The sequence below is a fragment of the Crotalus tigris genome, unplaced genomic scaffold (assembly GCF_016545835.1).
Source record: "Crotalus tigris isolate CLP2741 ecotype Arizona unplaced genomic scaffold, ASM1654583v1 scf7180000017622.5263843, whole genome shotgun sequence".
NCBI classification, from domain to species: domain Eukaryota; kingdom Metazoa; phylum Chordata; class Lepidosauria; order Squamata; family Viperidae; genus Crotalus; species Crotalus tigris.
In genome coordinates this window covers 5,145,001-5,210,000 of record NW_024096517.1, presented here as the reverse complement: position 1 = coordinate 5,210,000, position 65,000 = coordinate 5,145,001, and the positions used below count along the sequence as shown (strand labels likewise).

Sequence of the window (65,000 nt, the reverse complement as noted above, 5' to 3'; positions counted from 1 at the left end):
CAGCTGGAAGCTGCTGATGCCAGAGAGAAGGTATTGAATTAGGAAGAGTTTAAAAGGGATTTATTCTAGTGGAGTGAAGGGTTTCAGATTGACACATGAAGCTTTAATGAATGTGTTAATCCAGTCACTATTTAAAAAAAAAAAACAATGGTAGTTGTGGGAGGAATTCAATACCTAGAGTCATTAGGAAGATTGATGTATTTATTCTGATATTTGGAATAAGCAATGTTATGCAAAGTTAGAGAAAACAGAAGAATTGATATATGAAAGAATTGGTGTACATAGGACTGATGAGTCCCTATGTAAGATGAAATCCATTATGTACTGCTTCACACAGTACATTCACTGTATATGACAGAATAACAGTTGGAAGGGACCATGTGGGTTTTCTAGTCCATCCCCCTGCTCAAGCAGAAAACCCTGTCCCATTTCAGACAAATGGCTGTCCAGTCTCTTCTTAAAAACTTCCAGTGTTGGAGCATTCACCGCTTCTGGAGGCAGGTTGTTCCACTGGTTAATTGTTCTCACTGTCAGGAAGTTTCTCCTTAGTTCTAGGTTGCTTCTCTCCTTGATTAGTTTCCACCCATTGCTTCTTGTCCTGCCTTCAGGTGCTTTGGAGAACAGGTGGACCCCCTCTTCTTTGTGGCGGCCCCTTAGGTATACACACAATATTGAAATCCAAGTGGCAGGTGGATCATACAAAGATGATTTAATGTATCATCTCTCTTGGCTTCTCTTCTGAGCTTTGTATTGTATGATTGTATGGTCCATTCTGATTGACTGAAAGAAATAAAAAAAAAAAACTTAAGATGGAGGCAATAATGAGTGGCTTGCAAGAAAGTTTCTAGAGTAGAGATCCTTGGTGCCATAAAATAGCATGGGCACGATGGGGGCCAAGCTGGACTCATGCCCCATTGTCCAAAATGTTCCAAAGGCACCCAATACTGCCCTTATCATTAGCAAACAATGTTGTAAAAATCTCCCTATAGGTTAGGACCAAATGTGGTCAACTGAAATTAAATACAGGGAAATTCAGGATCCAAGAAGGAAACTCTTTCATACAGTACAAGTATAAAATTCATTGCCGACAGTTGTGATGGCCGACCCTTTGGATGGTTGCAAAAGGGAGCTGGGAGAAACATTTTGATATAGCAATTATGGCACCAGGCTACGAACTGGGAGACTGTGAGTTCTAGTCCTGTTTTGGGCACAAAGTTAAGTAGAGGACCTCTCTTTCAGCCCTTGGAAAGAGGCAATGGTGAGCCACTTGTGAAATCTTGCTAAGAAAACTGAAAGGATTTGTCCAGGCAGATCCTAAGAGTCAACACTGAAACATGCACAAAAATATATATGAGGGAGGGGTCGGGAGGACTGGACAGATTTATAGAGACTTATGGTGTCCGTTAATATTGTTGCACGTTGACAATCTCTGGAATCACAACATCAGGGCTTCATATTGGTTGCTGGGATTGGGCAGTGGAAGAAGACACTCAGTCTCCACTCTTAGCTTGCAAAGTTTCTCTGTGGGACTCAGAATGCTGAACCAGAAGGGCCAAGGACTCAACGGTAAAATTCTTTTCTTGCATGTAATTAGGGAAGGGAACAAAATACGGAGCTGAAGCTATGCAGAAAAAGAAGGGAAGTCTATTTCCGAATGAAAGAGCATTGAACAGCTAAGTTGTGGTTGCATTTGTGCGTGCGTGCGTGCATGTTACAGAAAAAGAAACAGTTTCCAAACAAAATGTTTTGGCTTTTGTCTTCTTCAGTGGAAATGCTTTTGCTTTTGAACATTTCTGTTTCATGTGGTGCTTTAATAAGCCGATATATTTCCTTGATTAAGTGCATTAGCTTTGCATCCAGAAATAAATTATCTGCTGCTGGATACGATATCCTGCACTTTATTCCACACTAGCCACACAAACGCTGCACTCAGATACTCTGTTCTTTATAAAATGGGTCGCTATCTCCAAAATATAAACCAAAACGAAGAGAAATAGCAGAAAATTCAGTTACCGGCTCTTTCGTGCTATTACACATTGAGGTTATAGCATGCTGTGTGCTAACAACTGTGCAGGATTTATGCAAGAACCATACAATGCATGGCCTTATGGCCTTAACTCAACTGATGGACACAAATACATTGATCTACTTTCCTTATGTACAGGTATTCCTCAATTTACAACCACAATTGAGCCCAACATTTCTGTTGCTAAGCGAAACAGTTGTTAAGCATCTGAATTTTGATCACAACATCCATGGGGATGTTGCAACGGTCGTAAGTGTGGAAAAACAGTCATAGGGCTCAGTTGTGGCTGTAAATCAAGGACTACCTGTACTTAGCAAGTATTTTATGGTAAACCAGCCAAAAAGTTTTGCTCATTCAGCAGTTTTTAAACATTCAATACATGTATTCATATATAGTATTGGGGAACGTGTATACCATAAAGAGATATTCGTGGAAAAGCTGTCTCTTTTTGAAGCAACTATGATTCTTTTTCTGCATATTTGTGGAAAACTTTACATTGAAACATACACACACAGAGCAATGTGAACCCAAGAAACACTATCTGGTTGCCACTGAAAAAGTGAGTTTATTTTAGCTTGTAATCTGCAGCTGATTATGTTGTATGAAATTCAGTGGCTCTTCCTTCTAAGCTGGTTTGTGCTGCTTTACATAGCTTTGATGTCCAGTTATACATCAGATTCCAGAAATAGCGCTAGACTAATCCAAATATGATTTTAAAAAAAAGAAAGAAAGAAAGAAAATCTTTCCATTTCTCTTGCAGTAAACATGGAAGACGTGGACAGAGTGAAACACGAAGCCCAGGTATGAAATTAGGTAGTTGATAGACTGTATTGATCAGAGATAATGCATGTAATGTTGTCCTATTATTTGTTATTTACTTCCAGCATTGTTATTCTGTTCTGACAAGATATACAATATCTCTCAGAGCTAAGATGGAAATTTTAGGAAGGGTCATCTTGAAACATCTGGAGATCCTACAGCTTGGGGAAGCTTGCTATAAAAAGCAAAGATGCTTTTTAAAGACAAGCTTCCATGAGTTAGAGCAGTGTTTCTCAACCTCAAGAACCTCAAGAGGCCTGGACTTCAACTTCCAATATTCCCCAGTCAAATGCTGATTGGGGAAATCTGGGAGTTGAAGTCCAGGTTATCTTGAAGTTGCTGAAATTGAGAAGGACTGGGTTAGAATATTAGTACAGAGAAGAGCAACAAAGATGATTAGGGGACTGGAGGCTAAAACATACAAAGAACAGTTGCTGGAATTGGGTATGTCTAGTTTAATGAAAAGAAGGATGAGGGATGACATGATAGCAGTCTTCCAATATCTCAGGGCCTGCCACAAAGAAGAGGGAGTCAAGCTATTCTCCAAAGCACCTGAAGGCAGGACAAGAAGCAATGGGTGGAAATTAACCAAAGAGAGAAGCAACCTAGAACTAAGGAGAAATTTCCTGACAATTGGAATTAATTAATCAATGGAACAACCTGCCTCCAGAAGTTGTGAATGCTCCAACACTAGAAGTTTTTAAGAAGAGACTGGACAGCCAAAAAAGGTCATAAAATGGGGCAAAACTCCCTTAACAAAGATCTCAGTTAGCAACATTTTGGGCACAATTATGATCAAGTCAAGAACTACCTGTACTTGTATACAGTTACAATTGGTTATGATGTATTTAATATATTGGCTCCTCTAGATTACATTAAAAATCACATTTGGGTAACAGATTTTGGAAGTATCTGGACTGATGCCCAAGAGTTTATACAGTCACATGTTTATGAGATCTGATCCATCCGTAAGTTAGCTGTGTATATACTCACTTAGTCGTATATATGTCTCTTATTCCCTCTTTTTTTTTTAAGTTAAAAATCCAATCTTGTTCCTTTCTGTTTTTCAGGTTCTGAAAGCCATACCTCCTTACCAAAGCCACTGCCCAAAATAATTTTTCAACAAGACTTCCAAAAACCACCTCGTCCTGGTCACAAAATTAGATCCAGACCTTCTATTTTAAAGGCAAGTGGTTTTCTTATTGTTGTTTAAAAAGACCACACTTGTAGCTGTTAGTTTTTTGTGTGAAATAGATAGAGCCTCTTTTCATGAAAATCAATGACATCAAAAAAAAAAAAAATCAGTGTCAACATAGGATCAACACATATAAAAGAAGGAATGGCAGAACCTGGAGGGGGGTGGAGTCAAAAGAGGAATCAGCCTACAATTTCTACATAGCCACAAATGGACCAAGTTCAATCTCTCTTGAGCTCTGTTGACCCTTAGCTAGTGCCAAACTAATGCTGTTAATTAAATAGATTCTTGTGCATAGGCATAAGAGTAATAAACCAATTCAACTGGAACTTCATATGTGGTCCTGATCTTTTGCGCCTGACAATATTCCAAGTGTGGCCTTGGTAAGACCACACTTGGAATATTGCATCCAGTTTTGGTCGCCATAATATAAAAAAGATGTTGAGACTCTAGAAAGAATGCAGAGAAGAGCAAAAAAGATATTTAGGGGGTTGGAGGCTAAACTTGTGAAGGTTGCAGGAATTGGGCATCGCTAGTTTAGTGAAAAGAAGGATGAGGAGTGACATGATAGCAGTGTTCCAATATCTAAGGGGTTGCCACCAAAGAGGAGGGGGTCAAACTATTCTCCAAAGCACCTGAAGGCAGGACAAGAAGCAATAGACGGAAACTCATCAAGGAGAAACCAACTAGAACTAAGGAGAAATTTCCTGACAGTGGGAACAATGAACCAGTGGAACAACTCACCTCCAGAAGTTGTGGGTGCTCCCAACACTGGAGGCTTTTAAGAAGGGACTGAACAGCCATTGATCTAAAATGGCATAGGGTTTCCTGTATGAGCAGGGGGCTGTACCAGAAAACCTCCAAGGTCCCTTTCAACTATGTTATTCTGTTATATTCTATACAGAATCATGGTTGGAACACTCACAACTCAAGGAGGCCAGCTGTTCCATTGATTAATCATTCTTACTGTCAGGAAATTATTTCTTATTTCTAGGTTGGATCTCCCTCTGAGGAGCTTCCATCCATTGCTTCTTGTCCTGCCCTCAGGTGCTTTGGAGAATAAATCGATGCTCTCTTCTCTATGACAGTCCGTCAAGTATTGGAAGGCAGCTACCATGTCACCCTAAGCTTTCTCTTCGTTAGGCTAAATATACCTAGTTCCCTTAGCTGTTCATCTTACGGTTTAGCCTCCAGACTCCTTATCATCATTGTCGCTCTTCTCTGAACTTTTTCTACAGCCTCAGCATCTTGTTTGTATTGTGGTGACCAGAACTGGACACAGTATCCCAAGTGTGACCTCAAGTATAGAGCAGTACTGTCATTTACTGTAGCCTTGATGCTATCCCTATGTTGATGCAGCCAAGCACTACATTGGATTTTTTTTGGGCAGCTGCTGGCACACTGCTGGCTCATGCTTAAAAAGTGGTCCACATGGACATCTAGATCCCTCTCACAGTACCTGGCCCACTACTGCTGGGCCAGGTACTGCCTATCCCATTCTTTTGCTTGAATGATGGGGGCCTGTTGGCCAACATTTGGCAAGACAGAATTTTAGAAATTAAAAATATACAATCCCCATCAAGCAGCATGAGATGCTAGAGAAGAAATTTAATACAACACAGGGGAGAAACAAGGAGTAATGGACAAGGTGAGTACAGAGAAAGCAATGAATGCTTAGTATCAAAAGACATTGAAGACAATGTCAACAAGAATCCGTATTTGTTCTCCTTATGATTTAACAAACACCCTGAACCTATTTGGATCCGATGCTCTTTTCTCCATCCCTTTCTCTCCAAACCTTACATAATAACCTACCATTTTATTATTAAATGTACAGCCACCAGCTGAGGGGCTTCGACCACCCTCTAAGAAGCCACCCCCTGAGACACCAGAGCCAGCTCCTGAGAAGCCACAGCCGGTCCCAGACAAGCCACAGCCTGCCACTCCTGCTGTACCTGCAGGAAGCAAGCCTACTGCACCCTCTCAGCCAAAACAGCCAGCTTCAGCTAAAGCAAAAATCCCCGAGCCAGAACCAAGCATATGGGAAAAGATATTCCCATGTCTGAAGAAAGAGAAGCCCGCACCGAAAGAACCTTTGGAGAAACATTTGGTGGCAGTTGCCCCTCCCCCGAAAGGACCCTATGACAAAACGTCTTTCATGGTTGGTGACACACGTTGTATCTCAACGGTGCCTTCGCCACCTTTGCCCGAGGCTCAGGAGCCTAAAAAAAAAAGCAAGAAGAAAAAGGACAAAAAGAAGACTTCTTCAGCCCACGTCTCGGTGCCCAAGACGGTTTTTTCTATCTTTGATCCTATCAAAGAACCAGCCGAGGTTTACATTCAGGAACCCTCTAAGTTACCCAAAGGGATTTTGAAAACCTCCGAAGAAAGGGTGCAGCCCAGCAAATCCGTTTCCATCATCTTGCCGTCAGAAATGGACAAGGCTGAAGCACCCCCAGAAGGTGTTGTGAAGCCTTCAAAGACCCACTTCAAAAGTGAGGAGATTTCTCAGGTGACCAGCGAGAGCTCCGTCCAGTCGCTTCCTCAGGAAAGAAAACCCCGCTCATCACCTCCTGACCTGCCCAAAGAAAAGGAGGAGGAGTCATCAGAGGAGGAGGAGAAGGAGGCGTCCCCTCCTCCTGTTTCTCTCAAGTCACAGAAAAAGGCACCCTTGTTTGCCAGAACGAACGTTCCTCCGAAACGGAAAGCTAACACAAAAGATTCAGCTACTCAGACGGTTCCCCCAGTTGAGAGCATTAAACCTGCTTCCCCTTTAATCTCTTATTCCCTACCTGAGTCTCCCTCACCTACCATCACCCCACCACGGCATACTGAGAAGATGGCTTGCCGTTTACCTGCAGCACACTTCCAACTGGAGTTGGCGCCTTCATACATCCCGCCACCCAAACATGGACCTCATCCGCCTGCATCGAGCAAAGCTGAGGGTGAAACAGAACCCACCAAAGTAGCGGTGAGCAAACCCCCCAAGCCAGGAGCCAGAGGTGCACCACTGGTGAGCTACTCATAGAGCAATGTGGAGATTTTCTTTTTGCAGTTGTTTTCCAACCCTCCTCATTTAAAAATGGCATTCCCTTCCTAAATGTCAAAAGTGAAACAAATTTGGATCTACATATGTTGGAAGCAGTGGTGGGATTCAAATACCTGAACAACCGGTTCTCTGCATGGATACAGGACTAGACCTCCGAGACCTAGAATGGACTTCCGAGAGTGACATCCACGCAGTTACTATGGGCCGTTCTAGGCCTCCGAGGCCTCCTCCAGGCTTCCGAGGCCTAGAACAGACTTCTGGAAGTGACATCCACGCATTTATTGTAGACCATTCTAGGCCTGGGAGGCCTCCTCCAGACCTCCGAGGCCTAGAACGGACTTCCAGAAGCAATGTGGGTTCAGCCGGTTCTCCGAACTCAACAACATTTAGCTACTGGTTCTCCCGAACTGGTGCGAACCAGCTGAATCCCACCACTGGTGTGTAATCATTTTGTGGTAGAAATATATGGATTGACTTCCTGCAAAATTACGCTGCTTGTTACCTTCTTGACGTTTTCTGCTTATGTTTAATTCTATCTTTGCCTTGTCTTTTTCTCCCCAGCCTGGAGCAAAATGGGTTCATAAATTTCTTTTTTAAGGATCGGGCCAGCCTTCTCTGGAAGTTCCACAAGCGATCAAGCGATATGGTAGCACCACTTTTTATGAAAAGCCAAAAAAATAAAACTTTTCCACCAGCATCCAGTGATTTATAGATTTTACCTTATATTTTTAATAATAAACATAATGATTACACTTCTATATAGGACTTTATAGATTAGATCTACCTGTGTTAGGATTGCCAGAACTGAGGATTCATATCTGAGTGAGGGTATGAGGTAATAGGATGTTATAATAAACCTAACGATGCTGTCTTCTGAAGAGGTCCAATCCAGATTTCAATCAATAATCCCATCGACTGGTACAGTTCCATGGCTGAAGGTAGACTTGAAGTTGGGAATCTCTTCTTGTCTCATATCTTAACTTACAATATTACTTTTGACTTCTTATCCTTCTCGTACTCCTCTTTCCTGTTCCTCCTCCTCCTCCTCCTCCTCCTCCTCTTCTTCTTCTTTTTCTCCTCCTCCTCCTCCTCCTCTTCTTCTTTTTCTCCTCCTCCTCCTCCTCCTCTTCTTCTTCTTCTTCTTTTTCTTCTCCTCCTCCTCCTCCTCTTCTTCTTCTTCTCCTCCTCCTCTTCTTCTTCTTCTCCTTTTTCTTCTTCTTCTTCTCCTCCTCCTCCTCCTCCTCCTCTTCTTCTTTTTCTCCTCCTCCTCCTCCTCCTCTTCTTCTTCTTCTTCTTTTTCTTCTCCTCCTCCTCCTCCTCTTCTTCTTCTTCTCCTCCTCCTCTTCTTCTTCTTCTCCTTTTTCTTCTTCTTCTTCTCCTCCTCCTCCTCCTCCTCCTCTTCTTCTTTTTCTCCTCCTCCTCCTCCTCCTCTTCTTCTTCTTCTTCTTCTTCTCCTCCTCCTCCTCCTCTTCTTCTTCTTCTTCTCCTCTCTTCTTCTTCTCCTTCTTCTTCTTCTTCCTCCTCCTCTCCTCCTCCTTCCTTCCTCCTCCTCTTCTTCTTCTCCTCCTTCCTCTCTCCTCCTCCTCCTCTCTCCTCCTCTCTTCTTCTTCTTCTTCTTCTTCTTCTTCTTCTTCTTCTTCTTCTTCTTCTTCTCCTCCTCCTCCTCCTCCTCCTGTTCTTCTTCTCCTCTCCTCCTTCTTCTTCTTCTCCTCCTCCTCTTCTTCCTCCTCCTCCTCCTCTTCTTCTTCTTCTTCTTCTTCTTCTTCTTCTTCTTCTTCTTCTTCTTCTTCTTCTTCTTCTTCTTCTTCTTCTTCTTCTTCTTCTTCTTCTTCTTCTTCTTCTTCTTCTTCCTCCTCCTCCTCCTCCTCCTCCTCCTCCCATTTACTGGTACAGATTAGAGGCCATAACACAATGTGGTGTCCCTGAGATGACATGAATTGAACAATGCTGCCATCTCCTGACCAAAAAAAGGAAATAAATTAAAAATAAATCAAATGAAAACAAATAAAAATGCCACATTGAAGAAAGTGTAGTAGAGCCATGTTAGTCTATGGTAACCATGTATCAGAAAGAGTCTAAGATCATATTTTACAACTAACAAATTTTATTAAAAGGCATAAACATTTGTGAGATACGGCTGCCCAAAGCATCTGAAGGCAGGCAAGAAGCAATGGGTGGAAATTAATCAAAGACAGAATCAACCTAGAACTAAGGAGAAATTTCCTGACAGAACAATTAATCAATGGAATGGCTTGCCTTCAGAAGTTGTGGGTGTTTCAAAACTAAGATGACCGGTGTAGGTTCTCCTGCTTGAGCAGGGGGCTGGACTAGAAGACCTCCAAGGTCCCTTCCAGCTTTGATTGATGGATTGATTAGTGATTCAATCTTGCCAATATTGTCAAGGTTCTGACTAATGGAACCTTGTGATGTCAAGCATCAGTATGTTTGCCTTTATTTATCCTTAAAACAGAATAGACAGGTGGTGTCCAGTCTCTTCTCAAAAACCTCCAGCGATGAAGCACCCACACCTTCTGAAGGCAACCACTCTAAAGGTTTAGCTTTTCCTCTGAAAGTTCTCCATCTAGAAAAGCAGAGATGACATCATTAATGGAACATCTTCTACTAGAATGTGCTGATGCAGTTGTGACCTGAAGCTATTCACATGTTCACCTTGGCTACCCATATTTCACTTCTATTCTACCTCAGCCTTCCAAAATGTGTCTCTGTACAAAGAGCTCCACAGAAAGATGGTAAAACCTCCATTTGTGCAGAATATGGCCACTGGGATATTGATGATGACCAGGAACATGGAGCATCTGATACAGCCCTTATACAAAGTGTTACCAGCTCTTCAGATAACATACGATGAACAGGGCTGGGGTTGTAGATCAACATTGGTGAAGGCACTGATGGCTGAATTAAGCCCAACTATCTTCTGCTTCAGAAGAAGCTCTGTCTGTAAGGCAACAGTGTTTGTTCTTGATAAGCATGATAATGACTTGAGCAGGGCTGGACTAGAAGACCTCCAAGGTCCCTTCAAGCTTTGATTGACTGATTGAATGAGTAAGTGAGTGAAAAGCTCATCAACTGTAAACTCCCTTCCCACTTGAGTAGAGGTACTCCTTGACTTACAACAGTTCGCAAAGCTCCAATGGCACTGAAAGAAATGACTTATGACCATTTTTCACACTTATGACCATTGCAGCATCCTCATGGCCAGGTGATCTACATTCGGATGCTTGACGACTGACCCACATTTATGACGGTTGCAGCGTCCCAGGGTCACGTGATCCCCTTTTGAGACCTTCTGACAGGCAAAGTCAATGGGGAAACCAGATTCACTTAACAACCGTGTTACTAATTAAACAACTGCAGTGATCCACTTAACAAATGTGGCAAGAAAAGTCGTAAAATGGGGCAAAACTCCCTTGGCTTCTCGCTTAGCAACATAAATGTTGGGCTCAACAGTGGTCATACGTTGAGGACCTGTATATCTCCAATACTACCTTTTTAAAAAAACTGATTCTGAAAGCTGTCAACTGCTTTCATCTCCCAGTTTCCAAATGAATGAAACCAGCGTGGCATTATTTTAAGATGCCCCTTTTCCATAGTTGCAAGACCTAGGTTTTATAATGGCACTCTATGGTATTGAGTTTAGTTTTATTATATCTTATTTTTGTATTTATGGTTGTAAAAAGGTAAGAATGAATACTTAGGAAGCAGCTTATAAATAAAAATAAATTATTAGAAAGGGGAAAAAAACCCTTTGCTTTTTTGTTTTTATTCTAGTAGACATGGATCTTTTTTTTTTTAAAGACATGCCTTTCACACGCCACACAACCCGTTCCACGTTCCCATGTGTCTTTGGTTTATGTACAAATTAAGGAAAGTAAGTAAGTAAGTAAGGAAGGAAGGAAGGAAGGAAGGAAGGAAGGAAGGAAGGAAGGAAGGAAGATGAGAAGGAAGAAAGCAAGATGAGAAGGAAGGAAGAGAGAGAGAGAGAGAGAGAGAAGGAAAAGGACACACTGCACTAATTTTAGCAGCAGGATTAAACAAGGTTTTTTTCAATACAATACTGGATGCCCCAGTAAAACATGTAGTACAATGCAAACTTTAATGTCAATATACACAGAGTCTGAAATAAAAAAAATTAAGAGGAGAAAAATGAAATTTTGAATGGAATAAATACAATATGGTACAAATCCACAGTATGTCTGAGACATGAGGGTTACAATATTGACAACAGTGTGGTCGATGAGAATGTTTTGTGTGGTTTTTTTAAAAACTTTAGGAAGTACTGCATCCAAATATTCATTTATTCCTGTAAATAAAACTTGAATAATTGACTACCCTCTGTTGCTTCGATGGCTCTGCAGCTGAAGACCAGCCACAATTCGGCCAGAACATTTTGATAAAGCCAGTTAACAGCCAGGTTCGGATGCAACGTATTTCAGCATGCAAAGCCATGGGAAAGCTTGGTCCAGCATGCTATTCCTTTCTTCCTGATCCTAGCTTTCCATTACATCCTGACAAGGCGTAAAATGGACAAAACCATAGTCCGAAAGCAATTTCAAATGATGGTGATAGATGCTGGACTACTCCAGTTTGTTATCCCTGCTGAACTAGCTTTGCTTTGCTTGAAGACATTTCAAGCAAATGTTAACCATGAGTGTTACAATACAGTCCTTTCAGCAGTTCCAAGGAAGTTCCACACCGATTTGCATTATCCAGGTGACTCTTGAAGGCCCAGATAAACCTCCAGGCAACCTCAACAACTCTCAGCAAAGAGTGCTAAAGACTAGATGACTGCAAAGAATATAAAACCTTCCATTCTCCACCATTCAGTCAGAACTGAAGAAGCTTCTTGGATGAGATGCAAAATGTCGTCAAGAAAACACAAAGGAAGTCCAGTTGTGTCCTGAAAAAACGCATCTTTGGATGACTTGAATGACTGAGGATCTCCATAGACCTCCAGTTTGGTATCTATTCAGCTTTGGTTCTAGTGGTGAATTCTGATCGGTTCAGCTACTCTTTGTGTGAAGCAATGGCAAAAAAGAGGAAGGGATGGTGTACCATGGTGAGATAAAAAAAGAAAGTCACTGTAGCCTTGCTTTCCAAACTGAAATAATTGACATTCTAACCAGGCTATTCAGTGCACAAATGAATAATAGTTGGGAAACTGGAAGGATGCATATGAACCACTCTGCCCCCCACCCAACAAATAGTCCCAGACCACAACATCAAGATTTCCATCCAAAAAATTTCCATGAAGGAAGCTGCCTATTTAGAACCAAAAGGAATTGATGTAAGGCAGGGGTCCTCAACCTTGGCAACTTTTAAGACTTATGGACTTGAACTCTCAGAATTCCTCAGTCTTAAATTAAATTAAATTAAATTCCACAAGTCTTAAAGTTGCCAAGGTTGAAGACCCCTGACGTAAGGTGTCCCATTGGACCAAACAAGATAACTTCTCATCTAAATTGAGTTTTATTATCCACCAGTTGTTTCAACTAAACTGTCCTTTTTTTTAACCCTAATGTCAGCTAACATAAATTACTAGCTACTTTTATGATAACTTCTAGATAAAGATTTCTCCTGTCCAGTCATTTCTGACTCTAATGGGCAGTGCTCATCTCCATTTCTTGCTCAAGGGAGCCAGCGTTGTCCGAAGACATTTTCCATGGTCATGTGGCCAGCATGAATATACGCCAAGAGACATGGAACGCCGTTACCTTCCCACTGAAGGGGTACCTATTTATCTATTCGCATTTATGTGCTTTCAAACTGCTAGGAGCTGAAGCAGGTAACAGGAGCCCACCCTATTGCACAGTGCCTGAGTCTCAAACCTGCGCTGTAAGCTTTCCAGCTGACAAGCTCAGAGTCCTTCATTGCTGAACCCCCCCCCCCAATACTGTAACTTCTAACCTCTCGCAAAGTTGTGACCCCAGGCCTTCTTAACCACTGCTATTCATTTCAATCGTCTTGGGTAGAAGTGATTTTTCTAGAAAACCATAGCTAAGCAAATCTCTATTTGAGGACGCTTCAATTAGTATCTAAAACCAGAGCAGGAACTTACAGCCTAGAACAGACCCCGTACATGTCCGTAAAAGTACATCTACCACTTTCCAACGAAGGGATTTGTACGGACAAAATTGGATTGTTCCTACCATGTGAGAGCAATCTCTGTAGTAAACAATTAACCTGAGGAGTGTTTTTTTATTAAAGGAAGCATCTATAAGGATGCTTTATTTATTGTGTTACATTATTTCAAGATAGACATGAAGATCTGCTTTTGAAAAAGGCCTCCAGAAAGTACTCTAAAGAGAAAAAAAATGTTTTCGCCCATTTTGTTTCGTTCCATCCACGTCAAAGTCACTGGCTGTCATTTCCATGCATCCTGAGGGAGGGTGTCTTCCTTCTCTTCAAAACCATTTCCACATAGCAGATTAAAGAATCACTCTGAGTGACCAGATATCCAGAATCTTCTAGGACTTTCTACTGTGCTTATCTCCAAGCAAACTGACTAACTCTTGGATACTTGCCTCCAGAAGCTCATAAATCTATCACTGACTATCCAGGAAATTATAATTATTGCAACTCACCCTTCAGAAAAATCACTAGGCCTCAAATATGCTCATAAAATACCCAAAACATGAGATTCAGCTGTTGAAAAAAAATCCCGTTAATTTCCTGCCAGTCAGATTAGACAATATTGGTCTAGAAATGCATTTATTCTGATTTGAGATAAGTCTGATTTTCCGTAGGTATAAAAAGAAACATATGGCTGAGATAATTTACATTAGCTCCTTAAAGGAAGGATTTGTTTGAGCAAAATGAATCCACAGATTTATTTTTGCTACCAAAATGGGTGGGGAAAAAGTAATCTTTTTCCTCATGTAATTTATGACCAGCATTTCCAATTTCCTATGCCTCTGTGAAAATATTTAACAAATTTTAAAAAATGCATTCTGTTTTCAGATTTTAGTCTTAGCAGTTTTATTTGATCCCAAAGGAAGCCACCAAACAAAAGAATAAAATATTATTCAGCATAATAGAAGTCTTGCGATCTCTTGCAATTAATTCTGTAATTCATTAATGTAATTAATTAATTAATGTAATTCATTACTGGTTATTCAAGGAACATCATCCAAACAGCTGATTCTATATTCTTAGGCTATTGACCAATTGCATTAATCTCATTTTATAATAAAATATCTGAGTAATCCATATTGGAACATCTTTCTTTGGGGCAAAGAGTCTTCTAAGATGCATTTTCTAAGAAAACATGCCAGTTTAAAACTAATCTATATCCAATATGAGTTAATTTCATAATTTTTCTGAGTAATCGTTCTAATCCTCATTGGCTTTATTATTCCCATTGAATGTATGGGTTTATGAGAAATTTCCCTCTACTGAGACGCCCAAAAGCTGGATCAGAAAAGACCAAGAAATGTTTTAAAGTTTGCACCTTTCCAGCAGATAGCAAAGTTGATATTAAAAGGGAAAGAAAAAAGGGGAAAAAAAGACATTAATAGAAGCAATCATTTTCAAAATTCTTTATAAAATATCACGGAGGGGAAAAAAGGAACTCAGAGAACTTTTCAATGTGTGAATAAATAAAAACGATTGTGAAATATGGTCTGTGATTAAAAACGTCACCATCATACAACTTAGGATGAATAAAACGCTACCCCAGGATGAGAAAATAGAGGCACAATGAAAACCGAAGACTATGAAGGAAATTGAGGACAGCACAGTGCATTAGCTTAATTAGCAAGGTCGCTTAATTTGTCTTGTCTCAATACCAATCAAGGTAGCTTCATTTGTCTTCTCCCGATACCAATCGAGTGGCAGGGTTCAATCCAGAATGTCAGAGCAAATACAATGTCAGTCCTCCTATGGCTAAATGAAATGGGCACAGACTGTGTTACACAAAAGTTCACAGACGAAACAAATCTAAGCCTCAGGACATGACAGCACAATACTGTAGGAGTTGATATTAACTCGCAGCCTTTTGGATATAGGTATAAGCTCTACACACTTTATTCTGTATCTAAGCAAGGGTGCCCAACCGAAGCAACTTTCAGACCTGTGGACTTCAACTCCCAGAATTCTCAGCCAGCTATGGGAATTCTGGGAGTTGAAGCCCATCAGTGTGGCATAAGCTCTACACACCTTATTCTATCTGTATCTAAGCAGGGGTGCCCAACTTTGGCAGCTTTGAGACTTGTGGACTTCATCTCCCAGATTGGCTGGAGAATTCTGGGAGTTGAAGTCCACAGGTCTGAAAGTTGCCAAGGTTGGAGACCCCTGATCTAAAGCATTATCAAGCAGAGATCTACTTACCCTTTCTTGAAAAGGTCCCGTGATGGTGATGTCATACATTGACATTATGTACAACGGAATATTTATTTTCCTAACCACCACCACTCTTCAAAAGCCTTAAGAAAGACACAGCTAGGTTGACCAAATCTACAGCTCTAATGAAGGCTTTACACACTTATCATCTCAGTTTGTTCATGGATTATTAGTATAGCTGTACATTATTTTTTACACATAACTGCCTGACGCCAACAGAACACAAGGGCTTCCATCATTCATTTTGCACTAGGATATCCGTTTCAGTGGTCCTTGGCTTGTCGTACCCACGAATCAAATGCATGGAGTCTGCCGTTTAAGGTGATCGATTTACAAAACCAGAGCACATCATGTTTTAATGTTTTCTTTTCTTTGTCTTTACAACAGGGCAAAGATAGCAAAAATATTAAAACACTGACCTTTTCTTCTTGAATTAAAATTTACAACTTGAGCAGCGTCTCTGATTAACTAATACATATCTTTATAAACCGGATGAAAACTATACAGTATTTAAAAGTATTAACATAATGCAATCGATCTCCGAAATGAAATGTGTACCGTAAACTCCTCACCGCAGTTGCAAAGTACCCTGATGCCACTAACACCAACCTACTAACAGCAATAAATCCTCTAAACTGGTAGAAGTTTTTGTTTTTGTTTTGTTGTGTTTTCGTCCTTTCTTCCACTGAATTCAAGTAAATGTAGGAGGAATTGGAATATGCCTTTTAATTCACAGGGCAGGCAAATACAGAGCTGCTTCTTGGGGTTTTTTCATTAGTTTTTTCCCCCTCTGTTCCACGTGGGTTAAATGTTCCAGCTGACCTATAAGTCTGTGGATGTTAGTTTTTTCATGCTTCTCCGCTGAGCCAAACTTGAAGCTGCAACTGGTTCCAAAACTGGCTGAAATGTCTTGTTATTCAATGCAGAGTATGTCGCAGCCATGGCCCCCTGGAACATAATCACATTAAATGACAAATCAACCACACCATCCTCGTCCATAATTAAGAGAGAGATCTCCACCCCGGTGATGAGTTTTACCTTCACTAAATGGGGTGCATCTTGCCTATTTAGCTGGTAATGTGGCAACTGATCCCTACAGGCTATCCACGAATGTTTCAGAACTTGCTCTGCAGTGTATCTTTGATGTGGATCCACATGTAGCATGTGAGATAGCAAATCCTGGATGAAGGAGATAATAAGAGTTATAAGTAAAATGTAGAGATGAGAAGGTGACAAAGAGCTGAACGTGGCCTTTCTGATATTGTCACTCAGATCAGGATCACAGCAGTGATCCTTCCACCCAAGGTTTCTAGGCTACTGGATTCTAAAGATATCGGTAAGGAATATGTTCATCAGTGAAATTTCAGGGTCGGTTCCTGATTTCAAGAGGAACCAAGATGTGGCGTGGAGGTAAAAGGACCCCAAAAGACAGACTTTCTTAAAATGGGATGCTTCCGGACCGGAAACAGTTCATCCTCAACAGGCCTTCATTGTAACTCTCCCTTTTGCTACCATAAATTAAAAGTGATATAGCTTGCATGCTACTTTCTTTTAAAAAATGAATGAAAAGCTCCAAGTCAAATTAATATGAACCTTGAATTATCTCACTGGACGTTTCTATTACAATAGTTTGAATAATCCTATTGTTCATACAAAACCATGAAGCAGACCTGTACTTTTAGTTTAGTTTTTAGAAGTGGTAGAACAGAAAAAGCACCATATCTGCATGGAAAAATGACCCACTCTACATGTATGGTTAGAATTTAAATAATATACTGGAATATCCACATAATATAAATCAAACGAAACTTGTTCAGCCTGAGATTCAGGTATGGAAAAACTCTGGCTTACGTTTTTTTAAAAAATAAACTGAATAATTTTAGCACATGCATGCTAAGTAAATTTTACAAAAGATTTAAGGTCTAAAGATAACATAATTTTCCAATATTTGTAGAAAATGCTTTAACATTATTTATAAAAGATGGCGGTAAGTTTCATATTATTAATCACTACTCAAAAAATGCATCCATGGTGAAAACTATGATTTAACGGACATTTTGGAGAAGAGGATGGGCATTACATATGAATGCCTATTAAATCCAAATTTATGATAACTGCCTCTTTTTGCATCCTTATGAAGGTAAAGTGATTTATTTTATCAGTGTCTATGACATGAAATATCAGGAGGCAAGAGAATTGGTCTATTGTTTGGGAGCAATGTCTACATATAAATTTTGTCCATTTTATATTAATGGAACCTAAAAGGTTGAATCATGACAACTGGACCAAAATTGGACCATTCAGGAAGCTTCATCAGTCAAAGTAATAATAATAATAATAAATAGGCAGAAAAGCAGAGAGTGGTTGGAATGTACCAACTCTTGCTACACCAACTTCAAGGGTTTCTCCCCAAAACGTATTGCAATATGTCAATGAAGACTGACATATTGATTGACTGACATTTATGATTGAATCTTGACAAGAATACATTTTGGGAAGACACCCCTGAAGTTGGTGTGGTAAGAGTTGGTACATTCCGATGACTCTGACCCTCTGTCTATTTTTTTTTTTTTTTTAATTTTGACTGATGAAGCTTCCTGGATGGGAAATGAAACGTCTCAGTTTAACAAATTTTGATCCAGTTACTGTGATTCAACCTTTAGACACCTTTGGCCTGCATGATTGAGTCTTCATTGACATAATGTGATGGAATATAGCCTGGATTCCCAGGAGGGGGTGCATTCCAGAGAAACAAGAGACGACTCAGTTCAGATGGTTTGTGTGAGAGAAAGTGGGTGCAGACAGCTCATCCCTAAGAGTTCCCAGGGCAATGGTGGGATTCAGCCAGTTCACACCACATCGGCAGAACAGGTAGCTAATTTTTTGTTGCCCAGGCCCAGAATGGACTTCCAGAAGCAGCATCCACACAGAGAACCGGTTGTTCACATATTTGAATCCCACCACTGCTTGATGTGGCTGGTAGCTTGCAGTAGTTTGACTAAGATTCTATCTGTAGGTGAAGAACAATAAAGAAATCTCCTTGGAAGAATCATAAAGTGTCTTTCTTGATTTTTGAAACCCGGCATTGAAGTACGTTAAATGCGGAGTCTTTTTAACCAACGGTTCACCCGTAACTGCATCTACACAGCCACCTGTATCTTATAAAGTATAAAATTAAAAATATATATATGTTGATACCTTTGCAGCATCCGACACAGTGTCCCAATTGCCTCCACTTAAAGAAAATTTCCCACTCCCAATCCGTAACAAGATTTCTTCGGGGGTATCATTGGGCCCGTTGGCAAAAGGGGTGTACCTAAAATATTTTTTTAAAAAAAGGATATTAGTTTCTTTTGCATAAATACTTTAGAAACATATATGGAACTTGTTGGTTTAGGACAGTGATGGTGAACCTTTTAGAGACTGAGTGCCCAAAGTGCAACCCAAAACCCACTTATGCATCGTCGAGTGCCGGGTGGGTGTGGCCCATTGGCTAGGTGTGGCCATTTGGGTGGGCATGGCCCATTGGGTGGGCGTGGCCCATTGGCTGGGCATGGCTGCGGTGATAACAGCAGACTGGGTGGGACTAAAAAGTTCAATCAATCAATTCCAACTTTGCAAGATCTTTTTTTTTCTCACGAGAAGTTGAAATTGACTGATTGATTGAACCTTTTTTTTTTTTTTGCACACGGCGGCAGAGGCCTAAAGCGAAAAGGTTTTATAAAACCCAGCTGAAGGCCTAGGACTGGGGCGATGGCACACGTGCCCACAGAGAGGGCTCTGAGTGCCGCCTCTGGCACCCGTGCCATAGGTTCGCCACCACTGGTTTAGGACAAATTTCATACACTGGGTTGATCCTATAAAATCAACAGAAGAGTCATGTCTTTGAACATCTACAAATTCATAGCTGTGTTAACTGGGGACAGGTGCATCTCACCCTGCCAGCATTGTATAAAGGAGAACACCCAAGCTCCAGATATCACAAGCAGCATCATAGCCTTGCCTCAGGAGAACCTAGAAAATGAACAAAAAACTCTGTGTTATTGTTAGAAAGACCAGCCTTGGCCACACTCAGTTTTAGAAGTAAATTTATATCAGCATTTTTCAACCTTCGCCACTTTAAGATGTGTGGACTTCAACTCCCAGAATTCCTGAACTAGCATAATGGCTGGGGAATTCTGGGAGTTGAAGGCCGTGCATCTTGAGGTAACCAAGTTTGAAAAACAATGATTTGAACTAATATCCAAAGAGCTGCTTAAATAAAAATAGTTACCTTTCTCTGAAATGCTGCAGTAGTACAGTATATAGAGCAATAATCAACATTCAGCTGAATTCTGGGTTTCCATGTTTGCATACATTGAGAAGCCCATTTATATATGTCCTCGTTTGAGAGAGTAAATCAATTGCTATGTTGCAAAGAATAACAGAGCAAAGCAATAGACCCCCCAACAGCCCCCCCCAAACTCATGAAATACAAATATTTCCTGGAGATTTAAAAATACAATGAGTTAAAATAAAACAGGGACATGCATACCTCTGGTGCCACAAAATTAGCAGTGTAGCAAGGTGTTAAGAGAAGCCCATTCTCTCCCCGGAGTTGCTTGGCAAAGCCAAAATCACAGATCCTGATGGAATCAGCATTATTAGAATCATCCATATATAAAATATTACTTGGTTTAAGATCCCGATGCACAACCTAAAAAAACAAAACAAAACACAGACAACCACATATAAAACCCAACTGTTCAGGCTGAAATCAGGGGGGGGGGGGAAACCACTCCAAGCCTTTCAGAAATGTTAAAAAAAGATTAAGTAATTCTATCAGACTCTGGAGCAACAGAAATAGAGTAGAATGAGTGATTGAATGTTAAAGCCAATTTCTACAAAAATGTGACTTCAAAATTAGGAGCAGACCACAGAATCAATGTATTCAGCTGTAAGTTAAAAGTTAATCGTTAAATCTGATTTTCTCTTTTGCTTACAAACACATGCTTCTAAATCAGGTTTGTTTGTTTGTTTGCTTATGGACTGGTGGATTCATTCAATTTGTATGGCCGCCCAACTCAACAACTCACTCTGGGTGGCAAGCAATCTTAAAAACAAACAAACCCTCTCCCCCTCCCTCTTGATTTTGTCTCCAGCAATTGCCAGCTAAATTCTAAAATATAATATCCCACCTAGCTTTATTATACAGACCAATCTCTGAGCGCTTGTCCTCAAGTCAACCCGCTTACTGAAATGATAAGGATTCCTGTGTGTTTATTTGGTGCCTTTGAGTCAATGTTGACTCCTATTGACTAACTGGATCATTTTTCTGCAGTTTTCTTGACAAGATTTCAGAACTGCTGTTTCCTTGTCTTCTTCTTTCTAGGGATGAAAGAGACTGCCCCAAAGTCACCCAGCTAGCTTTCATGACTAAAGCAGGATTAGAACTCACTGTCTCCTGGTGATTGGCCCAAAGTCACCCAGTTGGATTTCATGCCTATGGTGGGACTAGAACCTAGAGTCTTCTGGTTATTGGCTCAAAGTCACCCAGCTTTCATGCCTAAGGCGGGACCAGAACCTACAGTCTTCTGGTTATTGGCCCAAAGTCACCCAGCTTTCATGCCTAAGGCGGGACCAGAACTCAACATTTCCTGGTGATTGGCCCAAAGTCACCCAGCTGGCTTTCATGCCTATGGTGGGACTAGAACCTACGGTCTTCTGGTTATTGGCCCAAAGTCACCCAGTTTTCATGCCTAAGGCGGGACTAGATCTCAACATTTCCTGGTGATTGGCCCAAAATCACCCAGCTGGCTTTCATACCTAAGGCGGGACCAGAACTCAACATTTCCTGGTGATTGGCCCAAAGTCACCCAGCCAGCTTTCACGCCAAAGGCGGGACTAGAACTCATGGTTTCCCAAGTTCTGGAGTGATGCCTTAATCATTACACCAAACTGGCTCTTCAGGATTTCAGTACATGGATATTTATTTATGTATTTAAAAGATGCGTACAGCTGCCCATTGTAAAGTACAACTCTGGGCAGCTTGCAGCAAGCACAAAGCCAAGATCCAAACAAACCCTAAAAACATAAACTCAAAACTTCATTAAATTATCAAATTGTGCACAGCTTACTCCTTGACAGTGCAGGTAGTCCACAGTCTTAGCGATAGTGTACAAGACGGCACTGGCTTCACGTTCTGAGAAATACTTCTTTCTGAGAATACGGTCCAGAAGCTCACCTCCCTTCATCAATTCTGTGACAAGGTAGATATATTTACCATCATCGTACACCTGCAGAAGTTTAATATAGTTGAGTAACACAGACTCCAGGAAAGGTGCATGAAACACAAGGTCTGCCTAGAGGCACATTCGTCAGAAGAGCCTGATTTTGCACAAATAACTTTTTTTTTAAAAGGTTGCAAAGATTCCAGACTTCTGAATAAATTTTTGCTGCTTCAGCCTGGCAGATGAAAAGACATTGAGGGATTGGGGGAAAAAGAGGATCACGTGCTATGGGGTTCTTTCCCTTGCCATAAAGCAGGGGTGTCCGGCTTTGGCAACTTTAAGACTTGTTGACTTCAATCCCAGAATTCCCCATGTTGGCTGAGGCATTCTGGGAGTTGAAGTCCACAAGTCTTAAAAGTTGCCAAGGATGGACATCCCTTCTGTAAAGTTAATACAGATGAAATTACATTTCCACCCAGTTGGGAACAATAAACCCCATAGACCTGTGTAGACATACCACAACAAAGCCTATTTTTAATCAAATAGAATCATATTTCATTGATAAATATCGAGAACTTCTCTTTTTGCATTCCAGTAGAGATCAAATCAGATGAAAGAGCTACATTCCTTCAACTGTTGCCGTTTGTACACTATTTGGAAACCAAACAGAATACTTACATCCTTTAGAGTAATAATGTTGGGGTGCTGTCCATATCGCATCAGGATTTCTATTTCTTCAGAAGGATCCCTCTTACTTTTATCAATTATCTGGAGGGGGGAGACAATGACAACAAGGAAGCATGACAAGAGATTAAATTCAGCACAACAAAGCACATTTCTATTTAAGAAAGAATTATATAGTCATTCTAAATAAGATGAAAATAATCTAAATCTTACTTTAATTTAAACTTATTAAGAACAGCTATAAAACATTTATTAAATGTGGACTAATTTATGTACAGTAGGTTGTTATACATGTTTAGATATTTAAAAATGACATGGATAAAAACAGTGCCCTACATACCTTCACTGCAAATTCCATACTGGAAACTGTATGAATGCAGCGCTTACACACTGAGTAGGAACCCACACCAATGTCTTCTTTAAGTTCATAGGCATCTGTGAAGAGTGCACTGCTCCCATGAAGTTGCTAAAGAACGCAATAAAACAACATTTAAAGGCTTGCAATTATTTCATAAACTTTTTCAGAATGTTTCTGCAGGCACCCTGCTTCTTATCATCTCCACACAACTTGGACTTGTGAAAAGAAAAGGAATTAACTGTACTTAACCACATTTTATCATCTATATGTAGCAAAAAATCATGACTAAGAAAAATATATTCTAACATTTTTTTGTTATAAATAAGGGGAAAGTGTCTGCATGAAATTCAGTGAAAATAATAACCCTGCTTGGATTCAACAGAATTTAATAGTTTACTCTCAAGTGGATTATTATACGACCTTTGTGTTCTGAAGGAGACTTTCTTTTAAGCCCCTTTCCAAAAAAAAAAGAAAAAAGAAACAGACATATAGACAGATATACTTCATCTTTCAATCTAAGAAGCCACCATTCTCAACTGGGAAAGTGTGTGACCTCTTACAACTTATTATCCCTACATTGTTTTTTCATAGTTGCAAAACCGGAAAATCAGACTCTTACACCAGGCAACACTAGTGAACAAGCATTTCTCTCAAGTTTTAATACTATATAAATTGGTCAGGAATGGCGGTTTCAATATTTCTGCACGCACAGACTAGAAACTCCACACGCACAACCCCCTTTTTTTTACCTGTACGATTGGCAAAATGTTGTTGAGAGGGGTGAGTTTGTGGTCTTCTATGGAGCTCGTCGCAACAAAACTGAAGCCTTTGAAAAGCTGATGGGCGTTGGCGCTTGGAGGAACTCCTGGAGAATCTTAATTAATTGAACAGCAGGATACGTTAGCTTGCCCAAAATATAATGCAAAATATTCTCTTTCATAATGCAGATTTATCAAAGAATCTTCTTTTGGAAAGATGGCAAATTCAATTCAGTGACGTTAAACCAAATAATTAGCGTGGAAAAACTAATTCAATTAGTCAATTTCAATTCAGTGATGTTAAATAAAAGCCACTTTTTTTAAAAAAAAATCTAAAAATGAATAGCCTCTTTATAATATTTTTGATGGAGACCGATAGGATTGCCCTATATTTATTTAGTCTTACTAGGAATTTATACCTATATTTCAATTATTACATTGAACTTTTCAATGGAAAATTCTATTATGAAAGAGAAACGGGGGGAAGAAAGATACAATAAAGCAGGGCTTTTCAACCTTTTCACCCATTGTACCACTTTCAGGATATGGCAACATCTGAGTACCACCAGTCGCCTAGCAAAGTGTCAAAAACTTGATGACCAAAAAAAAATAAATAAAAAGGAAAAAGTGATAAAGTACAGGTAGTCCTCAACTTACAACAGTTCGCTTAGTGACTCTTAGAAGTTACAATGGCACTGAAAAAAATGCCCCCCAAGCCACAGCCAAGCAAGACACCTGCCTGCCCGCCCGGCGGTGCTCTTTCTCCTGTCTGAGGTTTTCATTGTTGTGAGCATTTCTGTTGAGGATTGGCAGCTAGAGTGGGGTGGGGGGTGTTTGCTTTTTATTCCCCCCATCTGCTGGGTGATTGCAGCAGGTTTTGGTCACTTCACATGACCCTGGGACACTGTGACCGTCATAAACATGAATCAGTTGCATCTGAATGTAAATCACAAGACCCTGGAGATGCTGCAACATTCCAGCTGATCGGCGCTTCTTCAGGGCTCAGCAGAAGCACAAGGATCAGTGCCGAGCTCCAGCTGGAGCCTGGCACTGATCCTGGCACTTCTGCTGAGCCCTGACAGCCCTGCAGCTCCAGCCATCTCTCGCTCAGGCTTGTGCGGTGCTGCCACCCGTTCAGCTCATTCCCCTCCCCGCTACCACTTTTCTAGGATGGTCGCGTACCACCTGCCAGGTGCCACAGGTGGTACCCATACCACTGATTGAAAAGCCCTGCAATAAAGGTCGTTCCTGGTTTACGACTACAAAATTGAGGCCAAAATTTCTGTTGCTAAGCGTGACTTTTGTTAAATGAGTTTTGCCCCGTTTTATGGCCTCTCTTGCCACAGTTGTTAAGTCAATCACTGCAATTGTTAAGTTAGTAACATGGTTGTTAAGTGAATCTGACTTCGCTTGCCAGAAGGTCGCAAAAGGGGATCACGTGATCCTGGGACGCAGCAACCGTCATAAATACGAGTCAGTTGCCAAGCACCCGAATTTTGATCACATGACTACGGGGATGCTGCAACGGTCGTTAAGTGTGAAAAATGGTCATAGGTCCCTTTTTTCAGTGCCGTTGTAACTTTGAATGGTCGCTAGATGAACTGTTGTGAGTCGAGGACTGCCTGTAATGCACTGTATTCTTTTCAATATTAGGATATTACCTTTGGGAGTTTTTGCTGTGAATTCTGGGTCAAAGCAAAAGGTGTCTTCCGGTCTTCCAGAAGCAGGTTTAAATGGAGGCTGGATCTCCCTCCTGTAAAGTTTCTGGAATCAGAATCACAAAAAGAATATTTCGCCATAGATTAGCATGGATTTATATTGCTTTCCTAATGGGAAGTTGTGTGCTTCTGCAGATTCAGTTTTTAAAGCCTTTGCTTTCTGTGACTGGGGCTCTTCCCACCCTTGTCACTGTCCCCAGAGCCATCTGGAGATACAGAAAGAACGATGAGTAAAACTCAACTTCTCCTCTCCTTCTATTACAGAAGACCTTGCTTCTTCAAAGAGACTTATTGACGAAAACTACTTGATGCAAGTATAAGTATTCTCTAAGCACTAGGTAGTCACTATGATGGAATCAAGAGGCATCAGGCTTTTCTTGAACCTGCATTCTCCTATTTCTATAAATGCTTTTGGAAAGCTTCTAAATGCTATGAAAAGAAATAAAAATTATGTACTATTAGGTGCATCTAAGTTGCAAAAGAGGAGGAGGAGGAGGAGGAGGAGGAGGAGGAGGAGGAGGAGGAGGAGGAGAAGAAGAAGAAGAAGAAGAAGAAGAAGAAGAAGAAGAAGAAGAAGAAGAAGAAGAAGAAGAAGAAGAAGAAGAAGAAGAAGAAGAAGAAGAAGAAAAAAAAAAATAATTTATTGCCGCATCACTACCCCATTACTATCTTATTTTGGTAGAAATAATGTACGTTGGGTAATTTTGCTTTACCTGCTCAAGGTATTTCCCAACATTAAAAAAATGCAAGCGTTGTCAGGCATTATATCAAACTTGAGTCCTTACTAGAATGGTATCCTGAGTACAGATTTATTCCATAGACTCACATTCCAGTCAATGGTTGAAAAGAAGGGATGCCTCTTTATTTCTTCAACCCCATCAGGACCAGCCCCTATAATTTCAAGGAACACAACACACAACATGATTGCAAATCAAACAACAATTACATATGCCGATGAAGGTCCCCATCGATTGAGAGATGCAATCGGAAGGGTCCTAAAAGTAAGTCTACTTGGCATGAGTTCCCTTCCACTAGAAGAATTTGCTTTCTGTGCCTATGGCTCTTCCCACCCTTGTAATTGTCTCTCTTTTATCCTTTGACCATGGTATTTTGAGGTGAAGGTCCAGAACATCTGGAAATTTCCACCTCGAGGAAGACTGATATACGCAGGACTAACTTACCTAGCCTGTTTGAAGGATTCCTTTTAAATAACAACCTCAGGAGACTCTGAGCTTCAGGGCTAAGGAACTGTGGCATTCCAAGTTTTGCTCTGGGAAAAGGGAAAATTCGGATTCAAGAAGTGCTTTCTAATTAAAAAATCAAATGCAAACAATGTACTCAAATGGGACTTTTGAACTGGCCGCCAGTTTGGGGAACACCGTCCTAAGGGTTGAATCAAATCCATATGCTTTTTCCTCTGTTTTAATAATGGATAAATACCTTTATGTATTTTTATTGCAGAGTTCCCTAATCAGGAGGCTGGAATAGAAGTTTTGCTTTGCTTTGATAAACACTTTGAAACTAATTAAAGCCTGAAAACCTGAAATAAAACTATCCTATCCAAAACCACTCACTTTTGCCCATATGTGAAATTTTCAAACAGCTTAGATAATGAAGAATTTTGGGCAGGGTTTTAAGGTTTATCCCTCTTGATAATCATTTTATTGTTATCAATGGCATGTACTGCATGCCATCTTTGTTAACTTGCAAATACTTAGCAATGGAACCAGTTCTGCACAGAAAAATACTTACTTGAGGATCATATTCATAGTTTCATTCCTGTCTTTACCTTGGAAAGGTAAAGTACCAGTCAGCATTTCAAACTGAGAAAGAAACAAAGAGCAAACATTTAGAAAACAAGCAAACAAGATTTAAGCTTCCAGAATTGAGATTTAAGAAAAGCCTGCTTCTTATTATAATGTATTGCGAAGGTGCACTAATTTGCACTAAAACCGAATTGTTAAATTCATAATAGATAATGGATAAATTATGCTACATCTTCATAATCACTTTAGCCAATGTCTATCCACTGCAGGATGAAGGCTCTTCCACATATTTCCAACCCATAAGGCCTGACCTTTCTATTATGCTAACTAATAACTATATTAAATTTTGATAACATTTGATACCTTCAAAGCATTTTGCACTGATACAGATTTGAGTAATGTAAATAGTCAAACAAAACTATGGTGGCTGCAAATGCATTTATAACTTTGTTTAAAGAGTTAATGACAGCTATAAACACTTCATTATAATCACATTTACCATAGCATTATGTAATATGTTTTCCAATATCCAATGATGGTTTAAGTGTTCGTTCCTCAGCAATTTGGCTCAAATTAATATGAAGTGTGTTCAGTTCAACTCAGAGAACAGTTACAAATAACACACTTTCCCTCATGATGTAAGCTTAGCATCAGAAATATTATAATTGTAAATTATAACTTATTACATCTCATTAAATTTGTATATCACTAAATAACTCTGATTCCTGGCATCTTATAAAATAAAATGTAATAAAACCCCCCACGGTAAGAGTATAAAATAAAATAAACAAAACATTCATGGCAATAAAACCCCAAATAAATAAACATGTTGAACCTACAACTCCAAAAATATCAAACCCGAGCACAATATTATTACAATAATAATACAATTTGTGCGGTCCACGTTGCTCTATGACAGTGGTTCTCAACCTTTCTAATGCCGCGACCCCATAATACAGTTTCCCATGTTGTGGTGACCCCCAACCACTTATACATCACCGGATGCCAGGGACGTGGCCAAAGAAAAGGGGGAAAAATGGCGGACAGCCTTGTTTGGCGACCCCCGTGAAATGGTCGTTCGACCCCAAATGGGGTCCCGACCCACAGGTTGAGAACCACTGCTCTATGAGCTTAGTGGTTTTTCTTGGAGGTGTTTCGTCACCAAACTAGGCAACATCATCATGGAGTATGCATGGAGTAATTGATGAAGTTACCTAGGTGGGTAATGACATCTCTGCAAGAAAACAACTAAGCTCAGAGAGCATCAAGAACATCATAGTTGAACCCTGTGAAATGCAACTATTCCTTTCTATCATTAATACATCATGAGTCTCAAATGCTTATGACATGCAACCCAAAATCAGGCCATTAGTGCACAGTACCATGAGGACACCAAAGGACCACCAATCGGCACTTTGGTTGTGGCCCCGCCTGTTCACAACTTCAGGGGCCATGTATTCTACAGTACCGCAGAAAGAATAGGCTTTCTTCTCTTGATCCACCGATTCTTTGCTTAAGCCGAAGTCTAAAACAGCATCACAAAGACATACCAAGCAAAGAGACACTGAGCAACGTCAGTCATAGAAAGTTGAGATTAGCATGTGAGTTAGCAAGTTGAGATTAGCATGTGGGAAATTATGTGATCAATGTCACCCTCCAGCTATCATGAAAAGTCTACTTTCCTTAAGACTACCCAACGAGAAGCGGTAATGGAAGGACACCATCTCTTCACGATCTCTTCTTAATCTCTTAGCCAGTCATGTGTCATAGTATAAGCTCCTTTTGTACTTGCATTGTAATTGTTGCATGCAGGTCATAAGAGGCAAAACTTGCAACATGCTATGATGCTCATGTCATCATTTTGACCAAATCTCTATTTGCTACAGGCACCCCCTGAGCCGAACAACACCAGAAAGGTGATAGGTTCCTTTTCATAGCCTAAATTTTAGTAGACTGAGACCCAACCCTATCCATGAACTCTTAAATTAATTACTAAAGAAAACAATTAAAATGGCCTCAAGCAAGCCCACCAAAATACCCACAAGCTGCATAATAACACAGCATAATAACACTAGTGCTATCTTTCCTGTCCTTTCCTAGTTACAACAATTCATGATTCATTGACATTACAACTTTATGCTTGGTTGGAAGAATAAATTATACATAAAGTAAGTTATGATTGTGCTTCACCCATAATGATAGAGACTTGATTTAGACATAAAAGCAAAATGTCTCACCACTGGGTTGTTGAAAAAGTTTGAAGGGGAGAATTGGTTTGGATTTAACATTAGCTTAGTTTCTGGGAAGCTTCATCAAACTAAGGCTTTGATCCAGCATTTCTCACCCTTGATAGCTTTCAGATCTGTGGACTTCAACTCCCAGAATTCCCCAGCCAGCATGGCTGTCTGTGGAATTCTGGGAGTTCAGGTCCACATATCTTAGAGTTGCTAAGGTTGAGGAACACTACTTTGTTCTCTGAACAGCTTCCACCAGTGTCCAAGTGACAGATTTATACAACAGTACAAAGACCAAGCTAGAATTTTCAACTGTATATCTTTCTCCAAGTGGAGGATTTCAACTTAATGCAAGCTCCTCCTACATATGCATGATATCTTTTCTGCCAAAAAAAAGAAGCAGAGTCCATGCTGAGGTTGCATACTCAATTCTGCTCACCCTATTTTAATATTTTTAGCCAACTATAGTGTAGCAAGCTAGCTAACACTGCTTTTCTTCTAAGCATGTTTAGTCCACAGGTGTCATTTTTAGTCAACAAACCTCAAAAATACTCTTTTCCCAAAAGGTTTCCAAAATTTTGGCCACTACTGTATCTGCAGTTAAGTACAGAATTAGAATAATGAACATCAATATTTCTTCAATAGGCTAAAAAGCCACTGTCTGGTTTTAAATTAATTGCATTTCTACGATCTATTTAGAGAGTGTTGTTGTTGCTGTAACACTTGTTTTGATTAGTTGTTTTATTATATTACTGGAGACTTTGTTTTGCTTTTATTGTACATACATATTAGTTGCCCTAACAGTTGGTGCCTAGGAAATGTTATAAATAAGCAATTATTACTTTTTGACAGATCCAAATGGAACGGCTTCTCGTAAAGCACACCAAATACTCTAAACAGCATGACAATAAGAATCAAAAACACACGAGAAAATTTACATATTCCAGAGAGATTGAAAAGGGGTAAGAAATCCACATAGCTGCCTCTGAAAGTACAACATACACAACTGTACAACTGCACACATGGCCTTAACCAAAAGGCTGTGATACTACTTTTAACTCAATTTTTAATGGTTGTGTTTGAATGATGTTGGTTATTTAGCTTTATGTTTTAATTGTGTACACCGCCCAGATTCACATGCATGAGAAGGGCAGTTATATGAATTCAAGAAATAAATAAATAAATTTAGAGAGCAAGAAGCTAGGAGAGCTGTAATGTTTTAACTGGCATTGTGTTAATTTCAGCCAACATTTGGAGTATCACTGAGTCAAACACAGAAAAGCACCTGTTTGGCCAAATGCTAGAAATAAAAGAGAAGAAGGTTTAAGCTTAGGTTTGTATCATTTCTGGACATGGCCTTTGAGGGCCAGATCCTGAAGTTGAAACTCAAGTACTTTGGCCACTTAATGAGAAGGAAGGACTCACTGGAGAAGAACCTGATGCTGGGAAAGACGGAGGGCAAGAGAAGAAAAGGACGACAGAGAATGAGGTGGCTGGATGGAGTCACTGAAGCAGTAGGCATGAGCTTAAATGGATTTCAGAAGATGGTAGAGGACAGGAAGGCCTGGAGGAACGTTGTCCATGGGGTCACGATGGGTCAGACATGACTTCGCAACTAACAACAACAACAAATGGATCCCATCAAAAAGAAAGGGAAAGATTAATCTGTAATGAATGTCCAAAAGCTGCTTTTTCAAAAGGCAACTGGAGTTGGTTTTTCCTTGAAGACGTTTCTTTTCTCATCCAAGAAACTTCTTCAAGTTCTGACTGGAATCAGAACTGAAGAAGTTTCCTGGATGAACAACGAAACCTCTTCAAGAAAAAACAAAAATCCAGTTGCCTTTTGAAAAAGCAGCTTTGGGACAACCAGGACCTAGATGACTGAGAATCTCCATAGATATCTGTAATGAATCCTGACTTGGATGTGTGATTTTTTCAATCAACAATATTAAATCATAATTTATTTTAAATAGTTAGCAAAAGAAAAGCATAGACTAAAAACAGACTGTAGAAACATAACGGGTGGACTATATAAACTTCATTTAAAATCTTAAAACATCCTGGAATGGTATCCAGAGATTATTTTTCCCTACATTTTTAGCATTCTTTTGAAAATTTGCAGGGTTTCATTTTATATAACTACAAAACATGATTTTCTTGTTTTTCATAGAAGGCAAAATGTGAGCATTAGAGTCCCAATCTCCCTGAGCACTCTTCAAAAAGAGAAACGGATGGTTGATAATCAGCCGTGCTTTGGGTGGGACGCGGCGGGGGGCCGGCGGGGGGCCTAATGCTGTTTTATATCTTTGTAAAAACAAACATTCTTCTGTTTCGTGATACGTTGAAAATTCTAGCTTTGCAGTATGCCTTTGCAAGCCGTCTTTGTACATACTGTAGAGTTTCATTACTAGACATTATACTTTGATGTTACTCATCTGCTATGACAGATGAGAATACAGTAGACAGCTGGCAGATGTATTCACAGCACGTAGTCAGAGAAATCAAGAGGACGGCCACACCAGTGTGATTGGTCTCCATCTGTTGTCTGTGTGTAACACACTTAAAAATGGGGCCAGGTTATTTGAAGGACTACCTCAGTTACCTCTACTCAGCCCGCCAATGTGGAGATGCAGGGTATGTTATAGGTCGCCTCTCCTTAAATGGGTCCATCTAATGGGGACCAAGAAGGAACTTCTCCATAGTAGCTCCCTCCCTATGGAACATCATCCCCATGGAGGTAAGTTTGGTTCCAACCATCTCAGTTATTTCTACCCAACCCATCAATGTGGAGATGCAGGCTATGTTATAAGTCGCTCCTCCTTAAATGGGTCCAACTAATGCAGGGGTCTTCACACTTGGCCCTTTTATGACTTGTGGACTTCAGCTCCCAGAATTCCTCAGCCAGTGTGCACGCTGGCTGAGGAATTTTGGGAGTTGAAGTCCACAAGTCATAAAAGGGGCATGTTTGAAGACCCCTGATCTAATGGGACCAAGAAGGATCTTCTCCATGGTAGCTGCCTCCCTATGGAACATCATCCCCATGGAGATAAGTTTGGTTCCCACCTTGGCATTCTTTTAAAAGGCCAGAAGACATAGTTTATGGTCATATGGAGCCCATCAAGTGGAGGTGACGGTTTATTGGGTTTTATATTTGGGGCTTTATTTCTATTAGCCACCTGGTGTCGCCATGAGTGAGTTGGGAAGCCATATAAGTTCTCTTAATGAATAAATAAATAATGAAAATGGGTGGAGCTTTGACTGAAGCATCAGGGCTTCTCTCTTCACTTTTTTGACCACGTCTTGCAGACTCCGCCCCAGCTGGAATGGACACTGGAGGAAGGCTCAAGAAGAAGATTACAGCCAGTCTAAAATAAACCGATTCTTTTAGAACTGTAGCATTTATTCAACAAAAAGTTGAAAAATAATTCAAGGATTAAAGGGAGGACCTGACAGATGAATCTCTCCAGAGACAACTTGACCCAGTTCAAAATAACCTGCTGTTTTTAATCAGTTGAGGCTATTTACATAAATAAATATATATATATATATATTAAAAAGCTATACTAATAAGTTTCACCTACCTGTTAACTTGATATGTCCTGCTTCATCAAGCAAAATGCTGAAAATTAAAATTCACATTCACCAATGCACATAACGGGAGTATTTTAATAAGACAGTTGAGCAAATTAGAATACTATAGTAAATTACATTTAATTAATTAAGAATTTTCTGAAAAGATATATTTTGAAGAGAGAGAGAGAAAAAAGCAGAGTACAGGTAGTTCTCGACTTACCACAGTTCATTTAGTGACGGTTCAAAGTTACAACAGCAATGGCTTATGTCCATTTTTCACACTTATAGCCGTTGCGGCATCCCCCACAGTCACATGACCAAAATTCGGAGGCTGAATTGTCCCAGAGTCAAGTGACCCCCTTTTGCAACTTTCTGACAAGCAAAGTCAATGGGGAAGCCGGGTTAACTTCACAACGCTGTTACTAATTCAATAATTACAGCGATTCACTTTACAACAGCGGCCAGAAAAGTCATAAAATGGGACAAAGTTTGCTTAACAACTGTCGCATATAACCACAAAGATTTTGGGCTCAATTGCAGTCGTAAGACGAGGATTACCTGTATAGCTCTTCTGCAGTGATTTCGTATTTATTTTATGGCAAATACAAAGAAGCGTTTAAATAAGAGTACCATAAAATAGTGGATAAAATACATTTTACTTTACTTTTCTGGCTTCAAGTCCCTGTATACAATTCCCAAGCTGTGCAGGTGATCCAAAGCTAGAGCCAGTTCTGCGAGGTAGAATTTCACATCTTCCTCTGTAAACATAACCTAATAAGAACTATATAGATTTACATTCCGGTCTTGTTAAATTTCTGCACATCAAAGACGTTCGCAAACCCCCACAACGTTTAAGGACCTGTGATGCAGATTACCTAGTCAGTGCTGCATGTTGCCCGTGATCTTGGATGACCCACAAGATGGAAATGTACATTTTATGCAACTTCAAAAAGGACACACCTTGATCCCATTATCCCAAAGATGCTTTTTCAAAAGGCAACTGGACTTTGTTTTTCCTTGAAGATAAAAGGAAAACAAATTCCAGTTGTCTTTTGAAAAAGCACCTTTGGGAGAACCATGATCTGGATGACTCAGAATCTCCATAGACATGGATCCTATTAGTTTTCCAAGGATAAATATTCAGAGCATGCCCTCCGATGCACCTCACCAATGACAAATGAATGATTAGAAGGGAAGTGGAATGGTGACTTCTGGAAAGACATGTGTCCAGCAGAATACTTAATTCCTCTGCATGAAAAAAGGTCCAGATAAAATCTAGAGATTCTTACTCTCTATTTCCCATTCATCATCTCTCCAGGATGAAGAAATCTTCAAAAAAATGGTCTTCCATAACTGGGACAAAAGGAAGAAGCAATAGCAATAGCACCCAGTCCTATGTTCTACTCCATACAGCCCTCTCTAAGCAGTTTACAAAGTCAGCCTCTTTGCGCCCAACAATCTGGGTCCTCATTTTACGGACTTCAGAAGGATGGAAGTCAACCTTGAGCCAGTCAGGATCGAACTCCTGGCAGTGGGCAATTAGCCTGCAATACTGCATTCCAACCACTGTGGCACCATGGCTCTTGAAGTATGGAGCTGCCTCAAAAGATAAGGGCTTTCTAATGCATAAATAAAATAATTTCCTATAAAGATGATGATTATGATGATTTAGAGCTACTGGTGGCTATCAATGCAATGCAATGCAAGGTATTCTTTAGCACAGTGTTTCTCAACCTTGGTTACTTTAAGAGGTGTGGACTTCAACTCCCAGAATTCTCCAGGCAACCTGTGGAATTCTGGGAGTTGAAGTCCACAGCTCTTAAAGTGGCCAAGCTTGAGAAACATTGCATTTAGCTTAGCATAAACATCTCGGAACACCACTCTTTTACAAAATATTTGTTTAGAAATCAATCAGGAAAAACACCAAAGAGCAGATACAGTACCCACACCAAACTTCACCCCCCCTCCAAATAATACCAAAATATGACCAAGCTCTCTTGATGTAGAGGCACACATACACATTTTCAATTCTTTTTTAAATAGGAGTTTTAAATGCACATGAAAGCATATTTTGAACTGAGTGACTTTCAAGTGCAAATTACTACCTGTTAAATAATCAAGGTAAATTTATTTATCTGAAAATAGCAGATCTTTGCTACGTTATGTGTAAGCTTCCCCCACAAACAGTTGCTAACAGGGCTTCTTGTCAGGGGATAGTTTTGCGTTGTTCATTTTATTGATTGTACTTTTATCTGTCAATGACTGAAATAAAATTTCTGTCTGTCTGTCAAGGGCAAAATATGCACATCTATCTAGAAATAAGTTCTACCATGCTTAATCCAGCTTACTCCAAGGTAAGTCTCTAAACTGATTCATATTAAGCTGATTACTCCTTTAAAAAAATCTAGAGTCACTGCAGGAGCTTTTAGTTGCAAATGAACGATGTCAAGCAACTCCTCTACTTGTTTGCACAGTATTCATACTTTCACTAGACAAAACTTCTCCACAAGATATTTTTTACTCTTGTAATTTGAGATCCCCACTGTTGAAGTTTCTCCCTAGCAGTATTATCTATGTCAGTCCAATCTCCATTTACCAGAACAAGATTATTTAAGTATCTCAAACAATTCCATATGATGAAAAGGTCTCCAAGATCGTAGAAAATAAAAAGTGAGAGCTAACCATTAAAAGACAAAACTCTGCAATTCTCTGAACTTGGTTGGAGCACCCCAAAAATTGAGTCCAGCATTTGTCTGTTGACTCATTAAAGCAGCCAGGTGATATGGGTTTTGCACTCCAGGGTGCTTTGAAGTATCTCTTCTTTTACAATCCTTTCTAAGACATTTCTAAGTCCTGGAGAGGAAAAAAAGACCTACTTCCTCACATAATGAGAATTGCTTTACTTATTAATACATTTGACCTCGTTGTGTTTTTACACAGAAACCTTTCCTTTGAGTGAGGAAAACAGCATTTCTAAAAGCAGAGAGTAGGATGATTTTTATGTAGTCATAACAGTGTAGGTGGTGTCTATTTATCCAATCCTGCCTTTTCTCCAGAAAGCCAAAAACAGCATACCACCCTCTTAACTTCATGACCAATTGTATCCTCACAATTTGGAGGGAGATTAGCTTAAGAGATACTAATGGCAAGTTGATCCAGTTTCTTCACCGCTGAAAAGTGATAGAGAGCCAGATTTCGGCAAAGAAAAAAACCCAGATTTGAAACTAAGATATATAAAACATATAAGGAACGGTTGCTGGAATTGGGTATGTCTAGTTTAATGAAGAGAAGGACGAGGGGGGACATGATAGCAGTCTTCCAATATCTCAGGGGCTGTCCCAAAGAAGAGGGAGTCAAGCTATCCTCCAAAGCGCCTGAAGGCAGGACAAGAAGCAACAGATGGAAACTAACCAAAGAGAGAAGCAACCTGGAACTAAGGAGAAATTTCCTGACAGAACAATTAACCAGTGGAACAGCCTGCCTCCAGAAGCGGTGAATGCTCCAACACTGGAAGTTTTTAAGAAGAGACTGGACAGCCATTTGTCCAAAATGGTATAGGGTTTCCTGCCTGAGCAGGGGGTTGGACTAGATGACCTTCAAGGTCCATTCCAACTTTATTATTATTATTATTATTATTATTATTATTATTATTATTATTATTATTATTATTATTTAGAATAAATGGATTTGAGCTAGTCATCTCCTCTGAGCATAGTTTCCCTATCACACGGATGTTGAAAATATAAAAAGGGAAAACAGAGCTCTTGGAAGAAAAGGCAAAGATAAAAATTCAGTAGAAGATTCCCACTTCACACTAGTGTTGACGATGTTTTAAAAAGTCCATAAATACATACCTCTTTGGATAATCTTGTGAACACATCTCCTCCCCTGAGAAAGTCCAATATTAAATATAGCTTTCCTTCAGTCTGGAAGGCTGTAAAGAGCAGCCATAAAATATGAATCAGTTTTGCAGAACAACAGATATGCAGCATAGATAAAACACTAAATAATATATCTTAATCACACGAGACATTTGGGGGCTCTAAACTTTTAACTACTCCAGGCAAGAGAAATCAATAGCATTCTATAAATTATTTGGCCAATATACTAAATTGAAATCCACATATTTAGGTAAAACTCTAAAATACTTTATTAGTATTTGACAGCATCACACTGGCAGACAGCATTTTTGTGACTTTTCTCATTTATCAGCCGGAAGACCCGCATCCAGGAAGCCCCCACTGGCACTTGCACAACATCTGCCTGACAACTTGGGTTGCTGAATACCCAGATATAGAAAGGCATATAAATGCCCCCATGCATAAGTTTCCAGACTTTGAACTACTACGTCAGCAATGGACAATCCTGAACAGGATTCGCACCCCACATGGATGTATAAATGGGATATAGTATCCTCCCCTCAGTGTGACTGTGGGGGTCCCACATCAAAATGTAGATCGTATCATGATGGGGTGTAAGCTGAGGGCATATACTGGATCATTATCTGATATTTTTAAATATAAATGATGTTGCACTTTGATGGTTAGATGGCCTAGACCAAGGGTAGGCAACCTTGGCTCTTTTATGACTCGTGGACTTCAACTCCCAGAATTCCTGAGCCAGCATAGTCCACGAGTCATAAAAGAACCAAGGTTGCCTACCCCTGGCCTAGACATTGGTATTTGAACATAGATTTTTAACATTTATATTTTATTGCATTCTATTAAACTAGATGAAATGTTGACATATATTACTAATCCATGTACAATATGCCAAACGCTAAGTAAATAATAAAACTCTCATCTAAATAAAGCCAGTTTTGTGGAAATCATTTAAAAATATCTGCTTGAGGCGCTCGTGGATCTAATCACACAATATGAAGTCTGCTTTTTTTCTTTTTTTAACCAAGCTAGTAGATGTAATCCAAACTCTAGAAATGAAAACATTTATTGGATAAACCTTGATCGAAGTCACAGACAATAATACTCACCATAGTGCAGTTTGACAATAAATGGATGATTTACTTCTACTAATATATCTCTCTCCATCTTTGTGCGGACTCTGTCTCGAACTGCAAACATAAGTTTTCCAAGAAGAGTGAAACTACATACATATTGATGCCTTTTACAATAAGCAAACATACAAAGGATTTTTGTGAACAAATTTATAGTAGTCATTTTCAGAAGCGTTCCAGTGTTTTCCATGGAGATTGCATGGGAAAGTTCAAGCAACTACCAACACCCAACGATCAAGACCACCAAAACATCATGAAAAAGCCACAACTGTAACAAGACCCACTAGGACAACATATTCATGAACTGCTGCCAACTTTCCGATATGTCATTTAAAGCAGCCGCTTCAACATTGTAATATTGTTAATCATTGAATTGAACATGGCTTCTGATCACTTACATGGGAATATCCTTTTTTTTTTTTTTTTTACTCATAGTGATATGGAACTCTCTTCTTCTAGACAAGAGTTTTTCACCGTTGGCAGCTTTCACATGTATGGACTTCAACTCCCAGAATTCCGTAGCCAGCATTTGGCTGGAGAATTCTGGGAGTTGAAGTCCACACATCTTAAAAGTCTACAGCATCTGCTAAGGTTGAAAAGTACTGTTTTAAAGGGTAATCTATTGCTCTGGGATTTCCCAATGGAATTGTATTCATATTTTAATCATGATTTTTGCTTAGCTTCTCATGATCAGTCAAGGTCATCCACATGCTGCTACTTACAAATCAGTATTACAGGTATGATTTAAAGTGAATCTAGTTTAAATATTTCATCAATTCCGGCAATAAATCCTGGGAATAAATCAGTAACTGCTGATTCCCTTTAATTTTATATAGTCTAAGCAGTCACTACTACATCTCTGTGATTAGACAAAGAGACTTTCACAACAGGGACAGATGATAGGGCTAAGAACTCACTAACCAGCTGGTTAGTGAAAAATCTACCTGTCAACGCTGCAAATATTGTATATTCTTGCTTTTGACAATATGCAGAACTGTCTGGTATTTATGGGGTTAATACAGAGCAGAAGGGGGTGGGGGTAAAGCCGGGAAAGAAAGAGGAAGAAAACCTTTGACCTTCACACTAATTGGATAGATATGACGGCTAATTTAGGGAGGGAACATGCTGATAATTTAACTGCTCAGAGGAAGAGAACTTAGATCCTAGCATCCCTCCGTTATGCATGTGCCGACATTTTGTAACAATCACTGACTTTTAGGAAAATAAATGCCTGGAAGTTCTTTGAAGTGTTTCATTAGCCAGAACCATAACACTACCATAATGAAATTATTTGCTTCCATATAAACATAGGCAATATTCACAATATTGAATCTGAATTCACACATTCATTCTACTGGATATTTCTGTTCGAATGCTACAATCTTCAATGGAATTTATCAGCATCTTTAAGATAAAGCTCATTATTAAGCTATAAATGGTGATATTTCACAAATAAAAATATAGCAGAAATATTTTTTAAAAATCAAGCATACCTTTCAATGAAGCTTTCTTTAGAACTTTCATGGCGTATAAATACCCAGCATCAGGACCAATTAGTTTTCTCACAAGAAAAACCTCAACAAACAAGAAAGATTAAATATAGTACAGTGTACGTATAGCTTGTGTAGTCCAATAAATTTCTTTCTAGTAACCACAAAGATTCAGATAACAGTATCTAAATGAGCTGATATAAGATATGCTATGTAAGTGTAGAATAATATTTCCAGTGCCTGTTTTTTTATCAAAATCCTAGTTCTCCAAAATTAATTTTATAGAAAATATTCCACTGCAAAAAAATACTATGCAATCCTGTAAGAACACAACCTAAATTGCTGCAAATTTAATCGTGGCACTTGAAAACCCCAAAAAGAACATCTATCATCAACTCCATTATCTAATAATTCAGTATAAATTTTATACCCTTTTTCCTTAAATCAGACTTCTCCAACCTGGAATCCTTCCAGATATGTGGACTTGATTTCCCAGAATTCCCTAGTCACTTAAGTCTAAGTGCTATTGCAATTGCTATTCCTATCGCTGCCCACAGCCTGGAGTTCGTTCCTGACCTGCTCAAGGTTAACTCAACCGTCCATCCTTCTGGTAAAATAAGGACCCAGATTGTTAGGGGCAAGAGGCTGACTCCGTAAACTGCTTAGAGGGCTGTAAAGGGCTATGGAGTGATATATAAGCCTAAATGCTATTGCTATTGTTACTGAAATGCTTACAAGGCTTACTATAGTAAGTTCCCCAACACTTAAAAACACTAGCCTTGTATCTAGTAGAGGAGTGGAATCAGGGGCTATATTGGGCACCCAACACAACATTGAAACAAACACGGCTTATATTTTTATTGTTACCTTTCCAAATGACCCTTGACCAAGGACTTTAAGCAATTCAAATTGTGCAGGATCTGCTTTTTCACATCCTTCTTTTACATGGTGGGTAATAGGGATCTCTTTGACACTTCCTTCATCCTATTTAAAAGGAAGAGAGAGAGAGAGAGGGAGGGAGGGAGGGAGGGAGGGAGGGAGGGAAGGAAGGAAGGAAGGAAGGAAGGAAGGAAGGAAGGAAGGAAGGAAGGAAGGAGGGAGGGAAATCTGTTAAGAATGAGTGCTATACTATTTAAGATATCTGTACCCTGCTTGTTTACCTAAAACAGCGGCTCTCAACCTTTTCTATACTCCACACCCCTAAAACGCTTCTAATATATTCTCACACCCCTTACAAAAGTTCGAAATAACGGTAACGAATTATGCATATGCACGATAATTTTGAAACTTCTAAACCCTAATTTTCGCATCCCCTGGGATATCGTCTCACACCCCCAGTTGGGAATCCCTGACTTCAAAGATACTTAAAGCAGATCGTTCATAGCTGTAAAGGATATTGTTTATGTTTTATGATTTGTAACACTGATTAATTGTTCTCACTGTCAGGAAATTTCTCCTTAGTTCTACGTTGCTTCTCTCTTTGATTAGTTTCCATCTGTTGCTTCTTGTCCTGCCTTCCATTGCTTTAGAGAATAGCTTGACTCCCTCTACTTTGTGGCAACCCCTCAAATATTGGAACACTGATATATTTTGTTCAGGTGATACTAGAAAGCATCTTAGCACTAGACTTGGGTGCACTAAAAGGTACCCCTTTCCAAGAAAAAAGCAGTTAAAAGTAGAATCCATGTGGCCTAGTCGCACAAAGACAAAAATAAATGAAGTTCCAGTATCCAACACCCCATGATGCTGCTTTTAACTTTTTTTTTTTTTTAAATATCGTTTGCATGAACTGATCCTAGCAGTTCATCTGTTTCTATGTTTAAAAGTGATCTGAAGTAACCCGGATTTGACAGGGGAACGGGTTTCTGTGGAAACTGACACAATAGTAATTAAATAAGAACTTAAGAAAACAATGCTTTTGAATGCCACTGTCAGTAGAAATGATGTTATACTCTCTTATTACCATAATCGGAACACTTGCTGGCTGAGTCATCGTAGACCTCACACAACTGAAGGATCTGAAATGCTACAGTACTTCCAGCGAATTCTAAATACTGAGTGGTAGCCACATAATAGAACGAACAAACAAACAAAAAAAGATTTTGAACAGAATTTGGAAATTCAACAGCTGTTAAGAGTGGGCAGCAGTTACACATGTAGCAGAACAGGAGAAAGAAAACATGTGTTGTACAACTGCCTAATGCTTCATCAGCTTCAAGCTTCTTCAATTTTGGCCTAACATCTTCCAAACATCTGCATTTTCAGTTTCTTCTTGTTTCTTGCAGCCCAATCTCCTAACTACAATAACAGTGAAATGTCGGCATGCACATTATGATACCATCAAGCACGGATGACATAATATCATATACAAGTATATAAATTGTTGCTATGCTTGATGATGCTCACCTGTGTGTCCTTCTCTTCATTTCTGAGGGACCCATCTTCACCTATTCATTTGATCTCCTAACACCTTAATTCTTTTAGCTTTTCCACAACAGTGCTTTAATTAGATGTTAAAATCTGGAACATCAGTAGCATAGATTAAACTGGGCCACAGCATGCCAGCAACCGGTCCGCACAAACAAGCAAAACCCCATCCATGGGATGCAGGCAGCACACAAAATCACGCCCCCTCTGGTCTGTGGAAAAACTTCTCTCCACAGAACCGATTCCTGGTGCCCAAAAGGTTGGGGACCTCTGGATTAGACGATTCAGCAATGTCGCAAGATCCAGCTTAAGTAATCAACTGGTTTTTACAATATTTATTTACTTCCTTCTTCCTCGATTCGACTTAAAAAATAGCAACAAATTCACAGAATTATAAAAAAGCAAACAAATGAAAAGAAAGTTTTCATTTTCAGTTCTAGATTGATGAACTGGGTTCATCTATGTTCCACCCATACTACTGTGACTGGATTTAAGCAGTGATGTACGGTATAATTTCTGTCCAATAGAATTGAGCAGAAATATCTAATGGCATGAATAAATGTAATATTATATTATTCTTAATTAAAATCCCAAGACTTTTATTTTTATAAATACAATAGTTTCAGGAATGTAGTAAAACCTTCTTATTATATTCTATTATTTTACTGCATTATTAATACAGCATTACAATAATATAATAAGCATATTTTAAAGTTAATATACTACCTCCAGCAAATTTATTTATGATTTCATCAAAACTAGTGAATGTCACCAATTAGCAGTGTTAATTAATATTATAAATATTAGTATGCTTCAGCTTTACCTAAATCTATTCTTAATATTGACTTTGACTACTGCAGTTATCATTTCAACATGTTTAAACATTCCCAAGATCAATTAGAACATTACTATAAGCCACATTCATTTTTTTTCTTTTAACAACCCTGTAAACCTGTAACATCAAGTTGGAGTCGGAGCGACTGAATGGAGCTGAGCATTTACTGGCTGGATGCCCTTCCTGATGCCTACACAGAATTCACAGCAGGTATTTCCTCTTTGTGCTACCTAGGACCGAACTCACAGTCTCTTGAGATGTTATATTTTCCAGCTCCCAGACCTTGTGCGGCTAATATTTAAAAAGAAGCTTGTCTAATAAGAAAAATGCCACCAATCTCCTGAATTAATCATCTTATCAATTCTAATTTACATGGACGCATTTCTATGTGTGGCAATTTTGGGGAAGAACACAAACCACAGAACAAATAAAGATCCTTGGCCAAAAGTTTCTCTTTAATTAACTGTCAACACATTTACTAATGAGGCTTACTAAATATACGGTTAGAACCTTAGTTCTCATGTTAGGGACAATGTAATTTGTTGGGATTGAGTGGGAGTTTCTTCCAGGATAAGCATTAGAATCCGTGGACAATTTCCACATTTCTTTTGGATTCTTTTCTCTCTTTTTTCCAGCTTTTGAAACACACCCACCCACCCACACACACACACACACACACATAGTATGTGTATGTGTGTGTGTGTGTTTACTTTCTATATCAGCAGGGAAATATAAATCGGAGCAATTGTCAACAAGAATTAGCATTTCATTGTCAAAATAGTTTTAAGGAGCTCATTTCCTAGTTATGTTTGCAAGCAAAAATACAAGCTATTAGAAGAGAATGAATCTGGTATCCCTGAGACAAAATAAAATCAGAGCAAGCAACACCATATTAAACAACTACCCCAGAATTAAAGCACCAACATTGACCAAAACACATTTGGAGTATTTCAATTTGGCATTTCTGATAATGAATATGACTTACAAGAGAACAGTTCCTCTGTTGTAATGGGTTTTAAGTCTATGAGCTGAGAACTGTTTTGTCTTTTTCACCAGGTCTGTAATTAGCCATCATATAAATTTCTTAGAACCCTGCAGTGTGTGAATGGTAAACACGGCTAATAAGTTGATAAGGTATCAAACACAATTCCTCCCCATAACTTTCTCTAAGCAGGAAAGGAGAAATGGTTGTTGCAAAAAAGTCACTTTTGCAAACTTAATTTTCAATGTTGTTTTCCACCGCGGGGCTGAGTAGATGGCAGCAGGCAGCTAGCCCTAACTGATCTCAGAAATTAAGCAGCGATCAGCCCTGGTTAGTTCTTGATTGTGAGAATTAGATGGGAATTCCAAGGCAACTGGCTAGACTGGAAAATAGAAAAAAAGAATCTCAGAAAAAGGCAATGGCAAACCACTTCTCTTGGGAATGTCAAGAAAATTGCATGGATATAACCACAAAGAATCAAGTTTGACTTCAGGGCATCTTTATCCCTTTGAATCAAAAACTTGAGATTTGCAAAAATTTCAGTTGCATGTTCGGACTATAACATTCTGTTAGCTACCATTTTTTCCTGCTTCAAACAAGCAGAAGCTCCGGATGTAATTCTAATAGAATTAGATTTGATTTTATTTTTTAAAAAATGCAGACTTACGTCTTGAAAATATGTAATTATTTTAAAAACACAGCTAGGCAAACCAAATCTTCCCTGATGAAGAAGCAAGGAAAATTTTGTTTGTCTCCTCTTTACATCTCTTTATAATTTGGTTTTCTTGCATTCAGTCTGGTCCAGTTCTTATAGACTGCCTGAAAAATCCCTGCAGTTTTTTTGGCAAGTTTTTTTCAGAAGTGATTTGCCATTGCTTCTTTCCTAGGACTGAAAAAAAGTAACTGGCCCACAGTCACCTAGAGGACTAGAAATCACAATCTCCTGGTTTTTAGCCTGATGCCTTGATGACTATACCCAACAGGCTCTGCATATAGTATAAAGCTATTTTAAAAGACTTCAACAGATGTTCCTATCATGAAGAATACCCCCAAATGTACTTACATTACAGGAATATGGTTCTCCCTCCTCCATAGGTTCATCCACCATTTTAATGCCATTCAGCTACAAAATAAAGAGGCATCGTGAATTCAGATACATAAGCAATCATATATATATTTGTTAACAGTGTGACCAAAAAGAAATTGAGAAAGCTGTTGCACTTATTTTAGGTAGAAACATTAGCTAATCCAAAATAATTTAAGCATTGGGTCAGAAAATTGTTATAGGTAGTCCTTGTTTAGCAACTGTTCACAGTTATGACAGACCTTCCCAGAGCTACATATGACCTGTTTTTGAAGTTCTGATAGCCACATACACATGTCCCGCAGTCACGTGATTGCATTCATTTATGGCTGTTTGCAAAATCCTGCAGCCATGTGACCTCATTTTTTTTTAACGTTTTTTGCCTGTTGTCTGGGGGGGGGAAACACCCATTGGGAAAATTGACTTCTTTAATGACTGTCATGTTCCCTTAACAATTGCCACATTTGCATAAAAAACTGCTGGAAAAAAAGTTTGTAAAATCAATCATGGTCACCTGGTGGCCCCCCATCACTCATAGCCACAATTTCAGGCTCAATTAACAGTTGTAAGTCAAGGATTACCAGTATCCTGTGTCACTGAGCGAAGAACTGGTTAGGAATCTAAACTAATCACATTTTGGGTTGGTTTTGGCCTTGGCCTTATCTTTTTAAAACAGGTATATTCCTGTAAGTGAAATGGGTGTTTTATGGACATCCCATGCCCCCCGCTACAAATTTACTAAAGGGGTGGACTTTTTCTGCTTGATTATCAATGAGATTAAGAGTGCTGTTTCAAATTCCCTCCCCAAACTCAAAGATTGGGAGAAGCACAATGGACAGGAAAATGGAAAGAGTTAAGAAAATCTTCCCCCCAAGATGATATTTTGAGGAAAAAGTCATTGCTAATAGCCATTTCCTTTCAGTCTATCGGTTTGTACCATCCTTTTTTTCCCCCAGGAATTAATATTAAAAGCAACTGCAGTTTTAAAAAAAACATGCTCTCCAATCAACTTGGTCAAATCCACAAGTTGATAGCAACAAAATATAATAGGCAACAGAGCAGAGATGCTAAAGTAAGCCATACATACTTTCAAAACATACAAGGAATATTTATGCTTAATGTTCTCAGATGTTTATAAAGCAACAGAAGTACAAACCATGGCTACCCAAACTTCTGTTCTAAGATGAGAATAACCAGAAAACTTTGATAGTGTGTCTTGGTAAAACAACAAGACAGAAAAAAAAATGTGTTTTTATTTTTGTATTAGCACTCAATGGATTTTATGCTTTTTCAGAAAATATAGAAAAGCCGGTGAAATATTTGAAATGATGGTTAGCTAATATTCTGGTTTTGAAAATGAAACCATCCCTTGGATTGTATTTGAGTACTTAAAGAGGATGAAGAAAAAGTGGAAATGCCAAATTGAACTAATGGGTTAAAGTGTACGGAGGCTAATTATGTGAGAATTTTACTAAATTCTTTAAAAAAAAATCAAGTGAAACAGCATCAACTGCTAAAAGATTGTTACTTCAGACAGATGGCTCATGAGATTTTCTTCTCAATCTAATTTTAAATAATTGGCCCCCTTTAATGAAAAGTCATACCAAGCTAAATCATCTTTTTCAGCCTTTTTTCCCTTACTATGAAGTTGCTAAATTTGTTGCTAAAGTTGAAAACTTTAAAGTCTGCTCTTGTCCTAACATGTCGATTATGTTCATTAAAAAAACTGGAAGAACCCGATAAAGAACGCGAGGGTAATTATTCATTTTGCTAGATGAATTATCATACAACTCAGCAACAACTCAAGTTCATCCACTCTCCCATCCTACAACATGCACACGTATCGGCACACACCCATTACCACATGCTAAGAAATGGCTTTCTGGATTATTAAAGCAACAGGATTATTAAAGCAACTCTCTACCACCAAGTTCTGGGTGTTGTACACAAAATGAAACAGGATGTTATTTATTTATTATTAACCCGCCTTTATTATTTTTTTTTACAAATAACTCAAGTCAACAAACGTATCCAACACACTTTCTTCCTCCCATTTTCCCCTTAATGAGAGAGAGAGAGAGGGAGGGAGGGAGGGAGGGAGGGAGGGAGGGAGGGAGGGAGGGAGGGACGGAGGGAGAGAGAGAGAGAGAGAGAGAGAGAGAGAGAGAGAGAGAGAGAGAGAGAGAGAGAGAGAGAGAGAGAGAGAGAGACTGACCCAACTGGCTTTCATGGCTAAGATGGGACTAGAATTCACTGTCGCCTAATGATTAAGGAGTCACCAAAGACAGCTTTTATGGTTAAAGCAGGACAAGATCTTCCAGTTTAATGAAGAGAAGGACTGGGGTTGACATGATAGCAGTGTTCCAATATTTGAGGGGTTGCCTCAAAGAAGAGGGGGTCCACCTATTCTCCAAAGCACCAGAAGGCAAGACCAGTGGATGGAAACCAATCAAGGAGCAAAGCAACCTAGAACTAAGGAGAAATTTCTTGACAGTGAGAACAATTAATCAGTGGAACAACTTGCATCCAGAAGTTGTGAATGGAGGTTTTTAAGAAAAGACTGGACAGCCTTCCAACTCAGTTATTCTCTTACACAGTGTCAACCTCCATTACATTGTTCAATAATGTGTGTCTTCTACGCAGCACTGCAAGGAAGGTAAACAGCAGTAAAAAAAAAAGTGTGTGAGAACAGACTGCTAAACGATTTAAAGCAAATCTCTTACTAAGTCAGAATATGAATACCAAAAATGAATAAATTTATTTGAAAAAGCCAGTTCCATTAGGGTGAAAAAAAAAACAACAGATTCAGCTTGTTTCAAGCTGAACTTCAACCAGAGCAGGTACCTTGATTTCATAGCCATTGTAGGGGACCACTCAACAACCCTAGATTTTAACCCCCGTGAAAGCACTCCCTGCATGAGTCTCGGTATAAGGCTTTCTGCCTGAGCAGGGGACTGGACTAGAAGACCTCCAAGATCCCTTCCAACTCTGTTATTCTGTTCTCTTCTGGGTACTGTTTGTTTGAGCTGTGGGTACAGTACTTTTCTTTGCCTACGATGCTCACCCTGGGTTAATAAGAGATGCAAAGCTAAAATAACCCATGGGTAGTTTTGGTGCAGAAGAAGAAGAAGAAGAAGAAGAAGAAGAAGAAGAAGAAGAAGAAGAAGAAGAAGAAGAAGAAGAAGAAGAAGAAGAAGAAGAAGAAGAAGAAGAAGAAGAAGAAGAAGAAGAAGAAGAAGAAGAAGAAAGAAGAAGAGAAGAAGAAAGAATAAGAAGAAGAAGAAGAAGAAGAAGAAGAAGAAGAAGAAGAAGAAGAAGAAGAAGAAGAAGAAGAAGAAGAAGAAGAAGAAGAAGAGAAGAAGAAGAAGAGGAGGAGGAGGAGGAGGAGGGAGAAGAAGATATTGAAAAAGGAGGAGGAGGAGGAGGAAGGGACCTGGAGGTCATCTAGTCCAACCCCCTGCTCAGGCAGGAAACCCTATACCATTTCAGACAAATGGCTGTCCAGTCTCTTCTTAAAAACTTCCAATGTTGGAGCATTCACAGCTTCTGGAGGCAGGCTGTTCCACCAATTAATGGTGATTTGATAAGCCTTAAATAATCCCTATTATTTTGATTGATTATTATTTGTTTGTTTGTTTATTTTCTCTGGGTCCATCTGGCTTTTTTTCACTTCATTTTATTTGGTTATGAAATTATTCTAACTCAGTTTTCTGACACACAGCAAGGCAAGTTTGGGAACAAAGAGGCAGCTTCTAATGTTGCAAAGTGCAAAAGGACAGGGCACAAGAGAGGAAAACAGCAGGAACCGAGCACAACAGAAGATTTTTTGGCTCTCTTGAAATTTTTTTTTTTTTTTTTTAAAAAGAAGAGGCCACTGTTATCTTTTTTTAGGAAATGCAACGTAGGTTGTTGCCAACATTTTGTGTTTCTTAGACAAAAAGATCTCCAGAGCAGATTTTAAAGGAGGAGACGGTGTGCAGAAAAGGGATAGATACAATATTCTTCTCTCAATCCACTAAGAAACCAGCACCTGAATTTTGATCAGAAATAAATAGCCACAGTGCAGCGTTGTTTGTTAAGCACTGCACAAAATGCCTTCTACTAGTGTTTGCTTCCTTCACCACAACACTTCCATGACGCATTGCTACTCACATCTGCTGAAACAGTGGCCAAGATCCAAATGTGGTAAACACATGTTTCCATCCTAGCCTAGATGTGGGTTAACAGAAAACACAAGGATGGAGTGGACTCACAAAAGAGGATGGACTAATGGATGAGAGGAACATTTCATGCATTCTGCACCTGCATTTGTTGTTGTTGTTAGTTGCGAAGTCATATCCGACCCATCGCAACCCCATGGACAACATTCCTCCAGGCCTTCCTGTCCTCTACCATCTTCTGAAGTCCATTTAAGCTCTCGCCTACTGCTTCAATGACTCCATCCAGCCATCTCATTCTGTCGTCCCTTTCTTCTCTTGCCTTCGATCTTTCCCAGCATCAGGCTCTTCTCCAGTGAGTCCTTCTCATTAGGTGGCCAAAATACTTGAGTTTCAATTTCAGGATCTGGCCTTCTAAAGAGCAGTCAGGGTTGATCTCCTCTAGGACTCACCGCTTTGATCGTCTTGCAGTCCAGGGGACTCGCAGGAGTCTTCTCCAGCACCATAATTCAAAGGCCTCAATTTTTTGGTGCTCAGCCTTCCTTATGGTCCAACTTTCACAGCCATACATTGCAACTGGGAAAACCATGGCCTTGACTATACGCACTTTTGTTGGCAGGGTGAGGTCTCTGCTTTTTAGAATGCTGTCTAGATTTGCCATAGCTTTCCTCCCCAGGAGCAAGCGTCTTTTAGTTTCTTGGCTGCAGTCCCCATCTGTGATGATCTTACGAAGAACAGCACTGAAGATTTTGTGTGTAGATTTCTCCTCTAGCCTCTCATTTGATATTCAGCTTTTCTTAGGTATTGTGTGCCATGATGGACCAGATTCTTTTAACAATAAGGGTCTTGAATTGAATTAATATTGACATGACCTCTTGTACATCCGAAACCCTTTAGAGAGAAGTGTGACTAACAAAGCAATGAGCTACATAAAGCAGCCCTTGAGAGACACTCGGAAGCTCTAGAATGCGGTCCAGAATGCATCAACATGGGCAGTTAGGGTGTATTCTCATCAAGCCCCAAAGGTCCTTTTTCAAAAGGCAACCTTTTGCTTGAAGACGTTTTACTTCTCATCCGAGAAAGGTGTTTTTTTTTTCTTTCCAGTTCATGAAGACAACTGAAGAAGCTTCTTGGATGAAAATATGAAGAGATCTGAAGAAGCTTCTTGAAGGAAAAGAATATGAAGAGATCTGAAGAAGCTTCTTGAAGGAAGAGAATATGAAGAGATCTGAAGAAGCTTCTTGGATGAGAAGCAAAATGCTCTTGAAACAAAATGCCTTGTCCCGTTACCTTTTGAAAAAGCACTTTCGGGACAACCGTGGCCCGGATGACTGAGAATCTCCATGGAGATATCTCATCAAGCCCACTGTCAGAATCCAATTATATTTCATCTCTAGTTATCAACTACAGAAAACCCCATTTCTGCCTTCTCTGGATTCTGTCATACGATGAAGGGAAGGGGGTGAACAAAGGGGCTTTATGGCCCTCACTTCCTTCGGTACACTTCAAAGGGACTGGATGTGTATATCACCAAAAGGACTAACCATAACAATGGGGCTATTACCTTCATGTAGTTCTCTCTGAAGTCTCCATCCAGCCGGCAGTAAGGAAAAGGGGGTGGGAGTGTAATGCCTGAGACTGTCGCTGGAAGAAGGGGGTGATTGGGTGGGGCTACTGGGGAACCCCTTAAAACCTTGAATGGGAGAGCTTGGACCCCAAGTCCTGTCTAGAACGCCTGCAACCATTTTCTCTTAATAAAGGATGCCCATTGGAAGAACCATTCCAAGAGTTCTGTCTTCTTAAGATGCAAAGTGGGGTGGGTCCTTACACCCACATAACATTTTGGCTCTACGAGATGCTTGGGCTTTTGATTGGCTTTCAGGTGCAATTCAAGGTGCTGGTTATAAAGTCCTTCTTGGCACAGAGTCTGATTATCTAGTAGACATTCTGAGTTCTGTGGCTCCCACCTGCTCTGTATGAAGTGTGGAGTTTCTATGGGGATTCTCAGTCATCCAGGTCATTCTCAAGCTTCCTCCTTCCGTTATATACTCAAGATGGACAGTGTTTAATTATTTATATGTTACGTATATGTTGGGGTAGAGGTCTATACATATGTTGTATATAGCATGTTTAGGTGTATGTTATGTATGTGTTCACTTTGAGAGCGGGCAACTGAATTTCATTTTTGGTGTGTGCCATTATGCCCACAGTAAAAAAAAAATGACAATAAAGGTTCTCTTTCTCTCTTTCTCTGTCTGTCTGTCTGTCTGTCTGTCTGTCTGTCTCTCTCTCTGTCTATCTGTCTGTCTGTCTGTCTGTCTGTCTATCTATCTATCTATCTATCTATCTATCTATCTATCTATCTATCTATCTATCTATCATAGTTATCCCAAAGGTGCTTTTTCACAAGGCAACTGGACTTTCACAAGGCAACTGTTTTTCTTTGAAGATGTTTCGCTTCCCATCAGAGCTGGGATGAGATGCGAAATGTCTCCAAAGAAAAACAAGAAAGTCCAGTTGCCTTGTCAAAAAGCACCTTTGGGATGTGTGGAGTTGTCATGCTCCAAGATCCTATCCACTAAACAATATCGCTGGATAGAACTAGTGTAGCACCTGCATTCTGGAACACCATCCTTCCTGAGATATCAATCGATCAAATCTTTATTAAGGTCAGCCTAAGATCAGCCTAACCTCCTGCGATAGGTTCAGCCTTCACCCTGGCTGTGTTCCAAAGAGCTTGAAAAAAAACCTGGCCCTTCCTTGGAGCCTTGGGTGAGAACGGGAGATGGGCCTTGTATATTCGCTCAACTTTAGATGCTGCTTCTCTTTTCACATCTGAGGGTTTAGCTGTGTGGTGTGCTTGTTTTCACTGTACACCATCTAGAGCAGTGGTTCTCAACCTGTGGGTCGGGACCCCATTTGGGGTCGAACGACCATTTCACGGGGGTCACCAAACAAAGCTGTCCGCCATTTTTTCCACCCTTTTCTTTGGCCACGCCCCTGGCACCCGGTGATGTATAAGTGGTTGGGGGTCACCACAACATGGGGAACTGTATTATGGGGTTGCAGCATTAGAAAGGTTGAGAACCACTGATCTAGAGTTGTTATAGACCTGGGCAGCCTGGCAAATTTGTAAAATAAAATATTAAAATACATAACCTTAGTTGGCTCTGCAACAAATAAGTTTAAATAACTCCAACAGTGCTTGTAAAGAAAGTCCATGATGTGATTGTTCTTTTCGATGAAACCGTGATTTCTGAAGACTGTTCAATTATAAAAGAACAAACGAAATTGGTCTTGGAATGAAGGAATGGATCCAAAATCCCTCTTCCATCTACTATAGCAAATTACCCTTCACCAAAATCCTTTTCTCCTGCTTCATCTCAACTCGGCCTTGCAAACAGTAGCAATTTAACCACATTCTTATGTTTCATGACTGCTTTTTTTAAAATGAGCTGTTCTATTATACAAGGAATTCTTTTCCTGCTGTAACAGATCGTCCCCAGTTATTAACCGTGACATTATCAAACAGTTCCAAAAACACAGTTGCAGCAAGATAAAACAAACTTGAGCTAAATTCTTGTCAGCATAAAATGAATGAGACTAGACCAATAGTAACATGAAAAGAAAGAGTTTTGCAACATTAATTAAGAACATATTCCTCTGTAAGCAGATGTCTGCATCTGTACATAAATTTAGAGTGATGGTATTCTGCTGTAATATCATCAGCGTAAGTTTATGTACAGATGGAAACATCTGCTTTTCAGACAGCCAGTAATTATATAAAAACTAAAAAAAAAAAATCTCCAGCTAAATAGTTTCAAACTTTATTTGGTGTGGACAACTGTAAAACATCCAAAGCATCAATGTTTCATTATTTCTCTCTAAAGCAAAATGTTTACTCTAAACTTCATTGCCACCGATACACTAGATTTCATGACAGATTAAAAGTACCTACATTAATTCTGAAGAACACCTTAATAAACTGCCAAATTTATTATTATTGTTATTATTTTTCTTGCAACTGGATGAATGAGCCTGAATGAGACGCTCACTTTATTTGGGAATAAGCCATTTTAAATATTGTGCAAGAAACAGTGTTTTCTTTATAGGGAATAACAATGTAGCTTCCTGTATATCTGCAATAATCTGTAAGGTTACCATTAATATAAGCTTGTAGATAACCACTTGCCTGGACACCTATGGTAGGAATATAGTTTAAGTTTAGACCTGTATTTCACAACTTTGTTAATGTGTAGACTTCAACTCCCAGAATTTCCCAGCCCGTATGTGGAATTAAAGTTGTCAAAGCTGAGAAAGACTCGTCTAGACTATAAAAAAGACTCTGTAAATTGGAGAAAAGTGTGAGAAAGTAACTTTTTTGTTGCAACCTAAACGGCTATAAGAATTATTATTATTAACAGCAAGTACTTTGAACTAGTAGCTAAAGCATGAGTAGGCTTTATATATATATATATTGGGGTAGGAGAATACGGAGATAAAATTGAAGAAGAAATGCAAGAATTGCTATGTAAACATCAGCTTAGGCCTGGGAATGAAGAGAGGTGAGAAAGAAACTCAAGATAACCCAGTCTTGATTTAAGACAGAAACTCTGACAGGCTTTCAAGATTCTGTTATTACATCCAACTACAAGTTTCAGTGTTGACACTGGAAAGGAGAAATAAATCACCAGCAAAGTAAAATAATTGTTCCAGATTTCATCTACGATTACTCAAAAAGAAACACAGGTCTTCCACATGTAAAAAGTTGCTTATGAGACTCCATAGGCATATATAAGTAAACAGACCAACATGCCTCTAAAGATGCCAGCCACAGTTACCAAGGGGACTGGAGGCTAAAATATATAAAGAACAGTTACTGGAATTGGGTATGTCTAGTTTAATGAAAAGAAGGACTAGGGGTGACATGATAGTAATGTTCCAATATCTCAGGGGCTGCCCCAAAGAAGAGGGGAGTCAAGCTAGTCTCCAAAGCACCTGAAGGCAGGAGAAGAAGCAATAAATGGAAACTAATCAAGGAGAGAAGCAACCTAGAACTAAGGAGAAACTTCCTGACAGTCAGAACAATTAACCAATGGAACAACCTTCCTCCAGAAGTGGTGAATGTTCCAACACTGGAAGTTTTTAAGAAGAGACTGGACAGCCATTTGTCTGAAATGGTATAGGGTTTCCTGCCTGAGCAAGGGGTTGGACTAGATAGAAGACCTTTAGGGTCCATTCCAACTCTGTTATTCTGTCTGCTGCCTATGATTTGGTTATCAAATCTAGAAATTCTCAGGATGACAAGAAAAAAGGGCAGAAGGAGAGATGATTAGAAGCACTTGGTAGCATAATTCCCCCCAAATACAGTTTTTAAAAAACTATCTAAATTGATGGCCATCACCACACCTGATCACCAATTAACTGTAAGTTATATGAGGAAATATATTTTAATTAATGTCTAACTTTAACAGCCAAGAAACCAATTGAACTTTACATCATGTCAGCAAAACCTCCCCAGACTTCTAACTGCTACTTGTTATGGATCTACGTTTAATACCAGGAATGATTGCAGGGAATTTTAATTCCCATTTGTTTTCAAAGAGGAGAATATTCCCCAAAACTATATCCTAAAAATCCAGTGACCTGCCAATCTAGAAAGGAGGCTTCACAAAAAAAAAAAAAACCAAATCTACACAAAGTATTGATTTCAATTCTAAAACAAATTGGGGTACCACGTTGATAATCTAAGGATGCTTTCTCCTCGCACAAAGTCTGCAATGAGCACATGCACAAAAGAGGCATTGACAAGCAACTCAAAGGGCAAGGTTCAATTCAGATTCGTGATGATATTTGCTTTCTCCAAATCAAATAGCATCAATCCTAAACAAACATCCCTTTTGATAAGGCTGAATCATTTCATTTTAGGCAAGTTGTAATTATTCTGGGAGCTGATTTTCTCAGGATCTTCGTAGCGAAGACGCTTCTGGTGTGCACGCACAATTTGCCTAAATACAGGTAGTCCCCGACTTATGACCATAATTTGAGCCCCAAAATTCCGTTGCGAAGTGAGACATTTGTTCAGTGAGCTTTGCCCCATTTTACAAACTTTCCAACCTTGCCACAGTTGTTAAGTGAATCACTGCAGTTGTTAAGTGAGTAACACGGCTGTTAAGTGACTCTGGCTTCCCTCATTGACTTTGCTTGTCAGAAGGTCACAAAAGGAGGCCATGTGACCCCCCTGGGATGCTGCGACCGTCATAAATATGAGTCATTTGCCAAGCATCTGAATTTTATTCACCTGACCATGGAAATGCTCCCAGGGTCGTAAGTGTGAAAAACAGTCCTAAGTTACTTTGTTTTCAGTGCCGTTGTAACTTCGAACAGTCACTACATGAAATGTTATAAGTCGAGGACTACCTATACTACATGACAAGTAGCTAAATGTTGTAATGTAGAAACCCAGAAGCTTACAAACTAAGAAATACTAGCAACAAAAGACAGCGACGGATTCTACGAGCAATTCTGGATTTCAAAGACATTAGTTCAGTGATGGCAAACCTTTTAGAGACCGAGGGCCCAAACTGCAACCCAAAACCCACTTATGTATCGTCGGGTGCCGGGTGGGTGTGGCCCATTGGCTGGGTGTGGCCCATTGGGTGGGTGTGGCTGCGGTGGTAACGGCAGACTGGGTGGGACTAAAATCAATCAATTCCAACTTTGCAAGATCTTTTTTTTTCCCCTGCAAGAAGTTGAAATTGACTATTGATTGAACCTTTTTTTTTTTTTTGGCACATGCCTAAAGCAAAAAGATTTTATAAAACCCAGCTGAAGGCCTAGGACTGGGGTAACGGTGTACGTGCCCACAGAGAGGGCACTGAGTGCCACCTCTAACACCCGTGCCATAGGTTCACCACCACTGCGTTAGTTCATGCATACAGATTATTTCCAGAGAAACTGTTTATAGATCAGCTGCCATGCATCCAATATACTAGTAGTACAGTATAAGGGCCTCAGAATAGCTGCAGAAAACAAGAGGACGGTGCCAATTTCACAGTGTTATTATATAAACAAGCAAAGTTGTTTTTTTTTAACGGTTGTTACCGTTTCAGGCTAAACTACGAAGCATCAACGCAGACATTGCTTCAATCATTGATCATTTAACGTAAAGGCTAGAAATTCCTGCTCAGCAGCCCAGCATGTGTGACTTCGGTATCAAATGAACTAAGAGTGTTGTTTCTCTCTCAAGTTAGCAATTAGTATCTTTTGATTAACCTATGCATGAGCAGGCAAGAAACTGAAGTTAAAATAAGGGGTAGGAAACACTCAGAGGGTGTATGGGGTGGGTGAGAAATTCACGTCTGAACTATAACCTCTCATGCTTACAACGGAGGGAAAAGACAGGTGGGAGATCGCCACCCCGGTACAGATAGTCCTCAACGCACGACCACAATTGAGCCCGAAATTTATGTTGCTAAGCGAGACATTTATTAAGTGAGTTTCCCCTCATTTTACAAACTTTCTTGGCATGGTTGTTAAGTGAATCGTTGCGCTCGTTAGTCACACGGTTGTTAAGCGAATCTGGCTTCCCCCACTGACTTCGCTTGCCAGAAAGTCACAAAAGGCCTGATCCCGGGAACGCTGCAATCGTCATAAATGTGAGTCAGTTGCCAGTGGACTGAATTTTGATCACGTGACCCTTGGATGTGACAAAGGTCACGATGTGTGAAAAATGGTCCCAGGTCACTTTTTGCAGCAATGTTGTAAATTTCAACGGTCACTAAATGAACTGATGTTAAAATGGGGACTCCCCCATTCCTTCTGCTTTGGAGCTCCAGCAGTTCTTCTCCAAATCCTTGAGGATTGTGGTAGGCTTCCCCCTTAACCTAGAGTTCGTACAAAAAAGCCTTAAGAACTGTGTTTTTCTATATATTTTTCTCCCTCTCTGCACTTTCCTCTTTCCTTTTGTTTTATTTCTCTAACTTTTGTTTTTGCTACGTTTTTAACTTATAATGAAACTTAATAAAAATTGTTAAAAAAAAATAAAGACCGAGTTTATAGTGAAAATGGTCCCTTACACAGGAGGATCAGCAAACGTACAATTTCTAAACAACGTCCTAACCATATGTTTTCATCGCCCTGGAGCATAAATATAAAAAAAGTACTGTGTTGCCGGTCCTGCTGGGATTAAATTTAACAATTTCAAATAAAAGTACTAATCTTCAGCATTGATACCCAAATAATGAGACTTCACTACAGTGTTTCCCAAAATTATGGAGGCCAACAGGCCCTGTTTAAGCATTCAATCATAGAAATATTTCAAAGTACCTACATCTATAATAAGAGAACAGCATGGTAATTACAGTCCTCAGGAATGGCACTCTGTGGCCACACAAACAGAGAGTGTATAAAATCCTGCACAAAAATTGTTCCAAACGCAATGACTCGTTTCTTATAAAATCTTACATTCTTGTTGAGCACCACGGAGCAGTATCTTACTTCCAAGAAAACATTGTAGCCCCACGCTGTATTTGAAACTATCTAGTCAAGTATTAAAACGTATTCCCTCTTTCACGTCTCTGCCTCATACAACTGCAGTTACTAATTGTAAAACTTCCTCTCTGAGGAACCTTTCAAAACTAGCATCTTAAAAAAAAACACAAAAAACTTGAAATGCAATCAGAGGCAAGTCTAACCAGTTTTCAGAACAGTATTTGGATAAGATCTTTCATGAACATGTCATGTAAGCTGGCATGAATGCAATAGTTTGCTTCTGACTCTCATCTCCCAATTCTAGAAAAAAAAAAAAGGAGATGAGGTATAATAAAACCTGCCTGCCTTGACATTTCTGCAACACAAATATTTCGGTATTTCTCACACCAGCCTCCAGTTGAACGGGGTTATTTCCCCAGCGTAAATTTCCCCAACTCACTCTATTAGACGCTGCAATTCCAGCAACGGCCATTGTAGAAATAGTCCGATGCCAAGAAAACTGACCAATAATTAAAGAAATTATTGCTGAGCTCATAGCTTGTTTTTATAATGAAACTGCTGACTAACTTTGAAAATAAATCCCTCCCTATTCAGCCAGCGATTGATGCATCCAGTATGTTTGTGTAATGAAACCTCTGGTAGTGTCTGGGACCGAGACTGCTATAATTAACCCACCTAAAAGAGAACAAAACTCATTCTGATGAAAAGCTGTTACCAAAGTTAACTAAACTGCCAATCAGTGCCCCTTGCCGACATCCTGTGAATGCAGACGTTCTGCATGCTTGCTTGCAAACAAGATTCGCCCTAGAACAGTACTGGCGAACCTATGGCACACGTGCCAGAGGCGGCACTCAGAGCCCTCTCTGTGAGCACATGTGCCGTCACCCCAGCCCCGCCTCCCCCCGCCTCCCCGTCCTCACCAGCAGCCCCCCTGGAGGAGAGTCACCCCTGGGCGTGGCCCACGTGGAGCAGCGCAGCCAAGGACATGGCAGCTGGGCAGCGGGGACAAGACGCGCAGATGATGCTACGGGGTGTGGGTGGAGGGTGTGGCCACCATGGCGCTGCTGGGCCGCCTGGACAATTGCTCTGGCGGGCCGTGGAGGTGGTGGGTGGCCCTGTGGGTGGAGTGGGGGGCGGGGGTGGGCAGGGTGGGGCAGTTTGGGGGCACTCTAAGAGACTTCTAAAAGGTGCGCCATCACTGCCCTAGAACATCTTGTGGGAATCCAACCAGATTGTTTTTCATGATCCACAAACCCTTGAGAGAAGCTGAGGCTGCCTGCTTCTCCTTAGCTAGAAACAGTAACCACATCAGTTTTTACATCCCCTAAGGACGACTAAACCCCACTGCAGATAAATTACAGACCTATAAGATGGTACGACAAATCCACTCAATTCAAGGAAACAGTCCTGCCAGACTTCCTGGTTGCAACATCTGGTTTATCTAACTGACTCTGTTTCGCCAACTTAGCCCTGTACTGTTAGGAAACCATGGTTTGGGGCTCAGTGCAATAAGTCCACCCTGCCTATTGCGTCTTATTCAGCCCACAACGATGTAATGCACTATATAATCCAGAGCAGAGATTCTTATCTGGTGTAAATGTTTGCTGCAAACTTCAGAACTTGAAACAGGTTCAGAATAAGTGATGGGATAGAGTTCCTGAAACTAAATAACCAAGATAAAAACCACTGCACCTGCGGGATCCTAAACACTATTTTAGGTTCCAGGAGGGGAAGGAAAATATGGACATAATAAAAAAAATGCACATGGCCTTTGAAGGTTTGCAATGACAAATTTTAAAAAAAGCATATTATTCACTACTTTAGTTCTAACACTGAGAAGGACACTATGTTTTCTCTTATAAGAAGCAAGGGACAACATCTAGACTACTTCCTATTTTTAAAATGAAATATTATGATTATCCTGCAGGGCTGATGAATGAAACACAGATGACCTTTGGAAGTGTTTTGGACTATTTAAAGGTCACATCTCAAGGACAAAGAAAGACACTTTAATGGCGAACATATTTTTTTAAAAGGTGTCAAAAACTAAGAAAGGAAATAATTCAGAATCTTTTTGCATTCAGGGTACGGGGTTCTAAGCATTCTGAAATATTTTAGAAATAATTTCGGGAATGCAAAGATGTTTATTGGTACACAAGCAGTGATGAAAACTAGTAATTTCTTTTAAGTACAGGATAAGGTAAATAGATACTAATGCCCTAAAAAAGGATAGACTTCTTGTTTCTTTCTCTCCCTCCCCCCTCCCCCAAATTTTTGAAGTAAAGTAGACTGAGTGCTAAAGAACAACATCTAGAAAAATCACATTAGCCAATAAAAGAAAAGTAATGGCAGCAGTCACAAAGAATCTAGTTTTGTTTCAGTTCGGGCTACCCTTAAGCTTTCCAGGTAGTTCTTGATTTCTGACTACAACTGAGCCCAAAATTTCCATTGCTAAGCAAGACAGTTGTTAAGCAAGTTCCACCCCACCTTTTAGCATCTTCTTTTCACACCGTTGTTATGTGAATCACTGCAGTTGTTAAGCAAAACTGGCGTCCTTCCATTGCTTGACGGAAGCGGGCTGGGAAAGTTACAAAGTTTCACGATGACATGAACCCGGGACATGCAACTATCATAAACACATGCCAGTTGCAAGCGTTCATGTTTTGTTCACGTGACCGTGATGCTGCAATTGTCGTAAGTGTGAAAACCAGCCACCAACTGCTTTTTTCAGTGCCATTGCGACTTTGAACGGTCACTAAATGAATGATTGTAAGTCGTGGATTTCTTGTATCGCAGAATGAGAAGTTAGGTATAAACATCCTGGATTTTAGGTTCTTAAGTGGGGCAAGACATTTAGCAACTCAAGAAGTGTAACATACCCTTCTCCTGCCTAAGAACTGAAAAGCTAGGCTGCATTAACAGAGGGATAGAATCAAGATCACGTGAAGTATTAATACCACTTTACAGTGCCTTGGTAAGGCCACACTTGGAATACTGCATCCAGTTTTGGTCACCACGATGTAAAAAAGATGTTGAGACTCTAGAAAGAGTACAGAGAAGAGCAACAAAGATGATTAGGGGACTGGATGCTAAAACATATAAGGAACGGTTGCGAGAATTGGGTATGTCTAGTTTAACGAAGAGAAGGACAAGGGGGGACATGATAGCAGTATTCCAATATCTCAGGGGCTGCCATAAAGAAGAGGGAATTAAGCTATTTTCCAAAGCACCTGAAGGCAGGACAAGAAGCAACGGGTGGAAACTCATCAAGGAGAGAAGCAACCTAGAACGAAGGAGAAACTTCCTGACAGTGAGAACAATTAATCAGTGGAACAGCTTGCCTCCAGAAGCAGTAAATGCTCCAACACTGGAAGTTTTTAAGAAGAGACTGGACAGCCATTTGTCCGAAATGGTGTAGGGTTTCCTGCCTGAGCAGGGAGTTGGATTAGATGACCTCCAAGATCCCTTCCAACGTTACTACTACTACTACTACTACTACTACTACTACTACTATTATTATTTAGTTCCTGGAGAGGGGAGCTAGATTAAAAAAGATTTATAAATCCTTTGTGCCTGGGACCATCTCCCCATTTGGGTGAGGAGAGTTCCAGGAGAAAACTGGAGGAAGGCTCTTAAAAATCTGAGTTAGAAGATTCTGGTTTATTTGGAAGGTAGGACTTGGTCAAGGTAGGGAAAGGATAAGCAAAGGTAGCTAGAGCAGAAGTAATCTAAACCAGGGGTGCCCAATCTTGGCAAGGTTAAGACCTGTGGACTTCAGCCATGCTGGCTGGGGAATTCTGGGAGTTGAGGGATCTCCCGTGATCTAAAAAAAGGGAAGACGAGGAAGAAAAGCAAACAGAAGAACAGATCCTAGAGATCCAAGAAGGAGAGGACCAAAAAGCAAAAATGAAGAAGGGAAAAAGAAGGTGAACAAGTGGAATCGATTTTTTTTTTTTCAACGATCATCTTGGTTTCACTCGGCTGGGCTGATCCTGTTAGAAAGAAGTTTTACAGATGGAAAAAAAAATTAAACTTCAGTTCTCATAGGATCAGGACAAGTAAAGGGGGGGGGAGATTATTAGGACAGCCTCCCCCCTCCTGCCTTGCATTCACACTAAGGCGCAGCTGACTTTACTGGGCTAAAGAATGGAGAAAAAGGTCAGAAGAAGAGGAGAGCAGAAGCCTGGCTGGGGATTAGAGGCACTGATGTTCCCCCGCACTTTCGCCAACTCGCAGCCGGAGAATGACTGTGCTTTTCAACCAGGAGGGGAATACAAGGGGCTCTATCGCACCATCCCCTCCATAACTCCGATGGCCCAACTGGGAGTACGGTGGGGTGGGGACGATGGGGCCGGAGAGCCCCGAAACACACCAGACTGCTCTCCAGCGTCGAGGACACTATATAAACCAGGGCTAAAAAAAAAAAAAAAAAAAAGGAAAAAGGGAAAGAAAGAAAGAAAGAAAAAAAAGACGCCGGCTGGGCATCGGACCACCCGCGCATCCCTGGCGGGGACCAGCAGAGGATGCGGCGCTGAGAAGAGTCCCGGGCAAGGGGGGGGGCGGGGGACCTGATTCGGGGTTCTCAGAAGAGGATCAAGAAAAGTTCGAAGGGGGGGAGGGGACTGACTGGACAGCGACCCCCAAGATGGGGGGAAGAAACGGGGAGGGGGGGGAAGCCGGCTGCGGGGGGGCGCGGCGACCCCAGCCCCAGCCCCAAGAGGGGGGCGGCGGCGGAGAGCCAGGCTGGGACCCTCTTCTTCCTCCTCCTCCTCCCCCTCCCCGGCGCCCCTCCCGCCGGCCCCCCAACTTCTCCCCGCCCGTCCGGGGCCGCCCTCCTCCTCCCCGCTGCTCACCTCGCCGCCCGGACTGCTGCTGCTGCTGCTGCCGCCGGTGCTGCCGCCTCCTCCTCCGCCTCCTCGTCCTCTTCCCGCGGCGATCTCGGGCGGCGGGGGCGGCGGGGGCGGCGGCGGAGGGCAGAAGGGCTCCGCGTCGGGCTCAGGCGGCGGCTCCTCCGCGCCCTCGAGCGGCGCAAAGGGCACCATAGCGCCGCCTCCTCCGCCTCCTCCGCGCTCCTGCCCCTCGGGGCCGGCGGGGGGGGTCCTGCCTTGCGCCCGGCTGCCTCCTCCGAGCCGGGGCGGCCGCTCATGCTCGCCCCTCCCCGAGCGGAGGGGACGGCGCGGGACGGCGGTCGGGGCTAGGCGGCCGCCGGGGGCGCTCCGGCGCGGCGCATGGCTGGCGGGCCGGCCCCTCGGCTGGGAGGCGGGCGGGCTGCGCTGCTGCGGCGGCGGCGGCGGCGGCGGCGATCCGGCGAGCGGGGGCGGCTCCGAGCGGCGCCGGCCTCCGGGGCGGCGCCTGGAGGTGGGGAGGGGGCGCCCGTGACGTCAGCGGCGAGGGGAGAATTCCCCCCCCTCTGGCGTCGTGCGGAGGGCGCCGGCGAGGAAGGGGTTAAAAGACGGGGAGGCCTCCCCCCGGGGAGGCGTGACGTCAGCGGTTGCGTGGCCACCGAGAGGGGGTGACGTCAGTGGCGATGACGTTAGCGCAGCCCGAACAAAGGAGGGCGGGGGGGCGGAGGGGAGGGGTCGGCGGCCGGGCCGGCCAGGCAGGATCGCGCCAGGGAAGCCCGGGGCGAGGCAGGTGGGCGCGGCGGGCCGGGTCTTGCGAAAGGCCAAGCGGGTGGCCGCTGGCTCCGCAGCCTAGGGGTGCCCTCGAGCGAGCGGCGGCGGTGGCGAGGTGCCCGGGCAGGGCGTGCCGCCTTCCTTTGACCTCGCAGCCTTGGACTGCAACGCAATCGTTGGAGGGACGAGGTGGAGAAGGGTCAGATCGGGCAGGTGATAGCAGGCATCGGAGACTGTCTCCCCGCCCCCTTCAGATCTGCAGCCTTCCTTCCATCCTTCTTGCTTGCCTGCCTTCCTCTCTCCTTCTTTTCTTCCTTCCCACTCTTTTTTCCTTCTTTCCTTCCTTCCCTCCCTCCCTTTCTTTGCTTCCATCCATCTATTTTCCCTCTCTTTCTTTCTTTCCTTCCTTCCTTCCTTCCTTCCTTCCTTCCTTCCTTCCTTCCCTCCCTCCCTCCCTCCCTTCCTTTCCTTGCTTCCATCCATCTTTCCCTCCGTTTCCTTCCTTCCTTCCTTCCTTCCTTCCTTCCTTCCTTCCTTCCTTCCTTCCTTCCTTCCTTCCTGGCTCCCTTTCCTTGCTTCTTTCCTTCCTTCAATCCATCCATCTTCCCTCCCTTTCTTTTCCTTCCTTCCTTCCTTCTTTTCCCTTCCCTTCCCTTCCCTTCCCTTCCCTTCCCTTTCCTTTTGTTTGTTCCATTTCTGTGGCTGCTGATCTCAATCAATACCTTTGGGAAGCTTACAGTTCAGAAATATGTTACAATGAAAAGCATTTTTTTAAAAAAAACAAATAAAACAGTGAAAACCGTAAAACATTAAAACCTCTCTTGATCCTAAAAGCCTCTGCGAAGGGCAGCAGGCCTCTCTTTGCCCCTGGGCCATCCTGCTGCCCCCTCCTTTAAAACCAAACCCAAACCTCAAGACCTGGTTATGAGAATTCCCCCCCCCCAGGAAAAGAACTATGACAGGGATCAAAGTGAGCTCTGTACACACTCTTTCTTTTTGTTTAGCTCTTAATTTTTAGGGCAGCCTATAATCAAACTGAAATTATGTTACAAATTGGAAGTTTTAGCCACCAGCACCATGGGATGGACTGACTTAATTTTGATCACAGGCTTGTTGGTACGACAGAGGAAGCAACGTCTGCTAGGAAATGTGGGGGAAAAAAATGGATGCTTCCAATATGGGTGGTTAGATCTGTACCGCTTCCTATAGCTCAGAGCATTTTAAAAATGTGTGTTCTCATGACAAGCAAATCCATAATCTCTGGATTATAAGTCATCCAGGCCACGTTCAAAAGACAAAAATGACAAAAAAAAATGACAAAAGAAACCCGCATTCTAGCGTATTAGCATGTACCAATTCAACCCTTTCCTTGCCAAAGTAACTGCCACTGTATTCCCCTAATCTAGACTTATTTTTAAAAAGCATGTTCCTAAATTGCAATTGGAAGAACAAACAGCCATGACCCAAACAACTGCACAAGTGAGACAAAGCCTAGTGTGGCTGCCAAAAACCTTTTCTGCACAACCAATATGTTAAAAAGTTGTATTTGCTATACTCTGTGCCATGTCCGTGCTATCCATGTTAAAAAAAAGGATGTTGAAACTCTGGAAAGTGTGCAGAGAAGAACAACAAAGGTGATTGGGGACTAAATTACAGTATATGGTGAACAGTTGAAGGAGCTAGTTATGTGTCTAACTATCGAAGAAAAGGATTGGGAGAACATGATAGCTGTCTTCTAGTACTTGAGGGGCTGACACAGAGAAGAGGTGGGCTGACTTCTCCAAAGCACCAGAGGGCAGGAGAAGAAGGAATGGGTGGAAGCTTGTTAAAGAGAGATTCAATCTAGAAGTAAGGAGAAATTTTCTGACAGTGAGAACAATGGAATAGCCTGGAGTTGAGGGCTTCAAAAATAGACTGGGATGGTATGTGGTTCTCAACCTGTGGGTCGCAACCCCATTTGGGGTCGAACGACCATTTCACGGGGGTCACCAAACAATGCAGTCCGCCATTTTCCCCCCCTTTTCCTTAGCTGTGCTACTCCCTTTTATTCTATTGGCTTTTGAAAGCCCATAGAATAGACTCGCTTGAATAGAGTCTAATTCTATTGGCTTTCAAAAGCCAATAGGAATTGTCCAGGCTGTCTCTGCCCTGCTGAG

General features: G+C 40.7%; 1 protein-coding gene across 2 annotated transcripts; it reads right to left on the bottom strand.

Moving 5' to 3' along the window:
- Positions 1 to 14,630: 14,630 nt before the first annotated feature.
- Positions 14,631 to 62,484, bottom strand: RPS6KA6 (ribosomal protein S6 kinase A6). 2 transcript variants are annotated; one of them, XM_039331893.1, is made up of 22 exons: positions 62,083 to 62,484; positions 44,559 to 44,618; positions 40,119 to 40,235; positions 39,255 to 39,336; positions 37,738 to 37,818; positions 36,602 to 36,681; positions 33,412 to 33,518; positions 32,756 to 32,793; positions 28,323 to 28,465; positions 26,927 to 26,997; positions 26,356 to 26,444; positions 26,001 to 26,065; positions 25,118 to 25,220; positions 23,448 to 23,572; positions 22,681 to 22,806; positions 22,335 to 22,424; positions 21,564 to 21,722; positions 19,982 to 20,143; positions 19,385 to 19,461; positions 18,646 to 18,763; positions 16,486 to 16,626; positions 14,631 to 16,395 (listed from the first exon to the last, which is right to left on the bottom strand). In XM_039331893.1, exons 1-22 carry the CDS (start codon positions 62,269 to 62,271, stop codon positions 16,270 to 16,272), a joined length of 2,349 nt encoding a protein of 782 aa, XP_039187827.1. In that variant the 5' UTR covers positions 62,272 to 62,484; the 3' UTR covers positions 14,631 to 16,269. The 2 variants fall into 2 exon arrangements, with proteins under 2 accessions (XP_039187827.1, XP_039187832.1); XM_039331898.1 differs by lacking the exon at positions 62,083 to 62,484 and adding an exon at positions 57,203 to 57,333.
- Between the last annotated feature and the right edge of the window lie 2,516 nt (positions 62,485 to 65,000).

Coding starts and splice junctions, on each gene's coding strand:
- RPS6KA6 (XM_039331893.1), bottom strand. CDS start 62,271: ATGGTGCCCTTTGCGCCGCTCGAGGGCGCGGAGGAGCCGCCGCCTGAG. Junction 39,337..40,118: donor GTCAAGGGTCATTTGGAAAG/GTAACAATAAAA, acceptor TTGTTTGTTGAG/GTTTTTCTTGTGAGAAAACT. Junction 22,425..22,680: donor GTATGGAATTTGCAGTGAAG/GTATGTAGGGCA, acceptor TCCCCCCTCCAG/ATAATTGATAAAAGTAAGAG.